Source organism: Setaria viridis, chromosome 4, assembly GCF_005286985.2.
Source record: "Setaria viridis chromosome 4, Setaria_viridis_v4.0, whole genome shotgun sequence".
Taxonomy (NCBI): domain Eukaryota; kingdom Viridiplantae; phylum Streptophyta; class Magnoliopsida; order Poales; family Poaceae; genus Setaria; species Setaria viridis.
In genome coordinates this window covers 25988331-26060419 of record NC_048266.2, presented here as the reverse complement: position 1 = coordinate 26060419, position 72089 = coordinate 25988331, and the positions used below count along the sequence as shown (strand labels likewise).

At 46.2% G+C, this 72089-nt stretch overlaps 1 protein-coding gene across 1 annotated transcript; it reads left to right on the top strand.

The window, feature by feature from the left end:
• The first annotated feature begins 40756 nt into the window (after window positions 1–40756).
• LOC117851969 (alpha-1,3-arabinosyltransferase XAT3) lies at window positions 40757–44019 on the top strand. The gene is made up of 5 exons (XM_034733890.2): window positions 40757–41072; window positions 41584–41643; window positions 41738–41800; window positions 42396–42461; window positions 42634–44019. The coding sequence occupies exons 1-5, from the start codon at window positions 40943–40945 to the stop codon at window positions 43815–43817; spliced, it is 1503 nt and encodes a 500-aa protein (XP_034589781.1). The 5' UTR covers window positions 40757–40942; the 3' UTR covers window positions 43818–44019.
• Window positions 44020–72089: the final 28070 nt, after the last annotated feature.

The following is a 72089-nucleotide window of genomic DNA, read 5'->3' as shown; positions in this document are numbered from 1 at the left end:
TCCACAGCGTTTGGATGGCCCTCGAGAGGCCTTTGTACACTTGTATAGTGAGTTTTCCCTTCCACACTCTTGTGCTCACTTGTATACTATTTGCATATTTTATCCTTGTATCATGCTGTGAATATACAATGGTTGGCTAGCTAACTTTTCATGTTAGCATGTGTGATCTTCATGTATATCTTGTCATGCTAGCTTTGTATTATATCTTGGTGGATGATCCACAGGAACATCATGCCATGCTTTAGCTTAGTCTTTGTATTGGATATGACATATTGTTCATTTGGGATCATTTTAGCTTAGTATCTTTGTATAATCCTTTGCACCTTGTTGACATGTTTGCTTGCCCAATCTTTTATTCATAAATGTATAATCATGTTGCAATGATTTAATTCCTCTCATTGGTATCAGACCTTGGTTAAGGATCACACCACCTTAATCGGCTTTGTGATCCACAGAGCGACAAGGTAAAGGGCGCTTTTGCTTGCCGATTTGGTTTTCACGATTTGAGCTTGCTTTCGGCTAATCCTAACTGGTGCTTTGAGCTATGGCACCAAGTTCTTCTTTGTGTGCGTCTTTGTCCTTAGATTTGGATGGAAGGGTGATTGTATCGGAGGATGAGCACAAGTGGAGAAAGAGGTGTGAGGAGCTAAACAAGGATGATGAAGCAATTGCATTGATGCACCTTTTGATGGAAGAGATGAATGAAGAAGATTATCTCCTGGACAAGCTTCACAAGATGAGTAGAGGTAAACTCTCCCAAGGTATAATTGGCTTGTTCACTCACCTTTGTGCTAATGGCGAGACAAGTGTTGAACTTAAGAAGAATTTGCCTTTGCCATGCAAATCTTGTGAAAAACTAAAAAGGGATGTTCTTCTTGGTGACAAGCAACTTGAATCCTGTAGAAGATTAATTGATAATCTCTCCATTGATAATGATGAATTGAACTCTTCTCTTAGTTGCTTGAAATCTAAAAATGACTTGTTGAAAGCTAATGCCTCTGTGTTGGGATACGAGGTAGGCTACGCTAGCGCAAATCAAAATTTCTACCGCGTATAACCAGGAAGAACTGCTGTATAAGGATCACGGGATTACCACTCGACGCACTACTGGTGCGGAAGATGTAGATATGCGTCAGTGCAGTGAAGACGATCACGTAGTCGTACGTAGTCGAACAACATAGTCGTACGTAGTCGATCACGTCCAGCGGCTCCTCAGCAGCTCGTCCACGTGCACAGCAAGATCGCCTCCGGTGCCGCGGCTCGTCGTCGGCTCGTCGTGGCTCGTCGGCGGCTCGTCGATGGCTCGTCCAAGTGCTGCAGGCGCAACACCTCCAAGGTATCCACACGTGCAGGGAGGAAGCGTCGCAAGCCGGATTGCTAGATCCGCGAGTTGCAACAGGCGAGGGCGTGGGAGGCGCGGCAAGTGTGTTCAGCCAAAAGGTGTGAAACCCTAGGGCGCCCCCACCCCTCTATTTATAGGGGTTCCTGATGGGCCTCTGGATCCGAGGCCCATTAGTACTCCTAAACCTAATCCAACTCGGATCAGATCCGAATTGGGCTTCCAGCCCCTTAAGTGTGTGACCCTATGGGTTCGGATACGTATAGACATGGCCCGAGTACTCTTACTCGGCCCAATAGTCGGTAGCGGCCTCTAGCAAGACGTGCCAACTCCTATACGCATACGAAGATCATATCAGACGAACCATCACAACATAATATACATGCTATTCCCTTTGCCTCACGATATTTGGTCTAGCTTCAAGCCGACCGCTCTTTCTCGATCCTGTGATTCGGAATCCCTTTGTAGGTTAACTCTTAACCGTACGTAGCATGGCCATGCATTTTCGGATCCAATCACTCGAGGGGCCCAGAGATATCACTCTCAATCAGAGAGGGGCAAATCCCATCTTGATTGACCATGTCTCATAGCATGCTTCTTGACAAACCCGAAAGCTACCTTTATAACTACCCTGTTACGGTGCAGCGTTTGATAGCCCCTAAGTAGGTCAATCCACATCTAGAATACATGCGACAATCTCAGGTCTAAGGACAAAGCGTATATGTTGTTTAAAGAGAGAACTACTTCTCGTGTTGGGTCAGTCCTAACACATGTCTCCACATGTGTCCACATTATTAGTTCAACATCTCCATGTCCATGACTTGTGAAACATAGTCATCAACTAATACATGTGCTAGTCTAATATTCATGTGTGTCCTCACATGAACACCGACTAGGGACAACTTTAGAATAACCATACAAGTAAAGAGTTTCACATACAATTCACATAATTGCAAATCAATTCAAGTAGCCTTTAATGGATATTCAATGAACACAATATACAAATCATGGATACAAATGGAATATCATCATCTCTATGATTGCCTCTAGGGCATACCTCCAACAGTCTCCCACTTGCACTAGAGTCAATCTAGAAGGTACCTAATACCCATAGCTCTTACATGCGCATCATGCTTAGCCTGCGGGAGTGGTTTTGTCAACGGATCAGAAATGTTCAGATCCGTGTGTATTTTGCATATCTTGATCTCACCCCGGTTAATGAAGTCTCGAATGAGATGAAATCGCCGCATTACGTGTTTGTTCTTCTGGTGGTTCCTTGGCTCCTTTGCTTGCGCAATTGCCCCATTGTTATCACAGTAGAGATTCAATGGGCTGGACGCATTCGGGAACACACCAAGCTCAATGAGGAAATTCCTAATCCAAACACCTTCCTTCGCGGCTTCCGAAGCCGCGATGTACTCGGCTTCCGTCGTAGAATCGGCCACCGTCTCCTGCTTGGAACTCTTCCAACTAACAGCACCACCATTCAGTGTGAACACAAATCCTGATTGTGACTTTGAATCATCTCTGTCGGTTTGGAAACTAGCATCGGTGTAACCTGTTACAACGAGCTCCTCCTCACCTCCATAGACGAGGAACATATCTTTAGTCCTTCTCAAGTACTTAAGAATGTTTTTCACTGCTGTCCAGTGACTCTCACCTGGATCAGATTGGTGTCTGCTTGTCATACTTAGCGCATATGAAACATCTGGGCGAGTACTTATCATTGCATACATGATAGATCCAATAGCCGAGGCATATGGTACTCTACTCATGCGATCCCGCTCATCAGCAGTCGAAGGACACTGAGTCTTGCTGAGATGTATGCCATGTGACATAGGCAAGAACCCTTTCTTTGCCTCTTCCATGCTGAACCGCTTCAACACTTTGTCAATGTAAGTATCTTGGCTTAAACCTATAAGCCTTCTCGATCTATCTCTATAGATCTTAATACCCAGAATATATGCCGCTTCCCCTAAGTCCTTCATCGAAAAACTATTTTTCAGTGAAGTCTTTACGGACTCAAGCATAGGAATGTTATTTCCAATCAGCAATATGTCATCCACATATAAGATTAGAAATACTACAGAGCTCCCACTAACCTTCTTGTAAACACAAGACTCTTCTTCGTTCTTGGTGAAGTCAAACCCTTTGACCACTTCATCAAAACGAATGTTCCAACTCCTAGATGCTTGCTTCAATCCATAAATGGATCTCTGAAGCTTGCATACCTTTCCAGCATTCTTTGGATCGACAAAACCCTCGGGCTGTATCATATACACGTCCTCAGCTAGGTTTCCATTCAGGAAAGCTGTCTTGACATCCATCTGCCATATCTCATAATCGAAATATGCAGCTATAGCTAGAATAATCCGAATGGACTTAAGCATCACTACGGGCGAGAAGGTCTCGTCGTAGTCAACTCCTTGAACTTGTCGAAAACCTTTTGCGACAAGTCGTGCTTTATAGATGTGAACATTTCCATCCATGTCCTTTTTCTTCTTATAGATCCACTTGCACTCTATGGCTTTAACACCATCAGGCGGGTCAACCAAGTTCCAAACTTGATTGTCTCCCATGGACTCTATTTCGGATTGCATGGCACTCTGCCATTTTTCGGAGTCTGGGTCCATCATTGCTTCTGCATATGTCGCAGGCTCATCATTGTCCAACAATAATATTTCCCGCATTTCGCGGAGCCTTGCCGACCTTCGTGGTTGTGGCGGTGCTTCTCTTGCCATGGGTATCTCAACTTGTTCTGCTACGTTAGCATCACTCATTGATTCTTGCCCGATTGGCTCATCTTGAACTTCTTCAAGATGCACTGTCTTTCCACTCTTTTCTCCTTTGAGAAACTCTTTCTCTAGGAAAACCCCGTTCCGAGCGACAAACACTTTGCCTTCTGATCGGTTGTAGAAATAATATCCCAAAGTTTCCTTTGGATATCCCACGAAAATGCACTTATCCGACTTGGGTGTGATCTTGTCCGACTGAAGTCGCTTGAGAAACACTTCACATCCCCAAATCTTTAGAAAAGACAGACTAGGAACCTTTCCAGTCCATATCTCATATGGTGTCTTAACTACGGATTTAGATGGTACCCTATTTAGTGCGAAAGCTGCTGTTTCTAGAGCGTATCCCCAAAATGACAACGGTAGGTCCGACTGGCTCATCATTGATCGAACCATGTCTAACAAAGTTCGATTACGTCGCTCGGACACACCGTTTCTCTGAGGTGTTCCAGGCGGCGTAAGTTGTGGAATAATTCCGCAACTCTTTAGATGATTGCTAAACTCGTGGCTTAAATACTCGCCTCCACGATCAGATCGTAAGGCCTTAATTTTCTTGCCACGCTGATTTTCAACTTCATTCTGAAATTCTTTGAACTTTTCAAAGGTTTCGGACTTGTGCCTCATTAAGTAGACATAGCCATATCTACTAAAATCATCAGTAAAATTTATGAAGTATTGGAATCCTCCTCTAGCCGTCGTGCTCATTGGTCCGCATACATCACTATGTACGAGTTCCAACAAGTCTACTGCTCTCTCAGGAAATCCTGTGAAAGGCGTCTTGGTCATCTTGCCTAGCAAGCAAGCCTCACATGTCTCGTATGATTCAAAATCAAACGAAGTTAGAAGTCCATCAGAATGGAGCTTCTTCATGCGCTTTTCACTTATATGACCCAAACGACAATGCCACAAGTAGGTAGGACTCAAATCATTAGGCCGAGGCCTTTTAGCACTTATATTACAGACAGGTGAACCATCAAGATTTAAAACAAATAATCCATTCACAATGGGTGCAAAAGCCATAAACATATTATTCTTAGAGATCACACAACCATTGTTTTCACTCGCAAATGAATAACCATCCCTCATCAAACATGAAGGAGACAAAATGTTTCGACTTAAACTAGGAACAAAATAACAATTATTCAACTCCATAATAAATCCTGACGGGAGGTGGAGTTGCATCGTCCCGACGGTCAAAGCAGCAACTCTTGCATTATTGCCCACGCGGAAATCAACTTCTCCTCTTTCCACGCTTCTACTTCTTATCATTCCCTGCATCGAATTGCAAATATGAGCAACCGATCCGGTATCAAATACCCAAGAATTAATAACTGTATCAGCGAGAAATATGTTGTCTATAACATTAACAACAAGCGTACCTGAGGTAGAAGTACTCTTACTTCCGCCGTTCTTCAACGAAGCTAGGTACTGCTTGCAGTTTCTCTTCCAGTGACCAAGTTCATGACAGTAAAAGCACTCTTTATCTGGAGCAGGTCCAGCTTTAGCCTTGGGCGCTGGGTTTGGCTTGGACACTCCAGCCTTACCCTTCTTCTTCCAAGAATTGCCCTTCTTCTTGAAGGTAGGCTTGTTCTGTACAGCCATCACATGGCTGGTACTAGCGCTTTTCTTAATGTCTACCTCTGTTGTCTTGAGCATACCACACAGCTCATTCAGACCCTTCTCCGTCCCATGCATATGGTAGTTCGAGATGAAGTTCCCATAGCTAGGCGGAAGAGATGAGAGAATGAAGTCAGTGGCCAACTCTTTGCCCATTGGGAAGCCCAGCTTCTCCAATCGCTGAGTGTAACCAACCATCTTGATTACATGTGGTCCTACTGCTGCGCCTTCTGCTAACTTGCACTCCAGAAAGGCTTTGGACACATTGAACCTTTCGGTCCTAGCCTGTGTCTGGAACATGTCCTTGAGCGCCACGATCATATCGTAAGCCTCATGATTTGTTTCGAACTGCATCTGCAGCTCGGGTTCCATGCAAGCAAGCATAAGGCAGCTTACCTCAAGATTAGCATCAAATGCCTTCTTGTAAGCAGCCTTAACGGCAGCAGATGCATCATCAGCAGGTACTGGTGGTAGTGGGGTGTCTAGAACATCTTCCTTTTTCTCAGCCCTGAGAACAATTCTCAGGTTACGGATCCAATCCGAGTAGTTTGTTCCATTCAACTTGTCCTTCTCAAGGACCGAACGCAAAGCAAACGATGCGGTGGTGTTGCTAGGTGCCATTTAATCTACAACAAAAGTAATGCAAAATACACTAAGACAAATGTATCCATGATAGAGCAAATTACATTAAACTATTTTAACAGAATCTACTCCCACTAAAATCAATATCCCCTCTATTGAAACTTAGTGATTCAGGATCCACAACTAACAAGTCTACTAGTGAGCTTTAGCATCACCGCTAGCAAACGAGGTAGATCGGTAAGCAACTTTTGCTAATCATATCACATATGACTCCTGTTGTTGGGTGACATCTCTATGTCTCGGCGCCCAACCTTTATGCCCCAAGGTCCTTAACCGTTAAGATAACCTTGTTAAGCAAACCAACCCTTATGCGTGTAAGTGTCCGACACAAACCCGTCTAGTCAAGGAAAACTAGTGGCACCCTAATTTCATAGACCCACCACTGATTGTACAAGACATGGGACGGCGCAAGTTTTAGTTGGGAGGGCATACTAACTTAAACTTTGTGAGGGATCGTTCTACTTCTAACATCACAGCATGCAGAAAGTAAAACATAAAACAGAATAGCATTCACACAGTTGTGACACAGTATGGCCCGTTTTTCTTATGGTGATCTCCATCTCCATAGAACATGTTCACCATGGTGATCTCCATCTCCATGTTCCATGTGTGCCATCCTCCTGGTGATGAGTCCTCCAAGAACTAGAGCATGCTATTACGCCTAATAGCTAGTAAAGAATCTAGTAATGAAGATTACATAGTTGCTTGGATCATCACAGATTGGTACGCAGACCATTAAATACAATAAAGTGACAACACATATGGCTCCTGCCGTGTTGCCGTACGCGCGACACGCAGGTCACGAATTAGTTACACACATGCATCACATACACAAGGGGGCCATACTGATCACAAGATACATCCTGCAAAAGAGAGTTAGGCGTCCTAACGTTCCAAACTTCGGAGGCCCGAAACTCCATCTTCCAAGCCGAATTTGGGAAATCTAATTTCGCCGAAAACGGCAAAGCGGTTGAAATTCACGTGTAACTTTTTCTGTAGATCAATTTTCGTATAGAAATCGCCTCGATCCGAGATCGTACCGAAAAGTTACGGTTGATTTACCGAAGCATGCGCATACGGCAAAATCCCGACCCCGGCAGTAGATCCCATCTACCATTGCACATCTAATGCGCCTGGCGTATGACCCTGGATCTTGATTCGACCAATCATATTGATCTTCCCTCACTGCAACTGGATTTACGTGTATCACTTAACTCCGATGGCGGAAACCGACCGGTAGGAGTATGTCGTTACACTACCATTGCAGCAAGGGCACGAAATCAGGACATAGATCAAACAGAAAACTCGCATATCTCCATATGCACACATCCCGAATCCAAAACTAAGCAGCTAAGGCTCTTGATACCACTGTTGGGATACGAGGTAGGCTACGCTAGCGCAAATCAAAATTTCTACCGCGTATAACCAGGAAGAACTGCTGTATAAGGATCACGGGATTACCACTCGACGCACTACTGGTGCGGAAGATGTAGATATGCGTCGGTGCAGTGAAGACGATCACGTAGTCGTACGTAGTCGAACAACGTAGTCGTACGTAGTCGATCACGTCCAGCGGCTCCTCAGCAGCTCGTCCACGTGCACAGCAAGATCGCCTCCGGTGCCGCGGCTCGTCGTCGGCTCGTCGTGGCTCGTCGGCGGCTCGTCGATGGCTCGTCCAAGTGCTGCAGGCGCAACACCTCCAAGGTATCCACACGTGCAGGGAGGAAGCGTCGCAAGCCGGATTGCTAGATCCGCGAGTTGCAACAGGCGAGGGCGTGGGAGGCGCGGCAAGTGTGTTCAGCCAAAAGGTGTGAAACCCTAGGGCGCCCCCACCCCTCTATTTATAGGGGTTCCTGATGGGCCTCTGGATCCGAGGCCCATTAGTACTCCTAAACCTAATCCAACTCGGATCAGATCCGAATTGGGCTTCCAGCCCCTTAAGTGTGTGACCCTATGGGTTCGGATACGTATAGACATGGCCCGAGTACTCTTACTCGGCCCAATAGTCGGTAGCGGCCTCTAGCAAGACGTGCCAACTCCTATACGCATACGAAGATCATATCAGACGAACCATCACAACATAATATACATGCTATTCCCTTTGCCTCACGATATTTGGTCTAGCTTCAAGCCGACCGCTCTTTCTCGATCCTGTGATTCGGAATCCCTTTGTAGGTTAACTCTTAACCGTACGTAGCATGGCCATGCATTTTCGGATCCAATCACTCGAGGGGCCCAGAGATATCACTCTCAATCAGAGAGGGGCAAATCCCATCTTGATTGACCATGTCTCATAGCATGCTTCTTGACAAACCCGAAAGCTACCTTTATAACTACCCTGTTACGGTGCAGCGTTTGATAGCCCCTAAGTAGGTCAATCCACATCTAGAATACATGCGACAATCTCAGGTCTAAGGACAAAGCGTATATGTTGTTTAAAGAGAGAACTACTTCTCGTGTTGGGTCAGTCCTAACACATGTCTCCACATGTGTCCACATTATTAGTTCAACATCTCCATGTCCATGACTTGTGAAACATAGTCATCAACTAATACATGTGCTAGTCTAATATTCATGTGTGTCCTCACATGAACACCGACTAGGGACAACTTTAGAATAACCATACAAGTAAAGAGTTTCACATACAATTTACATAATTGCAAATCAATTCAAGTAGCCTTTAATGGATATTCAATGAACACAATATACAAATCATGGATACAAATGGAATATCATCATCTCTATGATTGCCTCTAGGGCATACCTCCAACACTCTGTTCCATGCAATTCATGTGTTACTTTGAAAAGTGATCTCGATAAGGCTAGAGATGAAATTGCTTTGTTAAAGTGCAATGTTTCTTTACCATGTGTTTCATGTGAGTCTTTGCTTGCTAAATTTAATGAACTAAAATTGACTCACACCACATGTGTAGATGAACTTGAGCATGCTAGGGTTGAAGTTTGTGAAATGAAGTCTATGCCTTGTAGCATGTGCTCTTTAGTGCTTGATGATGATGTTTGTCCTACTTCTTGTGATAATCATGATGCTTTACTTGATGTGAATGATGATGTTTCTTCATGTGGTCTTATTTGCACATCATGCATTTGAATTGGAAAATGAAGTTTTGGCTTTGAAGCAAATGCGCGATGATATGAGCGCTAAGTTGGTTGAGCATAATGAGATGAGTGCCAACCTTGAGAAAGAAAATGAACTCTTGCGTACCGCATATGCTAAGTGCATTGAAAAGGAGATGGATAACTTGAGAAATGCTCCATGTGGTACTTGTGATTGCCTCAAACATGAAAATGAGGTTTTGGCCACAAGATGCAAGAGTCTTTGTGCTATGTCCTTAGATTCTCGCAATTCTTGTCACTCCGATGTTGGTGTTTCCAAAATTGCTTCTTATCAACCGGAGTTGGCTTCTTGTGTTGAGCGTGAGTCTTTGGACGATAGTACTTGTGCTAGTGCTTTGGATAGCTCTTCTATAGCTAATCCTAAGCTTGTTGCTTCTTCCGGTATTGCCCAAGATAATTCAAGTGGCAAGGGTGCTTCTCATATTTTTGGAACTCATACTCCCAAACCAAAGTTACATTGCACTTTTTGCAAGAAAGATGGGCATACCATTGAGTTTTGCTTTTGCCGTGTCAAGCATGAGCGACGTGTGTGTGCCAAAGCTTTTGGGAAGTCACATAGCCTTTCCCATGGCACGTGTGAACCTAATGTGTGCACCAAGTCAAATGGTGTTGTTGATGATTCTTGCTCTAAGTCCCAAGGGACTCCTCACTTGGATGAGAATGGTGATTTGTCCTCTCGGACCGTGCCTCCGAAAAGACCAAACAAAGATCCACACCTCTCTCCCCTCTCCTCTCTCCCAAAGCTCTCACAAACAAATAAGTAGCAACCACCAAAACAAGCCCAAGGGTATGGCTGCCCCAACATCCCTCCCACATATATACAGACATTTGGCCAAAGTCCAAAATGCCCTTACATTAAGAGTACAACTCAATTACCCCCAGGGGTAAAACCGTCCAACATTTTTTTCATTCATCGGACGGACCCGGCGCCTTCACGACTTAGCTTCGGCTCGACACAAGCTTAGCGATGGTGTCACGCATCCTCCAACTCGACACCATTTGGTCGCACTAGACTTGTCCCCCGGTTTTGAGGCCAAGCTGGTCAAACCCTCTCGCATGCCCCGCAAGGCGTGGTTCACCCCAGGTTTTGAAGATAAACCGGTCAAACCCTCTTGCACGCCGCACCCGACGTGACTCACGCTCGATGTCGACGCGTGTCCGGCCTCCGACAAGCCTCTGACGCCTCCAAGTCTTTTGCTCCTAGCTCCCAGGGCACCTACTCGACTCATCTTCATCCCGCTTGACTCGACCGACGTCATCTCCATCACCATCCGTGTACTCTTGCTCTTCCATGCACCATGTGGATCGCCCATGACTCCGCCAGGACTCCTCGGGTCCCTCGATCCAAGCCCACTCGTGTCCACCCTTCACAGCCCTAGTACATCAGCATGAACCTTTCGCGCTTCACCTTCACCTCATGCCGTCGACCGCCACGTCGCATCCTACACCTGCACATGATAAGTCAAGAGACACAACACACAACATACGGTATACTCAAATACCACAACACAACTCACACAACACAAACCTCCAGTTAGCCGTTAGCATTGTCAAGCATATATGGAATATGGAATCAACTGGTAAAGCCTCAAATCATCTAGTCAATCACTCATCACAAATAGACCAAGGCACTTCTCAACTTGGTCTCTCACTTGTATTTCTCTGGCACTAAACTCAGACACTACCTATTATCGGCGGAATGTGTGGTCATATGTAAAGATGTTATCGCCAAGTATATGTTGTCACTAACGATCTTGAAGAGAAGGATTGGAAAATGGATTCTGACCCTTTCAGAATTCGACCTGAAGTACGAATTGGCCAAGGCCATCAAGGGTCAGGTAATGGCCGACTTCATCGCCCAACACTGTGGGCTAGAAATTACTATCGTAGAGCCGGCTCCATGGACTCTGTACTTTGATGGATCTTCATGTGGGGTTGGATTAGGAATCGGCATAATCCTCGTATCGCCTCGGGGGGCAAGTTATGATTTCTCTCTGCCAATTGTGGCTTCTGCTACTAATAATCAAGCAGAGTATCGAGCTGTCTTAAAGGGCATCCAATTATTGAGGGAGGTCAAGGCTGACACGGTGGAAATATTTGGAGATTTCATGCTTATCGTAGATTAGTTGATTGGAAAGTGTGAGTGCAAGGATGATATTCTAAGGATTTATTATGAGGAATGCCTCCAGTTGCTCAAAGAATTCAAGACCGTAACTATTGAACATATCCCCAGGGATTACAACGAGGAAGCCAATAGACTTGCCCAGCACGCTTCTTGTTACCGGCCGATTCATGGAGCTTTGGCTCTAGAGCTGGCGGTCGACGACTAGAGGAAAGAGATCGCCGATTATTTAAAGGATCCATCCAAGAAAGTGGATCGGCGGATACACTTCCAAGCGACAAAGTATGTGCTACTTGAAGATGAATTGTTTTATCGGACGATTGATGGAGTGTTCCTCAAGTGCCTTGGCATTGAGGAAGCAAAGACTTTGATGGGTGAGATTCATGAAGGTGTATGTGGGGCCTATCAATCGGCTTTCAAGATGAAGTGGATGATTAGAAACAATGGGTATTACTGGCTGACAATACTTGAATATTGTTTTAAGTATTATAAAGGCTGTTAGGATTGTCAAAAATTTGTCAACATGTAACGAGCCCCGGCCTCGGCTATGAATCCGATAATAAAGCCGTGGCCATTTAGAGGCTCGGAAATTGATCTCATTAGCCAGATCTATCCGCCGTCAAGCAAAGGGCATAAGTTCATATTGGTGGCGACTGACTACTTCACCAAATGGGTTGAGGCAGTTCCTTTGAAAGTTGTGATGTCGGCCAACATGATCGAATTCTTGAAGGAGCACATTATTTATCGGTTTGGTATTCCTCAGACCATGATGATTGATCAGGGATCAATGTTCACCTCAGGGGAGTTCGAGGAGTTCACTGCCAGTATAGGATTAAGCTGTTGAATTCCTCTCCGTATTACGCTCAGGCTAATGGTCAGGCCGAGTCGTCCAATAAAGGGGTTTTTAAGTTGATTAAAAGGAAGATCGAAGAGCAGCCAAGATGGTGGCATACGATGCTGAATGAGTCCTTGTGGGCTTATCGGATGGCTTGCCACGGTGCCACCAAGGTGTCCCCTTATCAATTAGTATATGGGCATGAAGCAGTATTGTCTTGGGAGTTGAAGACTTGGTCGAGACATGTGTCACTTCAGGATCAGTTGTCGGCTGATAACTATTCCACCCTCATGAGGGGAGAATTGGAAGATTTGGCGAATCAGCGGCTAAGGGCTTTGATCAGCATTGAGGAAAATAAGAAAAGAGTCGCCAGGTGGTATGACAAGTAGGCAAGGTTAAAAAGTTTTCCCAAGGGGATTTAGTCTAGAAGTTGGTCTTGCCGATAGGATCTAAAGATCTCAAGTATGGAAAATGGTCACCCCACTTGGGAAGGGCCATATCGGGTTAGCCAATGTGCTCTAGGCAATGCATACATACTAGAAACTTTCGAGGGAGAAGAATTTACAAGGGCCCTGAACGAGAGATATTTGAAGAGGTACTACCCTAGCATATGGGTAGGCGCTTAGCCGATGATGTAGCATATCGGGCTTTCAGAGCCGACGCATACTAATTCGTGTTCATATAGCTGATGCATGGGGCATCGCCTTAAGATCGAAAGAGGCGAAGGAGTGTATATATATATATATATATAAACCGATCATTATTCGGTACATCAACTGAATATATGGCCGACATGATACAAGTCGCCCTTAGATAAAAAGTACCAACACAATCATAGGTTACAACGATTCAATGACATTTCAATTGAGCTTTATTCATATCAATCTCTTTCTGAAGTTGATCCAGTTCGATCTGAAGATGGGCGTTCTTCTCCTCCACTTCTACCATATCATCTTCAAGAGCAACTTGATGAGGCAATTGATGGCTCCTTTCGACTGGTTGCTGGGTTTGCCTTGTAGAAGCTTTGGCCTCGATGTTGTCCATAATCCTCTTGATGTTCGCGGGAAGGTGGTCTTTGAGTTCTTGCGATGAGTTTGGATTAGTTCTTTGTCAGCCTGAGTGAGCGGTTCATCGGAGTGCATGATCTCAATGGCTCGTTCAAGACCACGGCTGAGCCGGTTTGGCTGCGAGAATAATGGTATTTCGGCCACATCCAACACTCGCTGATCATCATCAGCCGATCCTGGTACTTCTAGCGCGTTGCGATGATGACGGATGGCCTCGTGCGTGAGGGATTGTTTTTCTTGTTTCAAATCGGCGATGACGGTTGGGAGATCTTCAAGCTTCTTTTCTTCAGCAGCAATAGCCTTTACGACCTGTTCCATCTTTTTGGCGAGCTCTGCTCTACGCTGTTTAAGCCAGTCTATTTGACTAACGATGCTTGGATGAGAAGTCTCAAGGAGGTCGATCCGCTGGTGTATCTCTTGTGCACAGTGTTTGTAGGTTTCTTCTTCTTGGCGCACCATCTCTAGTTTAGCGCGGTTAGCCATGTGTCGCAAGGCTCTAAACACCGAAACCCACATGATTTCAATACATGCTGCGGGTGTGAGAACCTCTTCTGCGTCTTCGGGGACTTGGCCTTTGATCTCGTTGAAAATCCGCCCTGTCGGTTCGGCATCTTCCACCAATCAGCCGTTGTTTTCCTGAAGACGGGTTCACATGGTTTGGAGCTTGGCACGGACATCTTCTGGTATAGAGCTCAGAGTTATCTAGCACGATGCGACTTCTTCATCTTCAGAGACCGGAACTACGAAGGAGAAAAGGTTGTTGTTTGGTGTGTCTTGTTCCTACAGGGATGAGGAAAAGTGTTTTAGCTGATAGAAATAAAAAATCATTCGGCAGATATAGAAGGTGCTTACCTCCTTGAGATGAATCTCTTCTGCTTGGGTTGGTAGAGTCGTTACTCCCATCTCAGGGTCCTGCAGAGGTGGCTCATCAGATGGGGAAGATTCGATGATAATCGGCTCTCTAGGAATAGCCGGTAATGTGCTTGGACTAGCCTCCTGGAAAAAGGAAAGGGAAACATTTGTGAATATAAAAGAATACTGGATCTAAGTATGAGTCTCGGTTTTCATACCTCTGGGACGTGCGTAGCTGACAGTAGCTCAAGGAGTACGACTGATGCATCTGTAGCATCCTGTGCCAAGAATCGGCCAATTTTAGTTATAAGAGCTGTGGAGACTAAGGGAAGAGCATGTTCTTTACCTCAATCTAAAGATTTGTAGGTGACACAATTTTGGCTTGAGGATCGGTGTGGCGGAACCACCTCGGATTAGCTTGATTAAGCAGGGTTAAGCCGCCTAACATGCGACACTCCTGCCTAAACCGAGCTAACACGAAGTGCCGTCGGATTTCATCCGATTTAACCACTTAAACAGGATCGAGTTTAGCAAACCCACACGAAGGTGAGTGGTTACAGAGAATACAACAAGTCCACTGAGTTAAACAAGTTTTACCCATTTAGTTCGGCCATAAAATCCAACATCAGAGTTTTACAAGATTCAAAAGAACAACAGAGAAACACTAGCGGAAGACTTTGTCAGGGTCGGATGTCCGGGCGAGGCCAGCCAGAACATCACTGAGTCCTCTCCTCGCCGTCCGAGGAGGGGTCCCACTCAACCGTCCAGCCTGGCGGGAGCTGGGGCGGCCAAGCACCAACCAGAGAGGGGTCGGACGCAGCAACTTCACCTGAAATACAGGAGCCACAACAAGGCTGAGCTACTAAGCTCAACAAGACTTAACCGATAGGAGGAAGGGCTACTCCTCCTTCTAGACATGCAAGCTGTTTGGCTGAGGGGTTTGCTTGCCAAAAGCACTAAGTAACTCTATTTTCAAGTTTTAGCTCCGGTTCTAGGTTCATTTACCAGTCTAGGTTGTGCATCCTATTATAAGCAATCATAGAACCAAGCAAGATGTGTAGATATAACAACAAACATTGCCATCATCAGATTCCTCATTTACTCAGGGTGACATAGCGATCAAGCAATCTCAAACTGTGAGAGGCAGACGAATCGATTCGAGTTCTTTAACCATGCATGGTGAACCTAGCCTCACGACATCCGCGCACCCGGAGGTCGCTTCCTGTGTCAGCCTTTCCCATCAATCCCCTAACCCGTGTCGGGCCCATTTCCTTTGGTGCAAGGTTCCACAGACTCGGCCTCTACCGTCCTGTGACCACGCTTGCCACCACGTGCGACAACCAGCAGGGGAAACTCCGTTCCAAGAACAATGGGGCGACCGCTCACGTTTAGGTTCAATCCGGTACTAGGCTTCCTCATCCCATACTAAGTATGAGGCTAGTACTTTCAAACACTTGATCACGAACACCACCACTGTCGGGCCTTAGCAAGATTTCATAGACAGACGGGGCGACCATCCGACCACCAAAAAGTTACCAAAACCCTGCCCCGTCCATCGTCCTTATAGTTATAACAGGAGAGTAAACATGCAACTCCTACAACTCGCGAGTGACAGGAAATCACTCAACTTTTACCGTCTCCTAGTTAAGCAATGCAGCTACTCGGTCCAACAGCTAGTGCTCAGATCATGGGTTAACTGAGTCATGCATCTAGGCTGAGTCATGCATCTAGGGTTTCACACAACTCCTATACGTAAATGCACAAGCATGTTACAGAAGGCATGTGCAAGTTTGGTAAACACTCAAGGTTTTCATGCAACCGGGGCTTGCCTTCAAGCAAGCAGGACGGGAACTGCTCGACTTCGGGGGCGACTTCGGCTTCGGAGGACAGGAGCTCGGCTACAGCTTCTTCTTCTGGCGCCGGGTGAAGCTCGTAGAAACCGTCGGCGAGGTGCAGCTCTACACGAATGCAATGCAAGGGTTAGCATAGACGGTTATTTCAACAGCAACACTGGCTCGCCTGAGCCCAGAAACTTGCGACAAAGAGCAGGAGGTTATGGTGGTTCGAGAGAGCTGATGATGATCAAGAGGTAAGGGTAGGAAAGGAACTAGTGGTCTGATCCTTGAACTAGAGGGTGTGATAAACTAGGGGTCCTTAGACGCAAGCGATGAAGGGTTCCCAAGTTTTACACATACACCCTCGAGTTGAAGAAAAAGATCACAGCCAAGCCCTCGGGCGAGGCGGATAAGGGTCGGCGGAACAGACAGGGTCGGGCGAGACGGAACCAGGGTCGGGCGGATAGGAGGGGTCGGGCGAGGCGGACTGGGGTCGGCAACTCACCTTCTTCCTGAAAGGAAAGCGTGGGGTCGGGAAGAAGCAGACTTGGGCGGAGGGACTAAAGCTTCGAGCAATGGCTAAGACTGGCAATGCTCCGGCGGTGGCGCTGCTTCTTGCGGATCACAAGAGAGCTTTTACGCAGCACGGAGGAGCAAGCTGCTGGGTGACTTGGAGAAAACTGAGAGAGAATTGAGAGAAGAACTCCTCAAGAACTGGGTGGGTGGCGCTAGGAGCTTGAGCAGGGAGCTAGAGAAGGCTGAAGGCAACAAGGGCGGAGGGAACTCCGGCGACGGGGGCATTCCTTTTATAGCTGCTGGAGTGGAGGAAAGGAAACGGCGCGGCGCGAAGGCCGGGGAGAGGCAATGGAGTGCTCTGCCGGGGCGGCGATTGAGCAAAGAGGGCGGTGGTGCAGAACTCCGGGAGTGACGCTAGCGATCATTGCGTTCTGCCGTCAGGGCGGCGTAGGAGCGGGTAGACTGGTGGTTGAGATTTGGCGGAAAGCGGGCGTCGTCGTGCGGAAGAGGTGATAGAAGCGACCGGTTTAACGGCGCTAGAATCGAGGGCGCACAGGTGAGAAGACAGGCGGACGTGGGCGCGGGGGAGAGCGCGGAACAACAGATTGTCGGGCGGCTTCTGACAGAGCGGGGGAAAGGAACTGTCGCGGCCGCGGTCGGGGTTGGCGGTGGAGGAATCGTCGTGTAGCGGCGACCAGGCGGCGCAACTGTGGCTGAAGGGACGGAAAAGACGGGCGACATCGGGCTCTGGGGCCGGGATCTGGCGGCGTGATGATGGGCGTGGGAGGCAAGGCTCTGCAGAAAGGGGTGCAGAGGGCTTCTGCTGCCATTAGGGAAAGGGGGCGCGGGAACCCACTCGGTTGCTTGCCAGAGACAAAACTGAGCGGCAGGCGTCAGAGAAGACGAGCCACGCGGCAGGAAGACTCTGAGGTGGCCATGCAACTTGAGTGCGGTTGTCGCGGGGGATCTGGAAAAAGATCTCACGGGTCCACCGGTGGATAGATCGTACGGGTGAGGAAGATTAGCAGAATCCGACGGTGGGCTGAGCTCGCCGGGGTCGGGAGAGGAGCGAAGCGGGAAGGGGTCGGATCTCAGGGGTCGGGACCGGCGGAAAACTGAGCACTTAGGTGCGATCAAGCAAGACAGCTGACTAAGGTTAAGGGCTGCGATCAAGGCTAACTGGAAAGGCTTAGGGGTCGGTCGTTACAATCGGCCAATTGAGGAACAATCTGCTCCAGGATAGGTTGTGCGGCCTATTAAAAGAAGCCAAATTTAGTATTGGTCATACATATGAGGAAATCAAAGCAGAAAGATTACTTGTATAGCTTTCACCAAGAGTGATGCAATCGCCGACCTAGCTTCTGATAATGCCAGGGGATCGACGTCCTGAATTGCCGACAATACATTTGCTTGGATTGGTGCGGCTGAAGGCTCGGCCGATGTTGCTGCCGATTGGTAGGCTGTCTGAATTGTCACCGATTTGGTGTGAGCTCTTACCCTGTGACTCATCTTCTTTGTTGTAGACATTTTGAGCTTATGCTTCAATTGGCCGGTGGCTATGTCTTCCATTGATGGTGCATGATAGCCGATGAGAGGATACGACATGTATGGATGATGGGTCTCTATCAGTTTGCCGCTCCGACTGTGCGTTGGAGGCACTTGGCTATCAACCTATGCAGAAGAAAAAGATAACGATAAGAAAGTTGTGCATCATGTGAGAATTATAAGTAAGGAGTTGGTAGAAAAGTATTGTTACCTCTACATTCGGATCAGCGTGAGCGGGGTCCAGTTGATTGCAATACACTGCAGGAGCTGCATAGAAAAGGTACTGCTTCCACTCGGCCCACCATAATTTGAATTGTTGGGTGGAGAAGGGGACCACCAGCCAAGTGCTCAGATCAATGGTGTCAGAATCTGGTGTCAGATTACAAAACCTATTGTACTCCAGTCCCTTTGAAACCGGTTCTCGAAATTTCACTCGGCCGACGAAGTGAACTCCGATTGGCATTTGTCCCAAACCAAATTGCCAAGCTGCTACTGACGGGTTGTAGAACTCGTATGTTGGAGGGTCCTTGCCAGAGAAGAAATTTGTTGGTAAAATTCCAGGTTTGATTAGAGTATCCATGATTCCCACATCAAAAGTGTTGGTACCCAAGTCAAAGCAGTCATGATTCTCAAAAGTTAGATTTTCTCTCCGATACGGGTACCAGTTCATCACTTCTTCTCTAAAGCCGTTATAAAAGCATCTGAAGTGCTTGGATATTCTCGAGGGAGCGAGTTTGCCGCCTGGGAAGGAAGATATAGCTTCGCCAAAGGAAGTGCAGCGGTGTCTTGCCAATGGGTCGGTCTCTGATTCGACATTGGGGAAGCTCTTGGTCTCAATCCGCTCCTTGAAGATTTCACTCATATATAAGTTGAGCCAGAGATTGACAAACTACCAAGGACCACTAGGGTTCCCAATAGGGTTCCCACTAGGGTTGCCGGATGACAGCTTCATGGCAACATGGTGCAACATGTAGTACACTGACCCTAGCAAGTGCTTTCCCAAAGGGACTGCGGCGCCTCTGACTAGTGCTTCAGCCAAACCTTGTGTGTTGGAAGTAGGACCGGCCGATTTGCCATAGAAGAGATATTTTTCCAGCCACATCATCAAGAAGGCCATGTGGTCCTTTTCTGTGATGGGTTCGGTCCTCATGTTCTTCTCAATAAAGCCTTTCCATCCGCCGATGGCTTTCGTCTCCAGCCGATGGGTAGGTTTGATTAAGAAATTGAAAGGCAAGTCGGCGGAGGAAATATCGAGGCCAGTCAGCATCAGGACATTGGCCAAGGTTGGAGTCATTGGTCCATGGCTGAAAAGAAACGCATAGAGAGCGTTGGACTAGAAATAAGAAGCTGTGATGAGCAGAGATTCATTCTTCTCCATATGAGATAGAGACAGATTTATGCAACGGCCGATTTTTTGCTCATCCCAGAAGATTTGAAAGTGTTCACCCAATTGTCTAATTCCATGGTTGATTGCTTGAAAGGGATCCTGTGAGTTTCAAGGCTAATCAGATCGGTCTGGTGAGGATCTCCCATAGGGCCAACACCGATGAATCCGAGGGTGTCGGCTATGGGGATAGTAATTCTCTGCCTAAGTTCCTGAGCAAATGCGAAGAAAGACTAAAGAACAGATCCAAAATCGTGAAAAGATAAGGAAAGCCTAGAAGATTTACCTCAGGAACAAAAGCCATGGTAGCTATGATTGCCGCCATTGAAACTTGGAAGCCGGTGCGGTCCGTGCAGAACATGAGCAAGTCACCAGAGTGTGCTGGGATGCGCCTAGAGGTGGCACGAGCAAGGTCGCCGGGGTGCGCCGAGAGATGATTCGCCGGAGAGGAAACCCTTTTTGCTCGGAGGAAGAAGAAGTGGCGGAAGAGATGAGTATCTATGGGATGGCTCAAGAGAAGGGTAAATATGGACCAAAATCCGAAACAGCCTGCGCAAAGATGGTAGAAAAATCCGAAACAGGGTCAAACGACCTCCAAAAATCACGAAATTTGAACCATAGCTTCACAACTTAGTAAAGAAGCTTCTTATAAGAAATCATCCCCAAAAGATTTGCCAATAAAGAGGAATTCTAAATCTTGTGAAGAACTCTATTTTCTCAATCCGAAAACTTGAATCGATCCGATCTATGAAATCGTGAGGTTTCAATCAAATCCCTTCGGTGCAAAGGTTCAACTCACGTCCTAGTTCATTTCCAAACAACCCGATTGACTCAAAACTCCCCACAAAACACGAATCAACTAAAAATATGAGAGAGAAGAAAAGGGAGAAAACAAGAACGCGAAGAACACAAACGGAAATTGCAAATCCAAATGGGATGGAACAAGATGGCATGAAATAGATCTTTGGATTACTTCACCAAGTCCGGTTACAAGCCACTCCTTAGCACAATCAAAGCTAGGATGGCGAAAAGATCAAACAAAGATCCCTCCTCTCTCCCTCACCTCTTTCCCAAAGCTCTCACAAATAAATGAGTAGCAACCACCAACTAGCCCAAAGAGATTGCTGCCCCAAACAGCCACTCCTCATATATATAGGAATTTTGCAAATGTCGAAAATGCCCTTACATTAAGCATACAACCCAAATACCCCCTAGGGGTAAAGTCATCCAACTTTTTCTTCGTTCATCGGACGGACCCGGTGCCTTCACGACTTCACTTCACCTCAACACAAGCTTCGCGATGGTGCCACATGTCCTCTGACTCGATGCCATTCGGCCGCACCGAACTCGCCCCCGATTTTGAGGCCCAAATCGGCAAACTTGCCTGCGCGGTGGTTTTGAGGCCCAAACCATCCAAACCCTCTACACACCCACCTGGCGTGACTCACCCCCGATTTTGAGGTCAAACCGATTAAACCCTCTGCACACCGTCATGGTGTGACTCACCACCGGTTTTGAGGTCAAACTGGTCAAACCCTCTTGCACACCCCGCAGGGCGTGACTCACCGATGTCAACGCGTGTCCAGCCTTCGCCAAGCCTTTGATGCCTCCAAGTCTTTCGCTCCCAGCTCCCAGGCCGCCTACTCGACTTGCGTCCGTCCCACTTGACTCGACCGACGCCGTCTCCATCCCGTCCATGTACTCTTGCTCTTTCATGCACCATGTGGATCGCCCATGACTCCGCCCAGACTCCTCGGGTCCCTTGATCCAAGCCTACTCATGTCCACCCTTCACAGCCCTAATGCATCGGCATGGACCTTTGGCGCTTGACCTTTACCTCATGTCGTCGACCGCCATGTCGCATCCTACACCTGCACATTACAATCCAAGAGACAGAACGCACAAGATATGTTTTGTACAAACACCACAACACAACACATCTGGTTAGCCGTTAGCATAATCAAGCATATATGGAATATGGACTCAACCGGTAAAGCCTCAGATCATCTAATCAATCACTCATCACAAATAGACCAAGGCACTTCTCAACTTGGTCTCTCAATCTCCCCCTTGATAAGTGCATTGACAAAAGATGATTTGAAAGCAAAAGAGAACTCATTCAAGTGCCCAAAAGCCAAGTAAACACAAACACAAGGCCACTTGAAATGATAAGGGATCATGCAAGCTCCGAACAAAAATTATAGGTTGCATCAAAGCCATTTGTCAATCTCCCACTAGATGAATCCCACAAGATAACCAAAAAGTCAGGCGACATACAAAAGAGCTTCATGAATCCCAAAATGTCGTCAAAGCCATTTCAACATTTGTCAAACACTCATCACTATAAAATCAAGGTTCATATCAAGTTGATTTTCTCAATCTCCCCCTTGATGAGTGTGTTGACAACATTCAAGCACAAAGAAATGGTTTGAGAGGCAAAAGTCAAAAATCTCATTGAAGTGATTGAAAGCTAAGTAAAAACTGAGATCAAGTCACTTGAGATGAGAAGAACCATAAAAGCCAAGTTGTGAAACCAATTAGGCAAAACTCTCATCCAAGTGATCAAAAGCCATGTAAAGGCAAAGATTAAAGTCACTTGGCATGAGAAGAATTACAAAGGCCAAGTCAATTTGGAAAAGTCTCAGTCCCCAAAGACATAGGCAACGGCTCAACACAACCGAGACAAAGAACACATGATCCCTCAAGAAGAGGCAAAAAGGGCTCAACACCAATCATGTGAAGATCGAAAACACATGATCCCTCAAGAAGAGGCAAAAAGGGATCAACACCAATCATGTGACGATCAAAAGCTCAAACCAAATGACAGTTCCTCAAGAAGAGATAAAAGCAAAAGAGAGCACAAAATTCACAAGCTCCCCCTGAACACATGCACTCCCCCTGAAAACATGCCACAATGAAATGCATGAACAAGAGCAAGAGAATGCATGCTCCCCCTCAAATGCAAAATTCCCCATTAAATGCAAACATCAAGATTGACATAGGAGCACAAAATGCATGCCATGGGTGTACAACCTACCAAGCTTCTCAAATATATCACAAAGCACTTACAAAGGCTACAAGTGAGATAATGCACAAGCTGGTAGATCATAAAAAGCAATTGCATTGCCATCAAGAGGATATTATGATATAAGCAAAAGACGAAGCAAGTTGACAAGTTTTGCAGTTTATAAAAGTATCACCACATGAGCAAGCATCTAGTCATCAATCACTCAAGCAAGAATTAAACTAGGCCATCAAAGTTCATACAAGGAAGATACATTCTCAACAAGAGATAACTGCAAACACCCACATATGCATCACAAGTCATGTCAAGGCTTGCTGAAACCATGTGCCTACTTCTTTTGGTAGATATCATGTAACAACTAAGCAAACAAGAATATCACATTAAGCACAAAAACTTGGTGAATTACTGAATTACTGAATTTTTCTTAGAATTTGTCTTTCATTCACATTAACCAAGTCACATGAAGTGCCTTTGCGGCACAAAGAAGCCATGCTTCCCCAAGGAATGCGTCATGGGCTAAACATTTGCAATGATACCTAGATCTTTGATCCAATTGAAAAGAACATGAATTCCAAGTAGAAGCTAAACATAGAGCTAGCATTCAAGGAAGAGCAATGCATAAATAGGTAGCTAGTGATGGGTGATAAGCATTTCAGAATTTATTATTCAAGATTAACATTTGATTCACAAAAGTATTTAGCTCAACATGGTTATATGACAATATCATCAAGAGCATTTGCTGCACATTGCTACATAATCGCCAACCAATGCACTAGCTCACAAATAGCATAAGGAAATGCTAAGGATATATAGGAGAAGCTCATCTAGTGCAAAGTGTACAATGTGCAATATGGTACAAATGCAATGCGATACTAAAAGAGACGGGGTTCGACTCAAATCAAGAAAGCTCATGAGGGGTCAAACCAATCTAGGAAAAGCTCCGTGGCAAAAGAAGAACCGCCAAGAATCCCAATTGAGTACCATAGAAAAGATACCAATTGAAGGATCAAAAATTGATATCACTTGAAGAAAATGAAATCCAATTGAAAGATCAAATGTGATACCAATTAAAAGATCAAAAGCGGATATCAAAAACCAAAGCAAGTCTTGGTCCAAACTCCCCCTCGAATGAAGCCGAACTCCCCCTCAATCAAAGACACCTAGCAAAGAAAAGCTAGAAAAAGAAGGGGCAAAAGAAAAGCTATAACTCCAATCAAAAATAAGAGAAAATGCAACCCAACAACAAGGAAAGCCCAAAAGCAAGATAAAGCTCAATTCATGTCACACAATGCAATGATGATACCAATGAGAGGAATTAAAGCATTGCAACATGATTCTACATTTATGAATAAAAGATTGGGCAAGCAAACATGTCAACAAGTTGTAAAGGATTATACAAAGATACTAAGCTAAAATTATACCAAATGAACAAATATGCCCTACCCAATACAAAGACCAAGCTAAATCATGGCATGATGTTCATGTGGATCATCCACCAAGATATATTACAAAGCTAGCATGACAATATATACATGAAGATAACACATGCTAACATGAAAAGGTGGCTAGCCTACCATGGTATATTCACAGCATGATACAAGGATAAAACATGCAAATAGTATACAAGTGAGCACAAGAGTGTGGAAGGGAAAGCTCACTATACAAGTGTACAAAGGCCTCTTGAGGGCCATCCAAACGGTATGGAGAACCATCAAATCTTGAACACCTCAAGCAAAAGATCAAGTCACTTCCAGCTCATGTTCTCCACCCGCATCCCTGTACCTACACATGAGCGGACAAAAAAGACTGAGTCTTGGATCCCAAAGGGTTAGCAAGCATATACTTGGAAATCCAAAACTTAGTCACACGAGTAAAAGATGCACTCAACTTATCATGTGAGTTAGCATGATGCAAATGCCGGTTCAAATGAGATGATTTTGAAACACCCTTGGAACCATGCCTCAAAGGATCAACTTGAGAAGAAGAACGGGTGCTACCACTAGCAAAAAGGTAATGATCCCTCGAGGTCTTAAGAGAAGAACCAACACAAGCACCATGAGAACCATGTCATGGACCAGCATAAGAAGAACTAGAAGCATGTTGACGTGCGTGACCTAACTCACTAGAAAAGGAGTCATAAAACCCATCAATGAAATGTGGCTTCTTACTAGGCTCACAACTGTTCAAGCCATGAGCAGGGCTATGAACAACCAAAGGCCTAGAAGCACGAGTTTGTTGCATTTTTCTTGCACGACGATAACAAAAACTGTCTTGATGCCCATCTTTCTCCCAATAAGAGCAATGGTACAAAGACCTTTTTGTAGGCACGGTCCGAGAGGATGAATCATCATTCTCATTCAACTGAGAAGTCCCTTGGGACTTAGAGCAAGAAGCATCAACAACACCATTTGACTTGGTGCCCACATTAGGTCCACACGTGCCATTGGAAAGGCTACGTGTCGGTGTCAAGAATCACGGGTCGAGACTACCGGTTTAGTAAATTTGTTTTCTCTGCGCGTTAGGCTCGGATAGTTGCACAGGAGGACATGAGGATTAGACTGGTTCGGGCAGGAATAGCCCTACATCTAGTGTGGGGGGCTGCTGGTGTTACTCGTACCAAGTTTGCAGTAGGGGCTACAAACGGGCGAGAGAGGGAAGCTGGTTCCCAGGTCTCTGTGGGTGTTTGCCGATGCTCAAAGTGTCTTGAGCGCTAGGGTTCTACTAGAGCTGTTGTGTGCGTTCGGTGTTGTTGCGTTGTTCGGGCCTCTTCCTCCCTCGGGCCCCCTGGTCCCCTTTTATAGTGTAAGGAGGACACAGGAGTTACAAAATGAGCCGAGAGTAACAAAGGTAAAAAAGGTAAAACAAGAAAGCGGGAGGAGCTATTGGAGCTATCGATACTGCTACTGGGAAAGGGCGGTTGTCGTTTGGTCCCATCGATGATTCGGCGGTCGGCCACTGTAGCCGAGCACGCGAGTCGCATATGGTGGCAGACCATTGTAGCCGCGCAAGTTGGTGGTGATGACCGGCCACTATAGCCGTGTAAGTGGCAGGAGGCGTTCGACCACTGTAGCCATGTGTTCTGACAGGGCGGTGCGGTTGATGAGCACTTCTTGCCAGGCTGCGTAGGAAACCAGGCGATTTGCCCTCCTTTGTTAGACGGTATGGGCAATGAGTACCCTATGACAGGTGTTGCAGAGGGATAAGGCGGTTCAGCTGTAGCCTTGTACTGCCGTCGTAGCACGATGCAGTCTGGCATTCCGACAGGTCACGTCGAAGAATGCGGGCGCCTCTCCACATGTTAGAACCATAACCTGGAGCGTGCGCATCCCATCGGTTATGTTTTGGTGAGCTCGGGGGGACCCACAAGGCTCGTGCTTTTGTGTGGCGGTTTGCACATTCCTTCGGGCGAGGCGGAGCCCTGTTTCGAGTTGTCGGGCGCGTCCGACCCCTTGCGCTCAGGGTTGGGCGAGCCGGAACTCTGCTTCGAGGGGTCGGGTGCGTCCGACCCCTTGCGCTCGGGGTCGGGCGAGGCGAAACTCCCTCGGATGAGACGAGGTGAGGCCTCCAGGGGTCGGGCGCATTCGACCCCGTGCCCTTGGGGTCGGGCGAGACAGAGCGAAGTACCTCCGGGTGTATTTAGTCCGTGGGGATTTACGGGTGCCGAGGGTGGGCCCTGGCCCTTATGACCATTGATTAGGGAACATAAGAAGGTCATTAATATTCCTCCCCAACATTACATGGCTTCCTAAAAGCTTTAGCACGCACACGTCGCTCGTGCTTGACACGGCAAAAGCAAAACTCAATGGTATGCCCATGTTTCTTACAAAAGATGCAATGGAACTTCGATTTGGGAGTATGAGTTCCAAAAATGTGAGAAGCACCTTTGCCACTTGAATTGTCTTCGGCAATACTGGAAGAAGCAATAAGCTTAGGAGTAGCTATAAAAGAGCTATCCAAAGCACTCACACAAGTACTACCATCCAAAGACTCACGCTCAACAGAAGAAGCCAACTCCGGTTGAGAAGAAACAATTTTGGAAACACCAACATTGGAGTGACAAGAATTGTGAGAATCAAAAGACTTTGCACAAAGACTCTTGCATCTTGTGGCCAAAACCTCATTTTCATGTTTGAGGTGATCACAAGTACCATATGGAGCATTTCTCAAGTTATCTATCTCCTTTTCAATGCACTTAGCATATGTGGTACGCAAGAGTTCATTTTCTTTCTCAAGGTTGGCACTCATCTCATTGTGCTCAACCAACTAGGTGCTCATATCATCGCGCTTTTGCTTCAAAGCCAAAACTTCACTTTCCAATTCAATGCATGATGTGCAAATAAGACCGCATGAAGAAACATCATCATTCACATCAAGCAAAGTATCACGATTATCACAAGAAGTAAGGCAAGCATCATCATCAAGAACCAAAGAGCACATGCTACAAGGCATATACTTCATTTCACAAATTTCAGCCTTAGCATGCTCAAGTTGTTCAACACATGTGGTGTGAGTCAATTTTAGTTCGTTAATTTCAGCAAGCAAAGACTCACAAGAAACACATGGCAAAGAAGCATTCGACTTCAACAAAGAAATTTCATATCTAGCCTTATCAAGATCATTATTTAAAGCTACACAAGAATTGCATGGCATAGAGGCATTAAAATTTCAACAAGTTATTTTCAGATTTCAAGCAATCAAGAGAAGAGTTCAAATCATCATTCTTTCTAAGCAAGGCATCATAAGAATTGCAAGGATTTAAAGCATGTGACTTCCAATGAGCAATTCCACATTTCAACCTAGCAAGAGAACATTTCATCTTGTCATTCTTCCTACGCAAAGCATCACAAAGCTCTATGTTTGTCTCATTTTCATCTTCACAATCATCAACACGATTGCATAGAACCATGATGCATTTGGCAAGCGTACCATGGTTCATGTCTCTTAGCCCGCGGTAGAACTCGCCCTTTGTGAGATCACCATCCTGGTAGTTCTCAAGGAGATCCATCACCGCCTCCACTTCTAGTTCCAACTCAATCTCCGAACTCCTCCTACCTAAGGACAATGAAACACAAGAAGAAGAGCTTGGTGCCATAGCTCAAACCACCGGTTAGGATTAGCCAAAAGTAAGCTCAAATCTCGAAAATCAAATCCGCAAGCAAAAATAGCCTTTCCCTTGTTGCCCTGTGGATTACAAAGCCGATTAAGGTGGTATAATCCTTAACCAAGCTCCGATACCAATTGAACGACCGGAAAGACGACCAGAGGGGGGGTGAATCGGAGCCGATTCAAATTTTCTCCAAGAACTTCGGCTAAAAACCCACAAGCTTCTCTTCTAGCAAAATCAAATCCACTTAGCTATGCATAAGCTAATAGACCTAGGAATGATGCTAGGAATCCAATTTGAGAATAGCGGAAACAAGAAAGACTCCAAACAAGCTTCGAAAACAGCCTGCGCGAAGATGGTAGAAAAAATACGGAGGAAGCTTCGAAAAATTCCAAACGTGCGGAAATTTCCGGAGAAACCTTCAGAAGTTTCTGGAGGTCCAGAGATTTCTGGAATTCCAAAACAGCCTGCGCGAAGATGGTAGAAAAATCTAAAATGGGGTCAAACGACCTCCAAAAATCACGAAATTTGAACCACAGCTTCACAACTTAGTAAAGAACCTAGGATGGTGAAAAGATCAAACAAAGATCCCTCCTCTCTCCCTCACCTCTCTCCCAAAGCTCTCACACACAAATGAGTAGCAACCACCAACAAGCCCAAAGAGATTGTTGCCCCAAACAGCCACTCCTCATATATATAGGCATTTTGCAAATGTCCAAAATGCCCTTACTTTAAGCATACAACCCAAATACCCCCCAGGGGTAAAGTCGTCCAACTTTTTCTTCGTTCATCGGACGGACCCGATACCTTCACGACTTCGCTTCGCCTCGATGCAAGCTTTGCAATGGTGCCACACATCCTCTGACTCGATGCCATTCGGCTGCACCGAACTCACCCCCAGTTTTGAGGCCCAAACCGGCAAACCTGCCCGAGCGGTGGTTTTGAGGCCCAAACCATCCAAACCCTGTGCACACCCACCTGGCGTGACTCACCCCTGGTTTTGAGGTCAAACTGGTCAAACCCTCTGCACACCCTTCTGGCGTGACTCACCTCCGGTTTTGAGGTCAAATCGGTCAATCCCTCTTGCACGCCCCACAAGGCGTGACTCACCAATGTCAACGCGTGTCCGCCTCCGCCAAGCCTTTGACGCCTCCAAGTCTTTCACTCTCGGCTCTCGGACCGCCTACTCGACTTGCGTCCGTCCCGCTTGACTCGACCGATGCCGTGTCCATCCCGTCCATGTACTCTTGCTCTTTCATGCACCATGTGGATCACCCATGACTCCGCCCGGACTCCTTGGGTCCATTGATTCAAGCCTACTCATGTCCACCCTTCACAGCCCTAGTACATCGGCAAGAATCTTTCGCGCTTGACCTTCACCTCATGGTGTCGACCGCCATGTCGCATCCTACACCTACACATTACAAGCCAAGAGACACAACGCACAAGATATGTTTTATACAAACACCACAACACAACACATCCGGTTAGCCGTTAGCATAATCAAGCATATATGGAATATGGACTCAACCGGTAAAGCCTCAAATCATCTAGTCAATCACTCATCACAAATAGACCAAGGCACTTCTCAACTTCGTCTCTTAGTAACGGTACAGTCTGACATGCATTAAATGCTGAAGTAGCTGTTGGACTTAAACGGTGGACAGTCCGGCCCCTGTGAGGTGGACGGTTCGCCAGTCTCCTATTTTCACGAGTTTTGAACCTAACGGCTAGCTTTTGGAAGAGGGCCTATATATACTTCACCCCCGGGCATGCGTGAGCTCTCTTGGCACTTTGGAAAGCATTTGTGACATCCTTAAGCCTTCTTCCACCTCTCACTTACTCACTTTGCTTAGAGATTGCATTCTTGTGATATTGAGAGCATCCTACTGCATTGCATCAAGAGTTTGAACTTCGTGGCACTAGGGAGTCTTCAAGCAAGTGTTATTGGCTTATTACTCTTGGCGGTTGCCGCCTCCTAGATGGCTTGGAGATTGTGGAGCTGTTGAGCCCTTCAAGAAAGATTGTGAAGGAGCCTCGGCTATTCTTGTGAGGGGTTTGTGCTCACCTTGCCAGAGTGGTGAAGAGCAACACTAGTGGAATCAAGGTTTCGAGAGGTTCTTTGATTCAAGCTGGCTCAAACATCAATCGGTGTCTTGATAGAGGAGCGGTTGAAGCATTGAATATCCACCTCAACGCGGATTAGGGGTGACCGGGAAGTCATCAATACCATGGGAAAAATTCGCCTCTTGTGTTCGGTTCTTTATTTGCTCAATTTTATTATTGCAATTTTATTTGAGCAATTACATTCTTAGAGATTGAATTATTCCTTATCACCCTAGGTTGCAAACCCTCACATAGTTGTATAGTAGCTAGAAATAGTTTTCATCTTGTGTTACTAATTGAATTTATTAGCGTTGTGATTTTAGTTGAAACCGCCTATTCACCCCCCCCCCCTAGTTGGTATCCTAGATCCTACACCAGTGGGCGCACGCCAAGCCGGTTAGATTGCCCATAGAGACCGGTCTAATCGGCTGATCTAGCCTGGTCGGCATTGCTGCCACTTTTGGGCTCCAACACATGCCCCCCTATTTCTTGGTAAAGCTTGCGTACCAAGAAATAAAATAAATCTAAGGGCGATGAATTTCACCGGCCATTTGTTCTAAGGACGATATCTCAACATATCTGCCATATTGTTTTAAGCGTCTTGCCACACACTTAGATGATATTTATTAAAGTACCTCCCATTCAGAGCTCTAGGTAGCTGAAATCCTTGCAATGTCTTTAGCATATAGGAATTTCCATGAAGCACACTTGTAATTTTATATGGCCCTTCCCAACTTGGAGACCACTTTCCAAGTTTATTGCTCTTGGCTCCTATAGGTAGAATTGTCTTCCAAATCGGATCTCCCACCTGAAATGTCTTAGCCTTGACTTTCTTGTTGTATGCTCTAGCTACTTGAATTTTATCCTTTTCAATTTCAACTGAAGCCTCCATTTGCTTGTCAGTCACCTCATCAATATTATCCATCATTAAAGCATAATAGGTGTCAAAATAAAGATCACTTTGCTTAGCCAACCTATATGCACCCAGGTAAAACACCTTGTTGACCATAAACAAGCTCAAAAGGAGTAACTTTAGTGGCGCCATGTCTAGAATACGATGAGCCCATAAAGCTTCAGATAATCCCTCATGCCATCTTCTAGGATTGTCCTCTATCTTCTTCTTGATGAGCTTAATTAAAATCTTGTTGCTAGACTCGGCTTAACCATTAGCTTGAGCATAATAAGGAGATGAATTGAGAAATTTAATGCCATAAGATTCAACAAATTCTCGTACTTCCTTAGATATGAATGAAGTCCCTTGATCCATAGTCAAAGTCTATGGAATGCCAAATCTATGTATAATATGTTCTTTAACGAACTCAATCACATCTCGATATGTCATATTTTTAAGGGGAATTGCTTCAGTCCACTTGGTGAAATAATCAGTAGCCATAATCACAAAACAATGTCCCTTTGATGAAGAAGGATGAATCTTGCCAATAAAATCCAATCCCCATCCTCTAAACGACCACGGTTTGATAATTGGGTGCATCAATGAAGCAGGCACCAACTGAATATCCCCGAACTTCTGACATTCTTCACAACCTTTGTAGTAGTGAAAGTAATCAGCTATCATATTAGGCCAATAAAAATAAGCCCGCCTAAGAAGCCACTTCATCACAAGAGCGGATTGATGCATACCACAAACTCCTTCATGCACCTCTACCATAGCTACTTTGGCCTGATCAGAACCCAAGCATTTTAAAAGTAAACCATCGATTGTCCGACGATACAGCTCACGATCAACCAAAGTGAATTTGTGCACCCACCGTCGGACTTTTCTATCAACTAAACACTTAGGATTTGTAAATAATCAATTAGAGGTTTTCTCTAGTCATCCACTTCATCCTTAGCAAGTTTAGAACACATTATAGCCAAAGTGGGAATTTCACCAAACAGACCGGTCAGACTGATCTCGGAGGCTGGTTGGACCGGTTCCTCCAGGACATAACCAGATGCTTGTTGTGCCAGAGCATTAGCCCTTGGATTCTCTCCCCTTGGTACATGGTAAATAGTAAACTGATCCATGCAAGATATGATGTATAGACATTTATTACGATAGGCGTTTAAAAACCCGTCAAACATTGGCATATCCTGGATACCTACTGTACAACCAGCAAAGAATCTCTATATGCTTCAACATGTTTCACCCCAATCTCCTGTAAAATCTCCAAACCGAATAACAAAGCCTCATATTCGGTTTGATTATTAGTACACTTCTGATCCAATCGGTTAAGAGCCTCAAAAACAGCCCCGTTTGGTGAAATAAGGATTACACCAACACTACAACTGCTTTTACAAACGGTCCATCAAAATGCAATTTCTAAGGGATAATAGTGATATAACCGACATTTAAATCAAGTTGCTCATCAATTCTATGCTCAACAATAAAATTGGCTACAATTTGACCTTTCATTGATTTCAATGGTTCACAAACCTGATCATACTTAATGAGGGCATAAGCCCATTTGCCGATTCTACCACTCAAAATAGGTTTTTGCAACATGTATTTAATTATATCGGTTTGACAAGCCACTATGCAAGTATTTGATAATAAATAATACCTCAACTTAATGCAAACATGATATAATGATAAACATAATTTTTCAATAAAAGTGTACCTTGTTTCGGCATCCAATAACCTTCTACTCACATAGGTAACAATATGCTCCTTCCCTTCATTTTCTTGAGTCAAAACAGCCCCAATGACACCTTCCTCGGCCATCACATACAATTTGAAAGGAACACCATGTTTTGGCACCTGAAGAATGGGTGGTGAAGACGAATAATTTTTGATTTCCTCAAATGCTTCTTGTTGTTTTTCCCCACAAGTAAAATCGGCTTCGTTCTTCAACCGAAGTAAAGGACTAAAAGCAATCACCTTCCCGAACAAGTTGCAAATAAATCTTCTCAAATAATTTACCTTGCCCAAGAACTTTTGCAACTCTCTTTTGCAAGTAAGAGCTTGTAGTTTTCTAATGGATTCAATCTTTTTAGGATCAATCTCGACACCTTTCTCATGCACTACAAAGCCCAAGAATTTCCTAGCCGATACGCCAAAAGCACATTTGAGTGGATTTATCTTGAAGCCATATTGATGCATTTTTTCAAATGCAAGCCTCAATCAGCCAAATGGGACTCTGACCCAGCCAATTTGACCACAATATCATCGATATAAACTTCTAGCACTACTCCAAGCAAGTCATGAAAAATTAAATTTATAGCCCTCTGATAAGTAGACGAACATTTTTCAAACCAAAAGTCATAATGACCCACTCAAATAGACCAATAAATCCTGGACACACAAAAGAGCCATTTTGGATATATCCTCTTCAACCATAAAGATTTGATTGTACCCAGCATTGCCATCAAGGAAGCTAATCATTCTATGTCCAGATGCAGCATTAATAAGCATATCGGCTATTGGCATAGGATATTCATGTTTTGGGGAAGCTATATTAAGATCTCTAAAATCAATGCATACTCTAAGCAGTGCCCTTCTTCTCAACAGGCACAATATTAGAAACCCAATTAGCGTATCGACAAGGCCTAATAAACTTAGCATCAAGCAACCGATTGATCTCTTCTTTCACTTGGTCATATATGATAGGATTAAAGCGCCTAGTAGGTTGTTTATAAGGCCTAAAACTAGGTTTAATGGGCAGATGATGCTCATCTAGCTCGCAGCTTAAACCAGGCATTTCAGAATAATTCCATGAAAAACAGTCGACATATTCTTTCAACAACTTTATTAAATCGGCCTTAAAAGTAGGCTCAAGATTATTGTTTACAAATGTCGGCCTTGGTATAGTACCATTACCAATATCCACCTCCTCTAAAGGATCGGCCGACGTAAACCCTTGTCCTAATTTTCTCATATCATCAAAGTCCTCAATGGCCTCACACATATCGTTCTTCTGAGCCCGATAGTGTTCTAGCCTCTGCTGCAACCACTCTAGATTTACATCCATTAAATCACAAGAGATAGTTTAGCTGATGCTCAATCGGCTTTATTATAGCAGGGACAAAGCCATTGTTTATGCAACTGATGAACTCATAATCAGAAAGGTCTAAACCAGACAAGCACTTGATGTCATCAAGCACACTCATGATATAACTATCGGCTATAGCAACACAAGCCGATGTATCACCATGCACAATTTCCACTTCATTGCCGACCCATTGGATTAAAAATTGATGCAAAGTAGAAGGGACACACTGATTTGCATGTATCCAATCACAACCCAAGATTAAACAGAAGTTACCTTGAGGCTCAGCAACGAAGAAAGCAATAGCCAACGTCTTGCTCCCAACGGTGAGCTCCATATAGAAGATGCCTTTAGCTCCCATAGGCTCACCTCCTCCCAGATCAGCTCCTCATCTGAACCTCCCAATTTCTTGAATAAAGAATAGGACATTAAGTTGAAAATTGCACCTCCATCAACTAGCATCCAAGAAATAGGCCTCCCATTGATGTGACCTTTCATGTACAGCGCCTTCAGATGACTTTCAATAGCTTTAGGCTTCTAGAATATAGCTTCCTTAGGCCCAAAGTCAAGGTCAGCCAATTCCTCCTAAGAGGCCAAGTTGAGAAGTGCCTGGATCTATTTGTGATGAGTGATTGACAAGATGATTTGAGGATTTACTGGTTGAGTCCATATTCCATATGCACTTGATTATACTAACGGCTAACCGGAGGTGTGAGTTGTGTGAGTTGTGTTGCGGTGTTTGTATAAAACATATCTTGTGTGTTGTGTGTCTTGGCTTGTGATGTGTAGGTGTAGGTGTAGGATGCGACATGGCGGTCGACGGCATGAGGTGAAGGTCAAGCAAAAGGTTCGTGCCGATGTACTAGGGCTATGAAGGGTGGACATGAGTAGGCTTGGACCGAGGGACCCGTGGAGTTCAGGCGGAGTCATGGGCAATCCACATGGTGCACGGAAGAGTAAGAGTACACAGACGATGATGAAGATGGCGTCGGTCAAGTCAAGCAGTACGGAGGAGAGTCAAGTAGGCGGCCCAAGAGCTGGCAGCCAGACACGCATCGACATCAGTGAGTCACGTCAGGTGCGGTGTGCATGAGGGTTTGACCGGTTTGGGTACAAAACCGGGGATGAGTCATGCCTACATGGTGTGCAAGAGGGTTTGACCAATTTGGCCTCAAAACCGGAGGGCAAGTTTGGTGCGGCCGAACGGTATCGAGTTGGAGGACGCGTGGCACCATCGCGAAGCTTGCGTCGAGGCGAAGCTAAGTCATGAAGGTGTCAGGTCCATCCGATGAACGAAGAAAAAGTTAGACGGTTTTGCCCCTAAGGGGTTTGAAGTTGTATGCTTCATGTAAGGGCAACTTGGGAAATAACCAAGTGCCTATATATATGAGAGATGGCTGGTTGGGGCAGCCATCCCTTTGGTTGTTTTGGGGGGGGGTTTCTCATTTGTTTTGTGAGAGCCTTTGGTAGAGGGAGAGAGGAGGGATCTTTGTGTTGATCTTTTTGCCATCCTAGCTTGGATTGTGCTTAGGAGTGGCTTGTAACCGGACATGGTGAAGTAATCCAAGAACCAATTTTGTACTCAATTGCTTTTCCTTCTCAAGATCTGAAATTTATCTTTTTTCCTATTTTTAAAGCATTTTTGGGTGAATTTTTGGATCTCACGATTGGCAGCGTTTTGGGGTATTTTTCTTGGGGCAAATTGGTGCTAGAACATGTGCAAAAACATCTAGGATGATCCCCTAGCAAATCCAAGCACGAGCACCTTGGATTTTGAGATTTCCTGAAAATCCCCTTCTTGTGCCCTTCTCCAAATCCATGGAATCATGTGACCAATTCATGAGCTTTTCAACTTGAAACTTTGGGAATACCTTTGGTAAGTTATTGTGAGTCTATAGTTCAAATTTCATGATTTTTGGAGGTTGTTTGATCGAGTTTCGGATTTTTTCCACCTTCCTCACGAAGGCTGATTTTGGAATTCCGGAATATTCTGGAATTTCCGAAGTTCCGGAATTTTCTGAAGGTTTTTTCGGAAATTTCCAAAAAATCCAGAATTTTCCGAACTAAGGTGTTGGTTTTCAAAATCCTTCTTCCGACACTTGTTTGTACTCTTTCTTACTTCCGCTAGTCTCAAATTGGGTTCCTAGCATCATTCCTATATCTATTAGCTCGTGCATAGCTAAGTGAACTTGATTTTGCTAGAAGAGAGGTTTGTGGATTGAATTGGGATTTTAGCCGAGGTTCTTTGAGAAAATTTGAATCGGCTCCCATTCATCCCCCTCTGGTCACCTGTCCGGGTCCTTCACCTCCTCCAGGATAGCATAACCATCCATCAACATATGCACCACATTAACATCAAAGTTCATGCACTCGGGCGAGGAATTGTAATCAACAAGTTGTTCATTGTCTTCTGGTTCATAAACTGATGCCAACTCATCGTCGCAAACCATAGGGACAGAAGAAGCAAAATCGGGTGGTGACTCTGGCTCGACCGGTCTGACTGGCTCCTCAACCTGTCTGATCGGCTCAGGTGCTAGTACTAGCGCCTCAACCGGTCTGATCGGATCGTCAGCTGGTCTGACCGGTGGAGCTGGGGCGTCTGCCTTGACTCTCCACTCCTTCTTCCGAGGGACTAGGGGTCTATACTCGTTGAATGCCTCGTCCCTTTGCTTCTCTAGCTCCTGTTGTCTTCTTTCTTAAAGCCTTAACCTTTGTAACTTCCTACTTTGGGTGCTAGTCAATCCGAGAGGGTACCACCTTGGCAAGAAGTACTTGGAGCTAGAGCCACTGCTACTAGCCTCATGATCATTGGCAGCAGGAACTCTCTGAATAGATGTCTCAACTGGATTGCCTAGGTCAACCGGTCTTTTGGCATCGCTCTCAACAGGGATGTCCAAAGACACAATTTAGATAACATCTTTTTGTACCTTTTCCTGAGTCAATTTCCATGTTCTGAACCTCCTCCTCCTTCTTCTTAGGATGATACACTTGCTTTGGAGGAAGTGCCCTAGGTGCCTGGATAGGCCGGTTCGATGCCTTGCACGGGGTGAGAGATTCTATCCGCAACCAACTTTCTTGATTCTCCCCATCCAGGACAGAAAGATGGTTGCTACACAGACTGGTAAGGCACCCAGATTACCCCATTGTCATCCCACACCGGGTGTGGAGGATTTGATGTCAGGGAAGCCCACGATTTGGAGGGGTACTGTTTTGGTCGAGCTTGGTCACCCTTTTGTCTTGTAACCACTCTTGGAGGTGAAGCTTGCCTCCCTTGATGAGTAGGTGACCTCATTCTTTTTTTAATGGCCGATCACTTGTAATGGCCTTTCGCTTGGAATACTTATCAAGAAGCATATCAAAGGTAACCTTTTCCCTTGGGCTACTCCGCTGATCTTTTGCCACATTAAGCTTCTAAATTTCAATCTCCGGACGCCTTGGTTTTAGCATTCGGGGGCGATCCTGGGGCTGACCGGTCTGACCGGCCCCTTGCACCGGTCGGACCAGTTTGGTCTATCCAGCAGACTCGAACAACTTTTGATCAGATGCCTTGGACGTCCCTTGCCCCCCGTGTCCAGAAGCATTACAGTGATTTTAAATGACTCCTTGCCATCTGGAGTTTTTTCATACACCACTTCCCTTGTCAACTCTTTTCCCCTCAAATCGGGCTTCTCTTCCCCGATTACCACATTTTTGCCTTTAGTAGCTTCAGCTTGATGCAGCCGAACCAGTACCTTAGGCTGCTATAGGTCCATAGTGTTGACACGAAATGGTGTCTTGTCCACTTGCATTTCATGAAACGTCAAACAGCCTTCATTTATAGCCAATTGAACATGTCGACGAAACAAATTGCAATCATTAGTGGCATGAGAAAAAGTATTATGGAACTTGCAATATGCTTTCCTCTTCAACTCTACAAGTGGAGGAATAGTATGAGATATTTTGAGGTTCCCAAGTCTAAGTAATTCATCAAAAGTGCAGTCACATTTGGAAACGTCAAAAGTAAACTTAACCTCTTCTTGCCGACCCTTATGAGGTGGCTTAAGGGATACACAAGAATAAGATTTAGCTTTAGAAGGCCAAACAAATTCAGCAACCTATACTTCATTATCAGCGTTGTTCGAACTATCGGAATCGTATTCAATAGCATTCTATACTTCATTATCAGCGTTGTTCGAACTATCGGAATCGTATTCAATAGCATGCATATTTGACCGACGGGATTTAAAGCTATCCTTCTCTTTGGCCAACCTAGCTTCTTGTGCCATGGCTCTCACATGTACAATTGCAACATTAATAAATTCTTGACCTTCTAGCCTATCTCTAATAGATGACCTTAAACCTTTAAAGGCTAGATTGGCCAAATCTGATTTAGAAAATAACAAATTGAAACAACAGTTTTTCGTTTCCCTGAACCGTTTCATGTAATCAGAAACATATTCATCTTTGTTTTGCTTGAAATGATCATGAAATTTTTATTCTAATTGATCCCAAGAATCAATAGAGCCAGGAGCCAATGAAGAAAATCAAGCAAAAGCCGTACCCGTCAAAAACAAAGGAAACAATCAAACTTTTAAAGCATTATAGGTACTAGCTTCACCCAGCTGAGCGAGATATTGGCTAACATGTTCCCATGTAGTACAATTATCCTCCCCATTAAATTTGACAAAATCAGGCACATGCCAACCAGGGGAAAAAGGAACATAATCAAAGCTAGCATCATAAGGTTTTTGATACAGCTTAGAATTCCCAATATCGTTCCCAAGTTTACTTCTCAAAGTTTTAAGCAGTTCTTCCCTAAACTTGAGATTTTCGTCCCATGTGTTGGACTACTTTTGCATTGTAGCCGCTGCATTCACATCACTCATGTGAGGCATGCTACCACTCTGAATGCGATAGACATCATCATACATGTCATTCAGTATGCCCTTGGAAGACATACTAATATTAGGGATAGGAGGTGACGTGTAAGCGATCACATTGGACAAAGGCGCAACTAGTCCAATGTCACCAGTACGGTTAGGAGCAACCAAACTGGGCACAATAGCGAGCGGTACTGGCATTTCAGGGACAACTGTCAGCTGGCCGGCCTGACTGGCCTGACCGATCTGACCGGTAGCCTCGACCGGTCTGACCACCCAGCCGTGTTCGGCCTTTACGAATGGCCAGGAGGCGTCTGTCCCTGAAAGAAGTTAGCCAGCATGCCATACATAGGATTTCCAGTAGGAGCCCCTAAATTTGCCGATAAACTTGTGTGTGCTACCCCACATGAATTTAATTATGGGAGGGTAGAATCAGCAATTTCAGCCAATTTACCCTTCTCATATTTATCCGTACGTGCATATAAAGCAGCAAAAAGCTCATTTTGAGATTTAACAATTGAATCGAGCCTATCACTCATAGAGTTATCAGAGGATGATTTGCTTACATTGAGCAATTCCTCAACATGGTTGTTGTTCATCTTGATCGCCGGCATCTCGAAGTCTTGCGTCCGCGAAGCCTTGCCATGACGATCCTTTTTTACGCCAGCTAGGAACTTCCATCTGACATACTCTTGCAATGCCACAAATCTCTGCTGCTCCTCCTCATTAAGATCTTCCACGGAAGCCATGATGATGTTGTCCTTGTCGATTTCCATAGTAGATCCCATCTTACTTGGATTTTCCGGAAAGGTTGTTAAAAACCAGATCTTTCTTCCCTAGCGGAGTCGCCAAAATGTGTTGGCGCCTTTTCCGGCCAACACACGAGTGCGCTAGATCATGCGGTGAACGAAACTTTCCTTGCTAGAGCTCCTGCTCCTGGCCGGTCAGGCCGGTCTACACAGGGGCACTGCGAAAACCTACGAACACCACCCTGGGAGGGATCCCGTCAGGGATGGTGCGCCTAGGGTTGCTCTGATATCGGACAAGCCTCTCAGAACGTTCTCAAATGCCATCGGGACGCAGTAGGAAAGCAAAGGGGTTGGAAAAGCTAGGGTTTGAGATAAAAGCATAAAAAGATATGTTTGAGGATTGGGTGATAGCCCTCAATCAGCCAGGACCCTTTATATATTATAGGGTGGAAGGTCTTTTCCCACAGGGAAATCCTGTTTCAACTCCAATTCGACCAGGACTCCAAAATTCGCCTCGAACATGGGGTGACCGGTCGGGGCCACCGGTCAGACCATTGGACGAGTGCCAGACCGGCTATAGCAGCCAGACTAGTTAGACCACCCATAGAGACCGGTCTGACCGGCTGATGCAGCCTGGTCGGCACTACTGCCACTTTTGGGCTCCAACAGTCTGCTTTAGAAAACTTTCTCCCTGACTGGTGGATGACAGCAAGGAAATGAGTGGACAAAATGGCCAGGAAAACTTTTGTCTCTTTGCTCATCCTGATTTCTTGATCCATCTGGCTTGAACGTAATGCAAGAACTTTCAATAGAGTCGAAAAAATGGCGACGCTACTGATGCAGATGATCCTTGAAGACGCCTATGCCTGGGTAGCAGCTCGATTTCACTGCCTGGCGCCGTTCACTGCAGCTCTTCATTCCAATGTCACGAGTAGTAACTGGTAGTTGGGTCGCAAGATGGGGCGAATGTAATCTTTACTTAACTTTTCAGTTGTCTAGCATGTCATCACTCCTAGATAACCCTGGATGTCCATGTAACCTGACTTTTCTCCTCCTTTTAATGAAATACGTGCCAAGGTGAAAAAAAAACACCAATAGATTGAAGGGAGTATACTAAGAAGTAAGAACTGTCGGTGGCTCAGCTTGCTTCTAATTAACAACTCAGCGGTGCAGTTTATAGTATCTCGCTGCAGTTTTGACACTGGCTCCCCCTTCCATACGTGGATGCCATTAGCGCGCAAGCATGTGCATAGGATTTAATGCTGCACGCAAGTCAACCGTTATATTGTTCTCAGGAATCCAAGCGTGGATCTGCCGAGATGCGATAAAAGGATCCCATGCTTAGCTTAAGTAGCTGCAAGGAAGCTCTTACTAGTTTGAGCATCTAGCAAAGGGCATTACAGAGTTGTGGTGCAAGAACTTGTGGGAGATGAAAGGCAGGCATGAGTGCCCAAAGCAGCATGGGAACAGCGGAAGAAGCGCGGTACTGTGGCTCGTTCTGCCGCCTCTTATAATTCTGATCGTGCTCAAGACTGATTTTCTGCCGCAGGCTGTGCTCGGTAAGTCGCCCTTTCGTTTATCTGTCGATAAATATCAGCTCTGCGAGCAGTTTGTTTTGTTCACTTTTATGTTAAACTGTGCGGTATCTTCAACCCGTTCACTCTCTCCACATTACCCGACCACATTACCACTAGTTGTGCTTTTCTGTTCTCTCTGTTTTATTTCCCTGTGTTCAGTAATGCATTGTAGAGCAGCGTGTGATATTATGAATTATACTTAGCTTGAGCAGGACCCTTAATTAAAATGTGCTGAATCTTCAAGTTTTTCATAGAAATCTACATTATATTGGTGCCTATAGTATATATTGTTGAATGTCTAGGAAAGTTTTTAAGATTTGGTGGAGAACATTGATATCCCTTCTTTGAGAGCATAGATATACATCTACCAAATAACCCTTTCATTATAGAGATAGGTTCTAACAATTCGGATAAAGCATAGCTCTGGTGATATAGCGTTCGGGGAATTAGCTGTACACTTACAAAACTATGCACCTTGATCCACTTTGTGCAGTACGGGAGACTGGATTGACCAGATACAAAGATGGAATGGTTCACAAGGTTTCATCCTTAGGTGAGCTAATGGAAGATTGCATACCTGAACTCTTTATTTCAGCCTACATCTTGATATGTCAAATGGTTGATACACCATGTTACCTCTATTCAAGGTGTGGACAGTACAAGATGGCAGCAACAATCACTACACACTGAGAAGCCAGAATCTGCAAAAGGTATGTAGCAATGATATGGTGAGAAAAAACTTTGTATTAACCATCTTAGGGAAGCTTCAGTCCTCTTCCTCGATTGCTATTAACAACAATATATTCACATGTGGCCTCACCTTGAATTCAGACTCGATTTTCGGGTCACCACCTTCTGCAGCATCAAGTGGTGACTAGTATCCAGTGCCTTCACGTGCTACTCGCACTAACAAAGTCACTTCCAGAATAACACTAAGTTTGAGTCATTGAATCAACGGGGCTAGCTAGTTTATATAATATGATGTTTCCCATGCAACTTATGGAGTACTAAAATTTATATAATTTTTTTTCTTCAAAGGCTGAAGTGGTATATCACAACTCAGCGTATCCTTGAAGAAGTTCATCTAATTTGTCTTCTGCACTAAGAAACTAGAAAGATTATGGTACATTCACTGTGAGCTACCATTTTGAAACCGTTTAGTGGAATCAAGCAATTCAATCTGCAGCACATATGTTACATGCGTCAACACAAGTTTGTCTGCAGATTAGCATCACTTGGTGCTCACGCTCATTAGAGCTGACCAGTATGATATAGCTGATACTAATTCATAATAATGTCCTGCAGGGTATAACCAACAAAACGAAATCCTTGCCACAAACGCGGCAAAAGATGGTTCTTTGATAAATTCAGGTACTAGTAACATTCCGTATTTAGCTTGATTTCTGTATGGGCCTTCGCCGCTTCACACCAGGGACAGTTTGATGTATTAAACAACTCGCGCAACAAAACTGCAAAAATTCTCCAATAAAAGGGTAATAAATAAATCCAGCTAATTTTCTAATCACACTTCTGTTGGATGCAGATGTAGGAGCACCAAGAATCAGCAAGCTAACCTGCAACTTCAGCCATCGTCACTCGGACTACTGCAGAATGGAAGGAGACCTGCGCATCCACGGCAGATCCGGCAGAGTCTACGTCGTCTCCTCTTCCACCTTCCGCCCAGAGAACTCAACTATAACAGTCCGGCCATACACGCGAAAGTGGGAGCCAGAGACCATGTCGAGGATTCGGGAGGTCGAGATAAGATCCTCGGCGCCACCGCCACACAGCTTCGTCATCCCACCCAAGTGCACAGTAAGGCACGATGTGCCGGCAGTGATCTTCTCCACCGGCGGCTGCGGCAAAAACTTCTTCCACGCCATGAGCGACCTCATCGTCCCGCTCTACACCACCGCCCATGAGTACAACGGCCACGTCCAGCTGCTCATCACCGACTACAACACCGAATGGGTCGCCAAGTTCAAGCCGATCCTCGCCGCACTGTCCATATACCCGGTCATCGACTTCGACGCCGACACCGCCGTGCGCTGCTTCCCATCAGCGCATGTCGGGCTGGAGAGCCACAGGATCCTTGGTATCGACCCGGCTCTCTCCCGCAACGGGTACACCATGATGGGATTCCGGGACTTCCTCCGTTCCATCTTCTCGCTGCAGCGGCCATGGATGACCCCCGTAAGCCGGAGCTCCGGGAAGAAGCCTCGGCTCGTCTTCGTCCTGCGGCGCCACTCGAGGGCGGTGACGAACGAAGCCGACGCCATGGCCGCGGTCGCGGATATCGGCTTCGAGGTGGTCGCCGCGGGGCCGGAGGACGTGAGCGACATGGCCCGGTTCGCGCCGGTGGTGAACTCGTGCGATGTGATGGTGGGCGTGCACGGCGCCGGGCTCACCAACATGGTGTTCCTGCCTCACAACGGCACGATCGTGCAGATCATCCCGTGGGGGAACCTGAAGTACCCGTGCCGGTTTGACTTCGGCGACCCGGTGCCGGACATGGGGCTCCGTTACGAGGAGTACGAGGTGACCGCGGAGGAGACCACGCTCAAGGACAAGTACCCCAGGGATCACCCTGTGTTTGACGACCCATTGTCCATACACCGCATGGGAAAGATCTGGAACGTGTTCCTGGAGGAGCAGAATGTCACCCTGGATATCGACCGGTTCAGAGGAGCCATGCAGCAGCTTTACCAGTCCATCACCACGGAGTAGAGAGGAGCTGGTAGGCATCAAGTAGTGGTTGGCGTGATGAATCAATGTGTAATTTTTTGCTAGCTCTTCTTTTGCGGTTATTTTTTAACTCTCCTCTACTCAGTATCACCTTGATCACAGCACAGCATGAATGTAATGATGGATGTGTTGAGAACAATTGATGAGGGCTTCAACAAGGATGGAGGAACATACGAATATACAAGCTTGTGTAATACACAGAAAGTATGAATAATTTGAAGATGCAATAACAATATAGTTAGTAGTCAATGATTTCCATTCAGATTTTATTTTATTCAACACCATGTGTACATTCGTTACCTGGTCATTTATTCCAAGAAACTTTCTGCTCGTAGGATAGCCCATATTTTCCACAAACAAAAAGTTTCCTCTCAAACATTTCGAGCACAAGAATGATACAAGTTATACAACTCTTTCGGAGTTTTGGGATGTTGTTGACTTGAAACTCACTCTTTCAAGTGGTACCAAGTGCAAGTGGATCTTAATGGTGCTGGAAATCCAGTTCCATTGGTGTAACCAGCATCAACTAAATCATAATCTCCTATTGTGAAGCAACTGTTAACAAGCAAATCAAGTAAAATAAAATAAAATGCAAAGATAAAGAGGTGTACACTTAGGTATAACAAATGCATCTTGGCAATTTATTGCGTCACGCAGAACTCTTTAGGGATGTTGAACCCTTCCAGCCAAGTAATACATACAAGAATTTCATAGTCAAATCAACCACACCTAGCATGTTAGTGATGATTTGTTGCTTTTTGTTCCTCTACCTCCCTTGGTCAGCAACAGCAACACGCACATCAGCAACATGACACACATCTGGTGCTCCAAGTGCATTGCAAAACCACTTTTTTTTAATCATCAGATGGTCCTCAGTTATAGATAGAATGGCTGTCAACACATTAGAAAAGCGCTTACTTATAGTCTTTAAAGAACGCTTGTAAGTGCCACAGAGCAACCTCATTTTTAAACCATGTCAAAATACTAGCAATATTATGCATCCTTTTCTTCCAAATTAACATATACAAGGTCACGGAGATCACACCTCATGCAATATGACACACAAGTCTTGGAAGTTTATTTTAATCAAACACAACTTACATAGCATGTATCTTTAGATCCATCATACATTTCTTTGAGAAAATACTTTCTTTTATTGTGCTTATGCTCAGTGTCACAAAAGCACCCCAAATCCTTAGTCTCTCTATGAACTAAGATATGCTAGACTAAGAACAACTAACTCAAAATATAGTTCTGTCAACACAATCCTTCTGCTCTTTCTTCTTTGTTTTCTTCAGATATACAAAAACCAACTCAAGAACTGACATGGTGTAACTACAATGCACACGCATATCATTTGTAGAAAAAAAATTCTAAAACAAGCATACAAAGACCATGGCATACAACAACACATCATGGCATACAATAAAAACACCTCAATTAGGGAGCACATATAGAGAAGCAACCGACAACAGAGAAGCAACCTGAAAAAAAATTGCATGCAAGCACTACAAGAAATGTGTTTATCTATAACGAAAATTTTATGATACATTTGTTCTCATCGTAGATCTATAACATTTTTGGTTAAAAACATCATAAACTTTCAGATCCAAGCAAATTTAGTGACACAGTTACAGAACGTCATAATAGTTGCTAGGATTCTGTACGGAGTGAAAGAAGCGTGCTATTGTAGCCATAAAGAAATCATCACTCGCTGTTACATGGTGGATTTGTAATAATATAAGGTCCATGAAAATATCATAAACCAACTAGGGCCCCACATGTAAGCATTTGTTGAAAAATAAGGTGTGCAAAAATGTCATAAACCGAGGGGGATCCCCATGCAAGCATGAGTTGAGAAATAAAGTATTCCAATTCATCATAAAATCTAGCAGGATCCCACAAGTCAATCTGTGATAAAAAAGGGAGGAAAATAAAATGGTAAAGAGTTCTAAGAGCAGGGGTTGAACCTGTGACCTCTTGATTAAGATGAGTTAGCACTACCACTGAGACATAATGCAGTTTATGGTTTTTGAACAAGGCAGCTTCTTTATATTACATCTCTAATAAGTGTGGTCCACTTCCCAGTTGCAAGCTAGAGCAATGGGTACATCTGCAACGGCGCGCACTGTAAGGGACCTGTCAGCATGCTCCTGTTGGCTGTGGCAAATAGCCTAGAGGCGTCGATGCGTAGATCTGCAACGGGCAGCAGGAATGGCGCATCCTAGCAGCGAAGGGAGGAGTAGGAGCTACGATTAGGTCAGTCCCCTATTTTGTGCCGCTACTTTCCCCTTTCGTCGAAGGGAAGAGGATTTTCTAGAATTGAGGATTTGGGTTGAAGGCAGTAGATTCCGATTTGCATCCGATTGGGTTTGCATCCGATTGGTGTTAGAAGTTGGTTTCAAGTTACAATGACTTTTTTGAAAATTCCGAGTATTCCATCATCATCTTCTTCCGTTGGTAGCTACTGCTCGGATACATCTTCTTGCGACACTACCTGTTGGCATCCTGAAAGCAAGTGCGATCATGGGTTGAGAGCAGTGGTGAAGTATTCTTGGACCTTTCTCAACCTTGGTCATCGGTTTGCTTACTGCCCAAAGGTAATGGCTACCTGTTCCATAGAGATATTGGTTCTATGGTTTCATGTTACTGTTGTTAACAACAATTTGTAAAGGAGCATTTAATTTGCAGCATGAAAAGAAGCAATGCAGTTACATGACCTGGGTTGATCCAGAATGGGATGATAGGGCCTTTGTTGTTCTGGTGAAGCTCGTGAAGAAGAAGTTGCAAGCTGAGGAGGATGCAAAGAAGTGTGAGGAAGACTCAGCAAAAGCTAACGGTGAGCTAAGAGATTAGGAATGAAAGATGGTGCGGCAACAACTTTAGAAGGCTACTGCAGAGCTGAAGTTCATTGGGAACTATAGGCATAATGTCAAACTTGTGCACGTGCTACTTGCTTTATTTGTTGTTGTCGCAGGATGGATGCTCGGTGCCAAGGCTAATTAAGTAGATGGTGAATGAAGTTCTTAACCGTTATGAAAAATCTTAACGTAGTTCCTTTGTTTGTATTTGTGATGTGTTGGAGGTATGCCCTAGAGGCAATCAAAGAGATGATGATATTCCATTTGTATCCATGATTTGTATATTGTGTTCATTGAATATCCATTAAAGGCTACTTGAATTGATTTGCAATTATGTGAATTGTATGTGAAACTCTTTACTTGTATGGTTATTCTAAAGTTGTTCCTAGTCGGAGTTCATATGAGGACACACATGAATATTAGACTAGCACATGTATTAGTTGATGACTATGTTTCACAAGTCATGGACATGGAGATGTTGAGCTAATAATGTGGACACATGTGGAGACATGTGCTAGGACTGACCCAGCACAAGAAGTACTTCTCTCGTTAAACAACATATACGCTTTGTCCTTAGACCTGAGATTGTCGCATGTATTCTAGATGTGGATCGACCTACTTAGGGGCTATCAAACGCTACGCCGTAACAGGGTAGTTATAAAGGTAGCTTTCAGGTTTGTTAAGAAGCATGCTATGAGACATGGTCAATCAAGATGGGATTTGCCCCTCTCTGATTGAGAGTGATATCTCTGGGCCCCTCGAGTGATCGGATCCGAAAATGCATGGCCATACTACGTACGGTTAAGAGTTAACCTACAAAGGGATTCCGAATCACAGGATCGAGAAAGAGCGGTCGGCTTGAAGCTAGACCAAATATCGTGAGGTAAAGGGAATAGCATGTATATTATGTTGTGATGGTTCGTCTGATATGATCTTCGTGTGCGTATAGGAGTTGGCACGTCTTGCTAGAGGCCGCTACCGACTATTGAGCCGAGTAGGAGTACTCGGGCCATGTCTATACGTATCCGAACCCATAGGGTCACACACTTAAGGGGCTGGAAGCCCAATTCGGATCTGATCCGAGTTGGATTAGGTTTAGAAGTACTAATGGGCCTCGGACCCAGAGGCCCGTCAGGAACCTCTATAAATAGAGGGGTGGGGGCGCCCTAGGGTTGACACCTTTTTGGCGAAACAGACCTGCCGCGCCTCCCACGCCCTCGCCTGTTACAACTCGTAGATCTAGCAGTCCGGCTTGCGACGCTTCCTCCTTGCACGTGTGGATACCTTGGAGGTGTTGCGCCTGAAGCACTTGGACGAGCCGCCGACGAGCCACGACAAGCCGACGACGAGCCGCGGCACCGGAGGCGATCTTGTTGCACGTGGACGAGCTGCTGAGAAGCTGCTGGACGTGATCGACTACGTACGACTACGTTGATCGATTACGTACGACTACGTGATCGTCTTCACTGCATCGATGCATATCTACATCTTCCGCACCAGTAGTGCGTCGAGTGGTAATCCCGTGATCCTTATATGGCAGTTCTTCCTGGTTATACGCGGTAGAATTTTTGAATTGCGCTAGTGTAGCCTACCTCGTATCCCAACAGTGGTATCAGAGCCGTAGCTGCTTAGTTTTGGATTCGGGATGTGTGCATATGGAGATATGCGAGTTTTCCGTTTGATCTATGTCCTGGTTTCGTGCCCTTGCTGCAATGGTAGTGTAACGACATACTCCTACCGGTCGGTTTCCACCATCGGAGTTAAGTGATACACGTAAATCCAGTTGCAGTGAGTGAAGATCAATATGATTGGTCGAATCGAAATCTAGGGTCATACGCCAGGCGTATTAGATGTGCAATAGTAGATGGGATCTACTGCCGGGGTCGGGATTTTTGCCGTATGCATATGCTTTGGTAAATCAGCCGTAACTTTTCGGTACGATCTTGGATCAGGGTGAATTTTATATGATAATTGATCTACAGAAAAAGTTAGACATGAAATTCAATGGCTTTGCCATTTTCGGTGAAATTAGATTTCCCAAATTCGGCTTGGAAGATGGAGTTTCAGGCCTCCGAAGTTTGGAACGTTAGGACGCCTAACTCTGTTTTGCAGGATGTATGTATGTATCTTGTGATCAGTATGGTCCCCTTGTGTATGTGATGCACGTGTGTAACTCATTCGTAACCTGCGTGTCGCGCGTACGGCAACACGGCAGGAGCCATATGTGTTGTCACTTTATTGTATTTAATGGTCTGCGTACCAATCTGTGATGATCCAAGCAACTAAACTATGTAATCTTCATTACTAGCTTCTTTACTAGCTATTAGGTGTAATAGCATGTTCTAAGTTCTTGGAGGACTCATCACCAGAAGGATGGCACACATGGAACATGGAGATGGAGATCACCATGGTGAACAGATTCTATGAAAATGGAGATCACCATAAGAGAAACGGGCCATACTGTGTCACAACTGTGTGAATGCTATTCTGTTTATGTTTTACTTTCTACATGCTGTGATGTTAGAAGTAGAACGATCCCTCACAAAGTTTAAGTTAGTATGCCCTCCCAACTAAAACTTGCACCGTCCCATGTCTTGTACAGTTAGTGGTGGGTCTATGAAATTAGGGTACCACTAGTTTTCCTTGACTAGACGGGTTTGTGTCGGACACTTACACGCATAAGGGTTGGTTTGCTTAACAAGGTCATCTTAACGGTTAAGGACTTTGGGGCATAAAGGTTGGGCGCCGAGACATAGAGATGTCACCCAACAACAGGAGTCATATGTGATATGATTAGCAAAAGTTGCTTACCGATCTACCTTGTTTGCTAGCGGTGATGCTAAAGCTCACTAGTGGACTTGTTAGTTGTGGATCCTGAATCACTAAGTTTAAATAGAGGGATATTGATTTTAGTGGGAGTAGATTCTGTTAAAATAGTTTAATGTGATTTGCTCTATCATGGATACGTTTGTCTTAGTGTATTTTGCATTACTTTGTTGTAGATTAATGGCACCTACCAGCACTACACCATTTGCTTTGCGTTCGGTCCTTGAGAAGGACAAGTTGAATGGAACAAATTACTCGGATAGGATCCGTAACCTGAGAATTGTTCTCAGGGCTGAGAAAAAGGAAGATGTTCTAGACAACCCACTACCAGAAGAATCTGCTGATGATGCACCCGCTGCTGCTAAGAATGCTTACAAGAAAGCATGTGATGCTAACCTTGAAGTAAGCTGCCTTATGCTTGCTTGCATGGAACCTGAGCTGCAGATGCAGTTCGAAACAAACCATGAGGCGCACGATATGATCATGGCGCTTAGAGACATGTTCCAAACACAGGCCAGGACTGAAAGGTTCAATGTGTCTAAGGCCTTTGTTGAGAGCTAGCTAGCAGAAGGCGCAGCAGTAGGACCACACGTAATCAAGATGGTTGGTTACACTCAACGGTTGGAGAAGCTGGGCTTCCCACTGGGCCAAGAGTTGGCCACTGATTTCATTCTTTCATCTCTTCCGCCTAGCTATGTGAACTTCATCTCGAACTACCATATGCATGGGACGGAGAAGGGTCTGAATGAGCTGTGTGGCATGCTTAAAACAGCAGAGGCTGACATCAAGAAAAGCGCTAGTACCAGCCATGTGATGGCTATACAGAACAAGCCTAGCTTTAAGAAGAAGGGCAATTCTTGGAAGAAGAAGGGCAAGGCTGGAACGTCCAAGCCAAACCCACCGCCCAAGGTTAAAGCTGGACCTGGACCTGCTCCAGACAAAGAGTACTTTTACTGTCATGAACTTGGTCACTGCAAGAGAAACTGCAAGCAGTACCTAGCTTCCTTGAAGAATGGCGGAAGTAAGAGTACTTCTACCTCAGGTACGCTTGTTGTTAATGTTATAGACAACATATTTCTCACTGATACAATTATTAATTCTTGGGTATTTGATACCGGATCGTTTGCTCATATTTGCAATTCGATGCAGGGAATGATAAGAAGTAGAAGCGTGGAAAGAGGAGAAGTTGATTTCCGCGTGGGCAATAATGCAAGAGTTGCTGCGTTGACCGTCGGGACGATGCAACTCCACCTCCCGTCAGGATTTATTATGGAGTTGAATAATTGTTATTTTGTTCCTAGTTTAAGTCGAAACATTTTGTCTCCTTCATGCTTGATGAAGGATGGTTATTCATTTGCGAGTGAAAACAATGGTTGTGTGATCTCTAAGAATAATATGTTTATGGCTTTTGCACCCATTGTGAATGGATTATTTGTTTTAAATCTTGATGGTTCACCTGTCTGTAATGTAAGTGCTAAAAGGCCTCGGCCTAATGATTTGAGTCCTACCTACTTGTGGCATTGTCGTTTGGGTCATATAAGTGAAAAGCGCATGAAGAAGCTCCATTCTGATGGACTTCTAACTTCGTTTGATTTTGAATCATACGAGACATGTGAGGCTTGCTTGCTAGGCAAGATGACCAAGACACATTTCACAGGATTTCCTGAGAGAGCAATAGACTTGTTGGAACTCGTACATAGTGATGTATGCGGACCAATGAGCACGACGGCTAGAGGAGGATTCCAATACTTCATAACTTTCACTGATGATTTTAGTAGATATGGCTATGTCTACTTGATGAGGCACAAGTCTGAAACCTTTGAAAAGTTCAAGGAATTTCAGAATGAAGTTGAAAATCAGCGTGGCAATAAAATTAAGGCCTTACGATCTGATCGTGGAGGTGAGTATTTGAGCCACGAGTTTAGCAATCATCTAAAGAGTTGCGAAATTGTTCCACAACTTACGCCGCCTAGAACACCTCAGAGAAACAGTGTGTCCGAGCGATGTAATCGAACTTTGTTAGACATGGTTCGATCAATGATGAGCCAGTTGGACCTACCGTTGTCATTTTGGGGATACGCTCTAGAAACAGCAGCTTTCACACTTAATAGGGTACCATCTAAATCCGTAGTTAAGACACCATATGAGATATGGACTGGAAAGGTTCCTAGTTTGTCTTTTCTAAAGATTTGGGGATGTGAAGTGTTTGTCAAGCGACTTCAGTCGGACAAGATCACACCCAAGTCGGATAAGTGCATTTTCGTGGGATATCCAAAGGAAACTTTGGAATATTATTTCTACAACCGATCAGAAGGCAAAGTGTTTGTCGCTCGAAACGTGGTTTTCCTAGAGAAAGAGTTTCTCAAAGGAGAAAAGAGTGGAAAGACAGTGCATCTTGAAGAAGTTAAAGATGAGCCGATCGGGCAAGAATCAATGAGTGATGCTAACGTAGCAGAACAAGTTGAGATACCCATGGCAAGAGAAGCACCGCCACAACCACGAAGGTCGGCAAGGCTCCGCGAAATGCGGGAAATATTATTGTTGGACAATGATGAGCCTGCGACATATGCAGAAGCAATGATGGACCCAGACTCCGAAAAATGGCAGAGTGCCATGCAATCCGAAATAGAGTCCATGGGAGACAATCAAGTGGGAGCTCTGTAGTATTTCTAATCTTATATGTGGATGACATATTACTGATTGGAAATAACATTCCTATGCTTGAGTCCGTAAAGACTTCACTGGAAAATAGTTTTTCGATGAAGGACTTAGGGGAAGCGGCATATATTCTGGGCATTAAGATCTATAGAGATAGATCGAGAAGGCTTATAGGTTTAAGCCAAGATACTTACATTGACAAAGTGTTGAAGCGGTTCAGCATGGAAGAGGCAAAGAAAGGGTTCTTGCCTATGTCACATGGCATACATCTCAGCAAGACTCAGTGCCCTTCGACTGCTGATGAGCGGGATCGCATGAGTCGAGAGTCATATGCCTCAGCTATTGGATCTATCATATATGCAATGATAAGTACTCACCTAGATGTTTCATATGCGCTAAGTATGACAAGCAGACACCAATCTGATCAAGGTGAGAGTCACTGGACAGTGGTGAAAAACATTCTTAAGTACTTGAGAAGGACTAAAGATATGTTCCTCGTCTATGGAGGTGAGGAGGAGCTCGTTGTAACAGGTTACACCGATGCTAGTTTCCAAACCGACAGAGATGATTCAAAGTCACAATCAAGATTTGTGTTTACGCTAAATGGTGGTGCTGTTAGTTGGAAGAGTTCCAAGCAAGAGACGGTGGCCGATTCTACGACAGAAGCCGAGTACATCGCGGCTTCGGAAGCCGCGAAAGAAGGTGTTTGGATAAGGAATTTCCTCATTGAGCTTGGTGTGTTCCCAAATGCGTCCAGCCCATTGAATCTCTACTGTGATAACAATGGGGCAATTGCGCAAGCAAAGGAGCCAAGGAACCACCAGAAGAACAAACACGTAATGCGGCGATTTCATCTCATTCGAGACTTCGTTGACTGGGGTGAGATAAAGATATGCAAAATACACACGGATCTGAACATTTCTGATTCGTTGAAAAAACCACTCCCGCAGGCTAAGCAGGATGCGCATGTAAGAGCTATGGGTATTAGGTACCTTCTAGATTGACTCTAGTGCAAGTGAGAGACTGTTGGAGGTATGCCCTAGAGGCAATCATAGAGATGATGATATTCCATTTGTATCCATGATTTGTATATTGTGTTCATTGAATATCCATTAAAGGCTACTTGAATTGATTTGCAATTATGTGAATTGTATGTGAAACTCTGTTGGCGCTAGAAATCGGTCAACCGAATCCCCAGCGTCTGACACACGACCCGGGAGAATCTGCTTAACTCCTGTTCGGGTGATTGCCCTGGTGCGGTTCGCGCGGCGTGCCAGCCAATCTGACCTGTTGATTGGCAAGGAAGAATACGTGTCAGGTCCAGAAATCACGATCGGCTAAGTTTCCGATCTCGAGAGAGCTTATCAGCGAATCGGCCGATTTGCCGTAATAAAGAAATCGGCTATAAGGTAGCCGATCACTGTAGCCTTGTAGATAGAAAACTACTGGAGTAATCGACACAATGCTATAGTAACAACACTAAGAATAGATCTAATCAGCAATATGTAAAAATAAGCGAATTTAATAGCAGAATATAAAGAAAGACGAAACCACCGATTCCTAGCTGGATAACTGGTGATAAAACTAGAAAGACAGGTAAAACCTATGATTCTAGTAAATATCGATAACTAGTGAATAAATCTAAACGAAACAACAGCGATGCGCCCGAAGTTAAGGCTTAGAATTTACTCGGTAAACGAAACTTAAAAGATCGGCTGGAGATCAAGTCGATGCAGCCCTGCCAACCCGTACGAACTCGTGAAAAAGGAGAAAGTATTTGGCGAAATCGCCTGCTTGAAAGTAAGTACAAGGAAATAGTAATTTGTTGTATTGAGTAGTTGATTGTATTGATTTGCAAAGGTAGCTATTTATAGCCCTGTACAGATGACTCCTTAACTGACTAGAACTCTATCCCTAATCCAAATAGAAAATGAATCTTTACAAGTACGATTCGTGCTAGGTTGGTGTTGACGCCAGATTTCGTCACTAGTAATCGGCGCCAAGAAGAGAGGGAATCGGAGAGGCACAGCTGGGAATCGGTCGAATGGTGCTACAGTGCGAGATCAGCCGATGACTTCTGTCTCGCCTCGGGTCGAATGCGCCGGAGTCCCAATCGGTTGCCTTTTGCCGATATGGAATCGACCGATTAGGAGGATGGGTTAATTGGGCTTGTATGGGCTTGAAAAGGAATAAGAGGATGAGGAGGAGGTCAGCCCATGAAGCGTGGAGTAACCAACCTAGCACGAATCATGCTTGTAGATATTCGTTTTCTGTTTGAATTAGGGATAGAATTCTAGTCGGTTAAGAAGTTATCTGTACGGGGCTATAAATAGCTACCTTTGTAAATCTGTAATGATCAACCAATCAATACAACAAGCTACTTTTTCCTCGTACTTACTTTCAAGCAGGCGACTTCGCCATTACTTTCCTCTTTTTCACGAGTTCGTGCGGGTTGGCAGGGCTGCATCATCTTGATCTCCGGCCGATTCTATAAGTTCCGCTTATCGAGTAATATCTAAGCTTTAACTTCGGGCGTATCGCTGTTGTTTCGTTTAGAATTATTCACTAGTTATCGATATTTATTAGGATCATAGGGTTTTGCCTGTTGTTCTAGTTTTATCACCAGTTATCCAGCTAGGAATCGGTAGTTTCGGCTTTCTGCACGTTCTACTATTAAATTCATCTATTGCCGATTAGATCTATTCCTAGTGTTGTTATCATAGCTCTGTGTGAATCACTCTAGTAATTTCCTGTCTACAAGGCTACAGTGATCGGCTGCCTTATAGCCGATTTCTTTATTATAGCAAATCGGCCGATTCGCTGATAAGCTCTCTCGAGATCGGAAACTTAGCCGATCGTGATTTCTGAACCTGACACGTATTCTTCCTTGCCAATCAATAGGTCAGATTGGCTGGCACACCGCGCGAACCACACCAGGGCATTCACCCGAACAGGAGCTAAGTAGATTCTCCCGGGTCGTGTGTCGGACGCTGGGATTCGGTTGACCGATTTCTAGCGCCAACACACTTTTGGCACGCCCGGTGGGACAAATACAACCGCCATCATGTCGAAAGCTGCTGAAGTCTCCGAAGATAACGTCATCGAGGTGACGGAAGCAGATCTGAAGGACGACCAGAAGGAAGAGCTGGACAAGTATACGGAACAGTTCCGGAAAGCTTGCCTGAAGTCTTTCAGTCGCTGCAGAAGCGGGGAGACTATCAAGAAGACTCCATTCCCTACTCCCCGCCAGATCACGATTTCTGAGGATTCGGACAAAATGTCCGATATGATTCAACAGTCGATTCATCACGCCTTCATTGATCAATCCCCGGTACTTTCAAATATGGTGCACAATGCCGTTTCAACTCCTTCGCTGGCGGGATACCTCAAGGATACAGGGGACCGACATATTTTCAGCCGATCCCACCAAACAAGAATTATTCAAATTCGGTTTCACAGCCGATCCAATTTTCTATTGGGGGTTCAGGTGCTTCCTCGTCATCAGCTCCTATGGGGTATAACTCCATTCAACTGTCTTCTGCACCGTTCCCTCCAGTTAGCTCATCACCCTGGGGGGCACCTTCAGCCACGGTCGGTCAGAATCAATCGGCCAATCAAGGAAGCCCTCCATTCCAGGCATCTTTTCAGGCGGCCACTCGGCCGACCGTACCGCCATACCAGCCTGTCGCTCCGGAGGTCAACAAGACGGCAGAACTCATGCTATATGACAAAACGAGTGGATCATTCAAACAGCCGATGTTCAATGCGCAACCGGCTTTCAATCAGATACCACCTGCTTTCACTCAGCCTCAGATTATTCCGCCTCAGATTTACCAACACGTGCCGATACCTCAGCCAACGGTTCACCAGCAACAGTCAGATTGGTCTGCACGTATTGCGGAAGTGATGCAAGAACAATTCGGCTTAAAGCCGAAAGTACAAACCTACACCTACAGAACGCCATACCCGCCTACATATGACCTATTGCCGTTTCCCCATCGGTATAAAGTTCCTGACTTCACTAAGTTTTCGGGGATGGATGATAATTCAACCGTAGAGCACGTGAACAGATTCATCATCCAATGTGGGGAGGCAGCTACGCAGGATGCCCTACGGGTACGGTTGTTCTCTTCATCTTTGTCTAGTTCGGCCTTTCAATGGTTCATGACATTGCCGCCAAATTCTATTATCACATGGGCCGATTTAGAAAGACAGTTCCACAAATACTTCTACGCCGGAGTGCATGAGATGAAACTGTCCCATTTGACCAGCCTCAGGCAAAGAAGTGATGAGCCGATATCCTCGTATGTACAGAGGTTTCGGGAAATCAGGAACAAGTGCTATTCTTTGGCTCTAAACGACGCGCAGTTGGCCGATATAGCTTTTCAAGGCCTTCTGCCTCACATCAAAGAAAAATACGCCTCACAAGAGTTCGAGAGTTTGAGCCAGATTGTCCACCGATTGTCTGGACAGGAGGTACGTTCTTTCGATCCACGGAGGAATTTCCAGAAGAAAGTGGCGTTCCTGGAAGAGTTAAAGGATGAAGAAGATGTTGAGGTCGGACTTGCAGAGTGGATCAAGGGGAAGAAGCCGATATCATGCCCATTCGGCAAAAAAGAGCCAGAGGTGTTCGGCTTTGACACGACTAAGGCCGATAAAATCTTCGACCTTCTCCTCCAGGAAGGACAGATTAAACTCTCGCCATATCACACAATACCTTCTGCCGAACAGCTAAAAAAGATGAAATACTGCAAGTGGCACAACGCCACATCCCATGATACTAATGAGTGCAAAATCTTCAAGCAGCAGATACAGTCGGCCATCAAGCAGGGCAGACTTAAATTTGAAGTGCCGACAAAATCGGCCAAGCCAATGAAGATCGACCAGCACCCTTTCCCCACCAACATGGTTGATACGGGAAAGAATTCACTCCAAACAAAAGTGCTGACGTCTGAATCGGCTAAAAAGAGCGGCGCTATTGACCCCAGAAATCAAGCTACGCCTGAAGATGTCAAGGGGAAGCGGCGGATGGAGGACGACGATGGCGACTCAGAAGAACCGCGCATTACTTCCCAGTTCCTGCTCCAGAAGTACCAACGTCAGCATGAACGCTCAAGATCCAGGGAAGAAGCAATGCGACGGCACGAAGATCACTGGAGGTGCCCGTTTTTCATCCACTGTTGGGAAAACAACCTCAGGCTGCCTTCGGCCAATAATTGCCCAGAATGCAACGGACCATATCGTGGCAATCGGCCGTTCAACAGGTCTCGCTCCAGAGACGGAAGGCCAGAACCGATCAGCAGGAATTGGCACAACCAAGATGACCAGCGCCCTCCCGTGCGTGATCGGCTGGGGGGCAGAAGTGACCGATATGATCGGTCGGAAGATAGACGCCATGATAGGCAAGGGGGCAGGACTGATCGGCATGACCGGTCAGAAAACAAGGCCAACGTTCACAGCCGGCTCGAAGAGATGGCCGATGCTCGGGTGACAGATGAAAACCCGTTAGGACGCGAACCGGAATGGGAACGCGCCAGGTTAGGAGCCAAACCAATAAACCCCAGGTGGTGTCCCGATGGATTGACCAAATCTCAAAAACGAAGAATCCAACGTCTCCGCCAATGGGAACAGCAAGAAGAGGAACAACAGAGCACGACGGACAAGAAGGAAGGAACGCCTCGGGTGTGGCGCCCCAAAAGAAACGACGAATCGGCGGGTGACGAATCGGCAGCCGAGATCGGCATGGTTTTCATACTACCGATGGAATTCATGACTCCCACCGATCAACAGGACGTGTCGGCGATAGAAGAACAGACGGCACAATTGGCTTTAGAGCCAATGATGGCCACGTTCGAGAAGCCCGAAGATGACAAACGGCAACACATGAAGGCGTTGTTCCTTAAAGGGCATGTTGACGGCCACTCCCTCACTAGACTGATGGTGGATGGAGGAGCTGCAGTCAACATCATGCCGTACGCCGTGCTCCGGAAGCTTGGAAAAAGCGACGACGACTTGACCAAGACAGACATGATGCTCAAGGACTTCGAGGGCAACGTGTCAACCGCTCGCGGCGCTCTCTGCGTCGACCTCACCATCAGCAGTAATCGAGCACATCCCAAGGGATCACAACGAGGGTGCCAATAAGCTCGCCCAGCACGCATCTGGATATCGGCCAATTCTGGGTGCTATGGCTCTAGAACTTGCGGCCGATGACTGGCGAAAAGAAATTGCCGATTACCTGAAAGATCCGTCCAAAAAGGTGGAACGATGAGTACGTTTTCATGCTACTAAATACGTACTACTCGAAGACGACCTGTTCTACCGAACGATCGACGGCGTTCTACTCAAATGCCTTGGAACAGAGGAGGCCAAGACTCTGATGGGAGAAATCCATGAAGGGGTATGTGGAGCACACCAATCGGCCCATAAGATGAAATGGATGATCAGGAATAATGGGTACTACTGGCCAACTATCCTCGAAGACTGTTTCAAATATTATAAGGGGTGCCAGAAGTGTCAAAAGTTTGGGAATGTCCAGCGTGCACCCGCATCGGCTATGAATCCCATTATCAAGCCATGGCCGTTCAGGGGATGGGGAATAGACCTTATCGGCCAAATTTACCCACCATCAAGCCAAGGGCACAAGTTTATTCTGGTGGCTACTGATTACTTTACCAAATGGGTAGAAGCAATGCCGTTAAGAGCCGTGACATCGGCTATCATGGCTGACTTCGTAAGGGATCACATCGTCTAACGATTCGGCATCCCTCAGACTATAACAACCGATCAAGGAACAATGTTCACATCGGGGGAATTTGAGGAGTTTACAACCGATATGGGAATCAAATTGTTAAATTCTTCTCCGTATTACGCCCAAGCCAATGGTCAGGCAGAATCCTCCTACAAAGGGATAATCAAGTTGATTAAAAGGAAAATCGAGGAACAGCCAAAGAAGTGGCATCTATGTTTGACTGAGGCCCTATGGGCGTACAGGATGGCTTGTCATGGGGCTACCAAGTTGTCTCCCTACCAGTTGGTGTACGGTCACGATGCAGTACTACCATAGGAATCGAGGGCGGGATCGAGGCGTATTTCGCTCCAGGATCAGTTAACGGCCGATGACTACTCATCACTTATGAAAAGGGAACTTGACGATTTGGCTGGCCAACGATTGAGGGCTCTGATAAGCATTGAAGAAAATAAAAAGAAGGTAGCCAGGTGGTACGATAAGAAGGTCAAAGTCAAACAATTCTCCCCTAGGGACTTGGTATGGAAGTTAGTATTGCCGATTGGGTCGAAAGATCCTAAATTCGGAAAATGGTCCCCTACATGGGAAGGGCCGTATAAAATCGGCAGATGCGCTCCAGGGAATGCTTACATTTTGGAAACAATAGAAGGAGAAGAATTTACTAGAGCTCTGAACAGAAGGTACTAAAAAAGATACTACCCCAGTATATGGGTCGGAGCATAAGGAATTAACCGTAACACGATCACACATAGCCGATACAAAACGGTTCAAACACATAGTCGTCCAAATCGGCCGATTGTATTCATTCGGTACGGGCGATGGGTTACATGGCCGACAAAACATTAGTCGTCCTTAGAACAAAAAATACAAATAACTAATTATTCTTCTTCTTACGCTCCCTCCCATTCCGTTCCAACTCATTCATGATGCGGAGGTATTCTTCTTCTATTTCCTTCATCGAGGCCTCCGCTTCAACTCGACGAGGGAGAGGATGACTCCGATCCATGGGCGGGCGCGAAGTTCCTGCCGCCGCGTCTTCGAGAACGACTTGCGGAGGAAGCGGATGGCTCCTGTCGGTGGGAGGTCGCCGGCTACCGTTGCTCTCCACAAAGTCCAAGATTGTACGGGCCGCCGTCGTGACATCGTCTTGAAGTTCGTCACAACGATGGCTCCTGACGGTCGGAGATCATCGGCTACTATCACTCTCCACGAAATCCAAGACCACACGAGCCTCCGCAGTAACATGCTCTCGAAGTTCGTCACGATGAGCCATGATCAGCTCCTTATCTTCGGACGTCAATGGGTCCTCGGAGTGAATGAGCTCAATGGCGCGTATGAGCTCCGGGCTAAGATGCTGAGGCTGAAACAAAAAAGGAGTAAGAAGGGACATCTTCTTCCTAGAATCTAAAAAGAGAAAGGGAAATCAAGACCAAGATTTCACCTAGTTGACAGAAGAAGAAGGAGCCGATGAAGACATGACTGGAAAGCCGCGCCGACGAGAGAAGAAAGGAAATGAAAAACGAAAGCCGAACTGGTACGTTCGGAAGGAAGTGCTTAGGCCGGTATTTATAGAAAAAAGATGCGTGGAAATTTGGTAAGGCTACGTCCCATTGGAAATAAGAAAGGTAATAAATGGAAAGGGCGTCGCGAAGGACGGTCAAAGTAGATAGTAAAGGTTCGTACAAAATAATTAGTGTTTTACAGGTTACCCAGAAGGGTATCGATAGCCGTGATTGCCCGACGCCAGATCTGATCGGCAGAGTCAAGGACCCGTTGGTCTTCATCCGCCGATCCAGGGACTTCTGATGCACTGCGGTGGAGTTTTAGGGCCTCATGGGCGAAGCGCTGCCTCTCCCGTGTCAAATCGGCAATGACAGAAGGGAGCTCTTGAAGCCTTTTCTCCTCGGCACTGATGGCCTTGGTCACTTGCTCCATCTCCTTGGCGAGCTCCGCCCTCCGACGCTTGAGGCAGTCTATCTCACCGATGATCCCCGGACGGGAGTCCTCTAGAAAATGGATACGCCGATGCGCCTCTTGAGCTTGACGCTTGAACGCGTCCTCTTCTTCACGAGTCTTGGCCAGCTTGGCGCGATCGGCCATGTGACGGAGGGCTCTGAAGACCGGGATCCTCATAGACTCGATGAAGGCCGCCGGCGCCAGGGCCTCCTCCGCCTCTTCTGGTACTCGTCCGCTGACGTCACTGAAGAGCTGCCGAATCGGTGAAGCGTCTTCTACTAGTCGGCCGATGTCCCCTTGAAGGAGGGATTGGATACTGGAAAGTTTGGCTCGGACGTCATCAGGAACGGAGCTCAAGGCAACTTGGCGAGAGGCAACTTCTTCAGCGTCGGAGAGGGCGACCGCAAAAGAAAAGAGGTTGTTGTCGGGGGTGTCTTGTTCCTGGAGATAATAAGAAGGAAGACTAAATCGGTTGGGAGTAAAAGCAAATTGGCTGAATGAAAGCCGGAACATAACTTACCGCTTTGAAGCGAATTTCTTCATGTTGCACTTGGGAGGCCGTTACGCCTTGCTCAGGGGCCTGCGCCATGGGTTCATCAGATGAAGAAGATTCCACAACGATTGGCGCGGTGCTTGGGCCAGCTCCCTGAGAAAAGACCGGTGGTTGGGGAGCGCTTGGTGTGCCGACGACCTGTGTCAGGGGATTGAATAGGTACATTATGCAAATACCAAGGGAAATCGGTAAAATAGTACTATACCTCAATGGATGGAAGCAGGGGTGCGCCGATGGCCGGTTGGGTTGCTGCCGATTGTTGTATTTCCATAGGAGTGCTCTGTGCAGTCTAAAGATAAGAAGTGTTAATATCAGAACAACAATCGGAAGCAATAAAACTTAGGTTTACCTGAACGGCCTCCAATAATAATGACGCGGCGGCTGCCCCAGCTTGCGCGACGGCTTGGGTATCGACATCTTGGATGACCTGAGAAGGTGGTGCAGCCGGAGGCTCTGCCGATACAAGCACAGGAAGATCCGCCGATTCTATACGAGCTTGGACTCGGCGACTGGTCTTCTTGGTGGTCCTCTTCTGGACTTGTTTCGATCGGCCAGCGATCACGTCTATGGATGGAGCATCATAGCCGAGAAGAGGATAAGTGGTGTATGGATGACTCTCTATTAGCCGTCCGCTACGGTTGTGTGTTGGAGGAGTTTGATTCTCGGCCTGAAGAAAGAGTAAAATCATTAGTGCTCAGTCACGTTAAGAGGAATAAAAATCGGCTAAGTAAAGTACCTCGGCGTTCGGGTCGATGTTGGCTGGGTCCAGGAGGTTGCAGTATGCCGATGCCGAATTGCAGAAGAGAAATTGCTTCCAATCGGCCCACCAGAGTTTGAACGGCTGGACAGCAAAGGGAGCTACTAGCCAGTCGTTCAGGTCAATGGTACTGGAGTCCGGAATTCGGTCTCGTAACCGACTGTAATCCAGACCAGATGTGAGCTCATCTCTAAACTTGATTCGGCCAGCAAAATACACTTGAATCGGCAGCTGACCCATGCTGAATTGACGTGCTGCAACGGAAGGGTTGTAGAATTCATACATAGGGGCATCCTTCCCCGAGAAGAAGTTGGCTGGCAGGAGTCCTGGCTTGATTAACTCATCATAGAGTTCTTCATCAAATTGGCCAGTAGTCGAATCAAAGCAGGTTGGGAGTTCAAAGACCGGGTCATCCCGCTGATAAGGAAACCAAATGGTTGCATCTTCATTAAAGCCGTTATAGAAGCATCGAAAGTACTCGGCTACCTTTGTAGCAGAATACATGCAACCTGGGAAAGCTGATGCTGCTTCACCAAAGGACATGCATCGGCGACGTTCGGTAGGGTCTTCTGCCGATTCGATGTTGGGGAACATCATACGGTCCACCTGCTGCTGAGTGATCTTGCTCATATAAAGGTTCAGCCACAAGTTGATGAACCACCAGGGTCCGCCTGGATTGCCGATTGGCACTCCCTTGGATAGTCTGATGACGATTTGATGGAGCATGTGGTACGCGGCCCCTAGCAGATGTTTCCCAAGAGGGACATGGTTTCCTCTGGACAGCGCTTCAGCTAAGGCCTGGGTATTGGTTGACGGGCCGGCGGCTCTTCCGCAAAAGAAATGTTTTTCTAGCCACATCATCAAGAAGGCCGTATGCTCCCTATTCTCAACAGATCCGGTTCTCTTATTACTTCTGATAAATCCCTTCCACCCGCCGATTCCCCTTGTGTCCAGCCGATGTGACGTTGCGGCTAGAAGGTGGTAAGGTGTGTCCGGGGAAGAGATGTCAAGGTCGGTCAACAGGACCACATCGGCCAGTGTTGGGGTCATAGGTCCGTGCCCAAATAAGAAGGCATTAAGTGCATCAGACCAAAAGTAAGAAGCGGCCATTACCAACGGCTCATTTTTCTCCATCTGGGACAAGGATAGGTTGATGCATTGGCCGATTTTGAGCTCTTCCCATGAGACGCTCTTTGACGCGGCTACCCGTTGGTACCACTCCCTCCAACCTGGGGTTTCATTCGGCCAGGATCTAAAAGTACCCAACCATTGATCTAAGTCCATATCGGACAGTTTGAAGGGTATCCTGTGGGTTTCCAAATTGATAAGATCTATTCGATCTGGATTTCCCATAGGACCGAGGCAAACAAGGCCGGGATTTCCCGTAAGGTGAATGGTAATGCGATGCCCAACTGCCTAAAAAGGGAAAGGGGAGTGTAAAAAGTAAGGAACAGATCTAAGGTAAATGTATTGCCGATAGAAGAAGGATTCGGTATTTACCTCTGGGATGAAGTTCTGAGTGATCGGCGTGGTCGCCGGTGCAGATGCGGACGATGGGGCCGCGATGGGGATCGCCATTGGGATCTCCGATGAAGCTCCTTCTTCTGTGGATGGAGCAACGGCCGTCGTCACCACCGCCGGAGGCACTACTTCTGGAAAGTCGCGCGCGGGAGAGCTGCCGGAAGGAGCCGCCATTGGAGGAGAAGAGGAGAAAGTAACAGGAGGTGGTGCTAGAAAGCTTCGGCGGCAAGGGAAAGATGCTGAAGGAAGAAGAAGGCACGCGCGCTGGGAAAAGAGACGTGAGCTTGAAGATGAAGTGCGGGGTGAAGCGCTATTTAAAGGATGCCTGAAGGGGGGTAAAAATGGAATTTTCACCGCACCGGCGTTTCGAGTTTTTCGGGAGTAGTGGCTGTCATGGGCGCCCATTTCGAAAAGATTGCAATCATCAGCTGGAAGACCGCGAAACGGAAGGATATTTTCATTGCGGCCGTTTCGGAGGGGAGGTTATAAAGAATTTCGAAGTAAAAGACTATGTTTTACTCCGAAACTGGGGGGCATGTGTTGACGCTAGATTTCGTCACTAGTAATCAGCGCCAAGGAGAGAGGGAATCGGAGAGGCACAGCTGGGAATCGGTCGAATGGTGCTACAGTGCGAGATCGGCCGATGACTTCTGTCTCGCCTCGGGTCGAATGCGCCGGAGTCCCAATCGGTTGCCTTTTGCCGATAAGGAATCGGCTGATTAGGAGGATGGGTTAATTGGGCCTGTATGGGCTTGAAAAGGAATAAGAGGATGAGGAGGAGGTCAGCCCATGAAGCGTGGAGTAACCAACCTAGCACGAATCATGCTTGTAGATATTCGTTTTCTGTTTGAATTAGGGATAGAATTCTAGTCGGTTAAGAAGTTATCTGTACGGGGCTATAAATAGCTACCTTTGTAAATCTATAATGATCAACCAATCAATACAACAAGCTACTTTTTCCTCGTACTTACTTTCAAGCAGGCGACTTCGCCATTACTATCCTCTTTTTCACGAGTTCATGCGGGTTGGCAGGGCTGCATCATCTTGATCTCCGGCCGATTCTGTAAGTTCCGCTTATCGAGTAATATCTAAGCTTTAACTTCGGGCGTATCGCTGTTGTTTCGTTTAGATTTATTCACTAGTTATCGATATTTATTAGGATCATAGGGTTTTGCCTGTTGTTCTAGTTTTATCACCAGTTATCCAGCTAGGAATCGGTAGTTTCGGCTTTCTGCACGTTCTGCTATTAAATTCATCTATTGCTGATTAGATCTATTCCTAGTGTTGTTATCATAGCTCTGTGTCAATCACTCTAGTACTTTCCTGTCTACAAGGCTACAGTGATCGGCTGCCTTATAGCCGATTTCTTTATTATAGCAAATCGGCCGATTCGCTGATAAGCTCTCTCGAGATCGGAAACTTAGCCGATCGTGATTTCTGAACCTGACACGTATTCTTCCTTGCCAATCAATAGGTCAGATTGGCTGGCACGCCGCGCGAACCGCACCAGGGCATTCACCCGAACAGGAGCTAAGCAGATTCTCCCGAGTCGTGTGTCGGACGCTGGGATTCGGTTGACCGATTTCTAGCGCCAACAGTTGGTTATTATACGCTTTATGGGCTGATCTCCTCCATCCTTCTATTCCTCTCCAAGCCCATACAGGCCCAGTTATCCCAACCTCCTAATCGGCCGATTCCTTATCAGCAAAAGGTAACCGATCGGGAACCCGGCGTGTTCGATCCGAACCCCAAGGGTTAAGCGAGGCAGAAGTTATCGGCCGATCCCGTACTGTAGCATTGGCCGATCCTGGACTGTGGCACCAACCAACCGATCTCGAACTGTAGCGCCATTCGGCCGATTCCCAACTGTACTTTTCCAATTTCCTCTTTTCTTGGTGCCGATTCTACTGGTGACGAAATCTGGCGTCAACACATGCCCCCTAGTTTCGGAGTAAAACATAGTCTTTTACTTCAAAATTCTTTTCAACTTCTCCTCCGAAACAGCCGCAATGAAAATATCCTTCCGTTTCGCGGTCTTCCAGCTGATGATTGCAATCTTTTCGAAACGGGCGCCCACGACAACCACTACTCCCCAAAAACTCGAAACGCCGGCGCGGTAAAAATTCCATTTTTACCCCTCTTCAGGCGCCCTTTAAATAGTGGTTCACCCCGCACTTCACCCCCAAGCTCACGTCCTTCTTCCTCAGCGCGCGCGCCCTCCTCTTCCCTCAGCACTTTTCCCTTGTCGACGAAGCTTCCCAGCGCCATCCTCCTGTTGCTTCTTCTCTTCCCCTCCAATGGCGGCCCCTTCAGGCAGCTCTCCAGTGCGCGATGCTCCAGAAATGGCGCCTCCGGCGGTAGTGGCGTCAGCAGTTGCTCTGTCGTCAGAAGAAGGAGCTTCATCGGAGATCCCAATGGCGATCCCCATCGTAGCCTCATCCTCCGCGGCTGCACCGGCGGCCACGCCGACTACTAGGAACTTCATCCCAGAGGTTATTACCGAATCCTCCTTCTATCGGCAATGCATTTACTTTTAGATCTGTTTCTTACTTTTGCACCCCCTCTTTCCTTTTTAGGCAATTAGACACCGCATCACCATTCATCTTACCGGAAATCCTGGCCTTATTTGTCTCGGACCCATGGGGAACCCAGATCCAATAGAGCTCATCAATCTAGAAACCCATAGAATCCCCTTCAAACAATCCACCATGGACCTGGATCATTGGTTGGGCACCTTTAGGTCTTGGCCGAATGAAACCCCAGTTGGAGGGAGTGGTACCAACGGATAGCCGAGCCGAAGAGGGTCTCATGGGACGAGCTCAAAATTGGCCAGTGTATCAACCTGTCTTTGTCCCAGATGGAGAGAAATGAACCATTGGTAATAGCAGCCTCTTACTTTTGGTCTGATGCCCTCAATGCTTTCTTGTTTGGTCATGGACCTATGACTCCCACACTGGCCGATGTGGTTCTATTGACCGGCCTTGACATTTCCTCCCCGGACACACCTTTCCGCCTCTTAGCCGCAACGTCACATCGGCTGGACACAAGAGGAATCGGCGGGTGGAAAGAATTTATCAGATGCAACAAAAGAGCCGGGTCCGTTGAGAATAGGGAGCACACGGCCTTTTTAATGATGTGGTTAGAAAAACATTTCTTCTGCGGAAGAGCAGCCGGCCCATCAACCAACACCCAGGCTTTAGCCGAAGCACTATCGGCAGGGACCCCCGTTCCCCTTGGGAAACACTTGCTAGGGGCGGCGTACCACATGCTCCACCAAATCGGCATCAAACTATCCAAGGGGGAGCCGATCGGAAATCCAGGCGGACCCTGGTGGTTCATCAATCTATGGCTGAACCTTTATATGAGCAAGATCACTCAACAGAGGGTGGATCACATGATGTTCCCCAAAATTGAATCGGCAGAAGATCCTACCGCTCGTCGCCGATGCACCTCTTATGGCAAAGTAGCATCGGCCTTTCCAGGTTGCACGTACTCTGCTACAAAAGTGGCCGAGTACTTTCGATGCTTTTACAACGGCTTTAATGAAGATGCAACTGTCTGGTTTCCTTATCAGCAGGATGACCCAATCTTCGAACTCCCAACCTGCTTCGACTCGACCACTGGCCGATTTGATGAAGAACTCACCGATGAGTTAATCAAGCCAGGAATCCTGCCAGCCAACTTCTTCTCGGGGAAGGATGCCCCCACGTATGAGTTTTACAATCCCTCTGTTGCAGCACGCCAACTCGGCATGGGTCAGCTGCCGATTCAGGTATATTTTGCTGGCCGAGTCAAGTTCAGAGATGGGCTCACAACAGGTCTGGACTACAGTCGGGTACGAGACCGGATCCCGAACTCCAACACTATTGATCTGAACAACTGGATAGTAGCCCCCTTCGCTGTCCAGCCATTCAAACTTTGGTGGGCTGAATGGAAACAATTCCTCTTCTGCAATTCGGCATCGGCATACTGCAACCTCCTGGATCCAGCCAACATCGACCCGAATGCCGAGGTATTTTCCTTAGCCGATTTTTACTCCTTTTTCAACGCAACTGAACACTAATGTTTTACTATTTCTTCAGGCTGAGAATCGTACTCCTCCAACACACAGCCGGAGTGGTCGGCTAATAGAGGGTCATCATCCATACACCTCCTACCCTCTCATCGGCTATGACGCTCCGTCCGTGGACGTGATTGCTGGCCGATCAAAACAAACTCAGAAGAGAGTCACCAAGAAGACCAGCCGCCGAGTCCGAGCCCGTATAGAATCGGCGGATCCTCCCATGCTCGTATCGGCAGAGACTCCGGCCGCGCCACCCCCTCAGGCCACCAGAGACATTGACACTCAAGTCGTCGCACAAGCCGGGGCAGCAGTTGCATCGTTGTTGTTAGAGGCCGTTCAGGTAAACTTATGTTTTAATCCTCCCGATTGTCATTTTGATATTAACCCTTCTTATCTTAGACTGCACAGAGTACTCCCATGGACACACAACAATCGGCAGCAACCCAATCGGCCGTCGACGCGCCCCCGCTTCCATCCGTTGAGGTACAACACTATTTCACCGATTCCCCTAGTATTTTCATAATATACTTACTCAACCTTCTGACACAGGTCATCGGTACGCCAAGCGCTCCTCAACCACTGGTCCCCTCTCAGGGAGCTGGTCCAAGCACCGCGCCGATCATCGTGGAGTCTTCCTCTTCTGATGAACCTATGGTACAGGCCCCTGAGCAGGGAACAACGGCTTCCCGAACGCAACTTGAAGAGATTCGCTTCAAAGTGGTAAGACATCTTTCAAGCTTTATTTGGCCGATTCGCTATCACCATCAGCTGATTTATTTTTTCTTCCTTATTATTTCCAGGAACAGGACACTCCCGACAATAGCCTCTTCTCTTTCGCGGTCGCCCTTTCTGACGACGAAGAAGTCGCTTCCCGCCAAGTCACCTTGAGTTCCATCCCTGATGACGTCCGAGCCAAGCTTACTAGTATCCGATCCCTTCTTCAAGGAGACATCGGCCGATTAGTAGAAGATGCCTCACCGATTCAGCAGCTTTTCGGTGACGTCAGCGGACGAGTGCCAGAAGAAGCGGAGGAAGCCTTGGCGCCGGCTACATTCATCGAGTCCATGAGGATCCCGGTTTTCAGAGCCCTTCGTCACATGGCTGATCGCGCCAAGCTGGCCAAGACTCGTGAAGAGGAGGACGCATTCAAACGTCAAGCTCAAGAGGTGCACCAGCGTATCCATTTTCTGGAGGACTCCCGCCCAGGGATCGTCGGTGAGATAGACCGCCTCAAACGCCGAAGGGCAGAGCTTGCCAAGGAAATGGAGCAGGTGACCAAGGCAATCAGCGCCGAAGAGAAAAGGCTCCAAGAACTTCCTTCCGTCATTGCCGATTTGAAACAGGAGAGGCAGCACTTGGCCCATGAAGCCCTGAAGCTCCACCGTAGTGCGTCAGAAGTCCCCAGATCGGCGGATGAAGACCAACGGGTCCTGAACTCTGCCGATCAGATCCAGCGTCGGGTGATTGCGGCTATCGATACCCTTCTGGGTAATCTGTAAAGCACTGACTATTTTGTACGAACATTTAATAACTGCTTTGACCGTCCTTCGCGACGCCCCTTTCATTTACTGCCCTTCTTACTTCCGATGGGATGCACCCTTACCAAATTTCCACGCCTCTTTCTCTTATAAATATCGGCCTAGACTTCCCCTTCCGAAAGCATCAGTTTGGCTTCGGTCTTATTTTCTCAACCTGTTCTTATCGGCGCGACCTTCTATTATGTCTTCGTCGTGTTCCTCTTCCTCTGTTAACCAGGTGAAAACTTTATCCTTCTCCTCCGTTCAACTTTTCTAAAGGAGATCACTTTTTACTCATTCTTTCTCCAGCCTCGACGCCTTAGCCCCGAACTTGAGCGCGCCATCGAGGTTATACACTCTGATGAACCCTTGTCATCGGAGGATAAGGATTTAATCAGGGCTCATCGTGACGAACTTCGAGAACACGTCTCCGCCGACGCCCGTCGGGTACTGGACTTTCTGGAAAGCAACGCCCGTCAGCGACCTCAAGCCGACAGAAGTCATCCGCTTCCTCCGCGAGTCGCTCTTGAAGACGCGGCGGCAGGAACGTCCCGCTCGGCGGTGGACCGGAGCCACCCTCTCCCCCGTCAAGTCGAAGCGGAGGCTTCAATGAAGGAAATAGAAGAAGAGTACATCCGTCTCATGATAGAGTTAGGCCGGACTGAGAGAGAGCGCAAGAAAAAGAATAATTAGTTATTATATATTTTTTTGTTCTAAGGGCGACTTGTTCCTTGTCGGCCGTGTAACCCACCGCCCATACCGAATGAATACATCGGCCGATTTGGACGATTACATGTTTTTTATAGATGAACCGTTTTGTATCGGCTGTGTGCGATTGTATTATGGTCAATCCTTCATGCTCCGACCCATATACTAGGGTAGTATCTTTTTAAGTATCTTCCGTTCAGAGCCCTAGTAAATTCTTCTCCCTCGATTGTTTCCAAAATATAAGCATTTCCTGGAGCACATCTGCCGATTTTATACGGCCCTTCCCATGTAGGAGACCATTTTCCGAATTTAGGATCTTTCGACCCAATCGGCAACACTAACTTCCAAACCAGGTCCCGAGGGGAAAATTGTTTAACTCTGACCTTCTTATCGTACCACCTGGTTACTTTCTTTTTGTTTTCCTCAATGCTTATCAAAGCTCTCAATCGCTGGCCAGCCAAGTCATCGAGTTCCCTTTTAATGAGTGACGAGTAGTCATCGGCCGTTAGCTGGTCTTGGAGTGAAATGCGCCTTGACCCCGCCCTTGATTCCCATGGTAGCACTGCATCGTGACCGTATACCAATTGATAAGGGGATAACTTGGTGGCCCCATGACAAGCCATCCTGTACGCCCATAGGGCTTCGGTCAAACATAAGTGTCATTTCTTCGGTTGCTCCTCTATTTTTCTTTTGATTAACTTAATTATCCCTTTGTTGGAAGACTCGGCCTGGCCGTTGGCCTGGGCGTAGTACGGAGAGGAGTTTAACAATTTGATCCCCATATCGGCTGTAAATTCGTCGAATTCCCCCGACGTGAACATTGTTCCCTGATCGGTTGTAATAGTCTGGGGAATGCCGAATCGGTAGACGATATGATCTCTTACGAAGTCAGCCATGATGGCCGATGTTACGGCTCTTAACGGAATTGCTTCCACCCATTTGGTAAAGTAGTCGGTAGCCACCAGAATAAATTTGTGTCCCTTCCTTGACGGTGGATAAATTTGGCCGATAAGGTCTATTCCCCATCCTCTGAACGACCATGGTTTGATAATGGGATTCATGGCCGATGCGGGTGCACGTTGGACATTCCCAAATTTCTGACAATCCTGGCATCCCTTATAATATTTGAAACAATCTTCGAGGATCGTTGGCCAGTAATACCCATTATTCCTGATCATCCATTTCATCTTATGGGCCGATTGGTGTGCTCCACATACCCCTTCATGGATTTCTAACATTAGAGTCTTGGCCTCGTCCGTTCCCAGGCATTTGAGTAGGACACCGTCGATCGTTCGGTAGAACAGGTCGTCTTCGAGCAGTACGTACTTAGTAGCATGAAAACGTACTCGTCGTTCCACCTTTTTAGACGGATCTTTCAAGTAGTCGGCAATTTCTTTCCGCCAATCATCGGCCGCGAGTTCCAGAGCCATAGCGCCTAGAATTGGCCGATACCCTTATGCGTGCTGGGCGAGCTTGTTGGCATCCTCGTTGTGGTCCCTAGGGATGTGCTCGATTACTGCCGATTTAAATTCCTTTAAGAGCTGTAGGCAATCTTCATAATAAATTCTTAATACATCGTCCTTGCATTCGGACCTTCTGGCTAATTGATCCACAATAAGCATGGAATCCCCAAAGACTTCGACAGAATCGGTCTTGACTTCTCTTAATAGTTGCAAGCCTTTCAATACAGCTCGGTACTCCGCTTGATTGTTAGTGGCGGTGGCTTCTATCGGCAGAGAAAAATCATAGCTTGCCCCCCGAGGCGATATGAGAACGATGCCGATTCCTGATCCGACCCCACATGACGACCCATCAAAATATAAAGTTCAAGGTGCCGGCTCTACAAGGGTAACCTCTGGTCCGCAGTGTTGGGCGACAAAATCGGCCATGACTTGACTTTTGACGGCTTTTGCCGATTCATACCGTAGGTCAAACTCTGACAAAGCTAAGATCCATTTGCCGATTCGTCCTCTCAAGATCGGCAGTGATAGCATCTATTTTACTACGTCATCTTTGCATACGACCACGCATTCTGCCGACAGTAAATAGTGCCTGAGTTTAGTGCATGAGAAGTAAAGACATAGGC

Bases quoted from the DNA above. Each gene is read 5' to 3' on its own strand.
- LOC117851969 (XM_034733890.2), top strand. From the start codon at position 40,943: ATGAAAGGCAGGCATGAGTGCCCAAAGCAGCATGGGAACAGCGGAAGA. The intron at 41,073-41,583 runs GTAAGTCGCCCT...CACTTTGTGCAG, and splicing joins TCTGCCGCAGGCTGTGCTCG to TACGGGAGACTGGATTGACC. The intron at 41,644-41,737 runs GTGAGCTAATGG...CCTCTATTCAAG, and splicing joins TCACAAGGTTTCATCCTTAG to GTGTGGACAGTACAAGATGG.